The 72,089-nt window shown below is 31.3% G+C and overlaps 5 protein-coding genes and 2 pseudogenes across 10 annotated transcripts; 6 read left to right on the forward strand and 1 right to left on the reverse strand.

Annotated features, from left to right (window-relative positions):
• The first annotated feature begins 264 nt into the window (after positions 1–264).
• LOC137823401 (KH domain-containing protein At3g08620-like) lies at positions 265–4,357 on the forward strand. 2 transcript variants are annotated; one of them, XM_068628515.1, is made up of 8 exons: positions 265–706; positions 807–1,007; positions 1,154–1,242; positions 2,080–2,231; positions 2,879–2,995; positions 3,104–3,220; positions 3,377–3,520; positions 3,955–4,357. In XM_068628515.1, coding segments are annotated over exons 1-8 (969 nt in total). In that variant the 5' UTR covers positions 265–704; the 3' UTR covers positions 4,102–4,357. The 2 variants fall into 2 exon arrangements, with proteins under 2 accessions (XP_068484616.1, XP_068484617.1); XM_068628516.1 differs by having other exon boundaries at positions 601–694.
• A 2,279-nt stretch (positions 4,358–6,636) lies between these two features.
• LOC137823402 (cytochrome b-c1 complex subunit 8-like) lies at positions 6,637–10,867 on the forward strand. Of its 3 annotated transcripts, none has more exons than XM_068628518.1 (3): positions 6,637–6,765; positions 6,913–7,095; positions 10,586–10,867. In XM_068628518.1, exons 2-3 carry the CDS (start codon positions 6,926–6,928, stop codon positions 10,632–10,634), a joined length of 219 nt encoding a protein of 72 aa, XP_068484619.1. In that variant the 5' UTR covers positions 6,637–6,765; positions 6,913–6,925; the 3' UTR covers positions 10,635–10,867. The 3 variants fall into 3 exon arrangements, with proteins under 3 accessions (XP_068484619.1, XP_068484620.1, XP_068484618.1); XM_068628519.1 differs by having other exon boundaries at positions 6,762–6,835; XM_068628517.1 differs by lacking the exons at positions 6,637–6,765; positions 10,586–10,867 and adding an exon at positions 9,385–9,539 and having other exon boundaries at positions 6,842–7,095.
• Positions 10,868–13,519: 2,652 nt separating this feature from the next.
• On the forward strand, positions 13,520–17,521 carry LOC137827019 (metal tolerance protein 4-like). Its single transcript, XM_068633208.1, has 7 exons — positions 13,520–14,057; positions 14,508–14,677; positions 14,952–15,150; positions 15,691–15,869; positions 15,961–16,111; positions 16,363–16,493; positions 17,118–17,521. The coding sequence occupies exons 1-7, from the start codon at positions 13,877–13,879 to the stop codon at positions 17,295–17,297; spliced, it is 1,191 nt and encodes a 396-aa protein (XP_068489309.1). The 5' UTR covers positions 13,520–13,876; the 3' UTR covers positions 17,298–17,521.
• Positions 17,522–21,085: 3,564 nt separating this feature from the next.
• On the forward strand, positions 21,086–26,381 carry LOC137826081 (putative B3 domain-containing protein At5g58280). Of its 2 annotated transcripts, none has more exons than XM_068631928.1 (8): positions 21,086–21,174; positions 21,529–21,606; positions 21,814–21,879; positions 21,964–22,062; positions 22,831–22,892; positions 22,964–23,123; positions 23,261–23,467; positions 25,614–26,381. In XM_068631928.1, the coding sequence occupies exons 2-8, from the start codon at positions 21,529–21,531 to the stop codon at positions 26,145–26,147; spliced, it is 1,206 nt and encodes a 401-aa protein (XP_068488029.1). In that variant the 5' UTR covers positions 21,086–21,174; the 3' UTR covers positions 26,148–26,381. The 2 variants fall into 2 exon arrangements, with proteins under 2 accessions (XP_068488029.1, XP_068488030.1); XM_068631929.1 differs by having other exon boundaries at positions 21,093–21,174; positions 21,526–21,606.
• Positions 26,382–27,591: 1,210 nt separating this feature from the next.
• LOC137826080 (probable LRR receptor-like serine/threonine-protein kinase At1g06840) lies at positions 27,592–39,822 on the reverse strand. Of its 2 annotated transcripts, XM_068631926.1 has the most exons (21): positions 39,569–39,822; positions 39,196–39,365; positions 38,461–38,611; positions 37,993–38,064; positions 37,742–37,813; positions 37,371–37,514; positions 37,174–37,245; positions 36,980–37,051; positions 35,884–35,958; positions 35,092–35,160; positions 34,864–34,932; positions 34,619–34,690; positions 34,320–34,406; positions 33,656–33,724; positions 32,643–33,127; positions 32,126–32,272; positions 30,996–31,279; positions 30,632–30,683; positions 30,148–30,398; positions 28,993–29,127; positions 27,592–28,215 (listed from the first exon to the last, which is right to left on the reverse strand). In XM_068631926.1, exons 2-21 carry the CDS (start codon positions 39,299–39,301, stop codon positions 27,871–27,873), a joined length of 2,829 nt encoding a protein of 942 aa, XP_068488027.1. In that variant the 5' UTR covers positions 39,302–39,365; positions 39,569–39,822; the 3' UTR covers positions 27,592–27,870. The 2 variants fall into 2 exon arrangements, with proteins under 2 accessions (XP_068488027.1, XP_068488028.1); XM_068631927.1 differs by lacking the exons at positions 37,742–37,813; positions 37,993–38,064; positions 38,461–38,611; positions 39,196–39,365; positions 39,569–39,822 and having other exon boundaries at positions 37,366–37,506.
• A 7,946-nt stretch (positions 39,823–47,768) lies between these two features.
• LOC137825420 (probable disease resistance protein At4g27220) overlaps positions 47,769–72,089 on the forward strand; it is a 32,814-nt pseudogene continuing 8,493 nt past the window's right edge.
• LOC137823425 (putative disease resistance protein At4g19050) lies at positions 52,595–53,410 on the forward strand (annotated as a pseudogene).

The following is a 72,089-nucleotide window of genomic DNA, read 5'->3' on the forward strand; positions in this document are numbered from 1 at the left end:
TGGAAGTGATTGACCAATAGTAAGTATAAGAAGAGTGAAACATGAGATAATTGGTTTGAAATAGTAGTGGTGATCATGATCTGGTGCCATTGACCCACACAGATAACCCTACTCTGCTGCTATCTTTGCTAGCTTCTTCTTTGTTACTGATTCAACCTAATCAATCTCCACGCACCCGTATTGGAGCGTGCGTGCATGAATGCTTCACCATTTCAATCATTGCTTTGCCATTTTAATTACCATTCTCCACCTCACAACTCTCATGGTCACATCACCCAACCAAAGACCTTTTGCCTTTTTCCAAAATGTAGTGAAGATTCAAGTCCTTTCATATCTTTTTTTACCACCTTCTATCTCTTCATTCAAAAGTTATTCATTAGTAAAAGTAAATACCTTAGGTTCTTTAGAAAAGGAACATTTTTCATTGAAGGAAATGCGTTATTGATATAAAGTTTTAGATGATCAGAAATTATTGTTGAAATTAAGTGTATCTTTTTATCATTCATTTCAAATTATTATGGGATAAATGTGTTAACATCTATCCGTTTGTTAAGAAAAACATACATACAATGATCCAACACTGCAAATGCAACACAAGTCAACAAAACAACAATTAAAACACACCATGAGAGGGATAGATGGATAGATTGAGAGAAACCCTTTAACTCTTGCTTTTACTACTGAGCAACAGAAGGTGGCCCTCCATGTATATTTCTAGTTTTTGTACCTTTCCTTCTTCCATTACTATCTTCTCTTCTTCTCTTTCAAACATAAATAAGTGAGGTGCTTCTGTATTTTTCTGATAGGATCTATGAGGCCAAATCCCATCTCAATCAACCCTTTATTCTCCCTTACAACCTTGAATTTTCTTTAGTCCTTCTGTGCAATATTGCTGTCCTTATTCTTCAAGAATTGATGTCTGGTTTGTATAATCAGATTTCCTCACCTTCAACAGCAAGGGCCAGTTCTCCAAACATAAACATGAGAAGCAGTTTTGATGTTGAAAGGTATATCAATTGAGGGGTGTTTCTTCTTCTGTTATTTATTGTGGAAATTTTGATTTTTTCGGTACCTATGTTCTATGCATAGTATATATCTGGAATGAGCTCTTCAATTAACTTCTGGATGCATGTTCTTATTCACGTTTTTATAGTCAGTACTTAACGGAGCTGCTAGCAGAACACCAGAAGCTTGGACCTTTCATGCAAGTCTTACCCTTGTGTACCAGGCTCTTAAATCAAGGTTTGTTATTCTAAATCTATGAGTCATAGTTTTAAATTGAGGTTGTGATTACGGTTTTGTTGCGATCCTTGTTATTGTGGGGAATACCAGAAAAAAATTGGATGATGCGGTCTTAATTGCGGTTGCAAATAGTAAATTACCTTGATGTTGCGACCAAAATTGCGATCATAGACTGTTTCTTAAAACCTTCCAAGGTTTCTGTTGTCCAGAATTTCTTCCTTTTGTTGTTCCATTGATTGCAACTGACCTCTTGTTTCAGGTGAATTTGGCTAGTCTCTAAAAACCCAGTTTTCTCGTTAGATGGACTAGTGTTTCATTTTCCTTTTGTAACTCCTTCAAATTGCACTGAATTGTCAAGTTATGACCTTTTCACCGGATTGAAGTATATAAGGATTTTATTTCAATTTACTGGTTGATTGATACTTAGCTCTGTTATCACTAATAATTCCTAAGGGAATTAGAAGTCTATATTGTTGAACAAAATACATGTAACTTGAAAACAGATTGGTCTAATAGACAGAAACCTAATTGAAGTTTGCTATAGTATACCATGTTGAAGTTTGCTCTGCTCATCTATATATTTGACCAATCTCTATTGTGTTTTAAACTATGAACAGAATGTTTAGTTGAATTGAAGACACTCCACTATAGTAAAAGAAATAAATTAGGCGTATTCTTTTGAATGATTAGAGCAAGCTTTTACTATTAATGCTTGCTAAAGCATTTTTGTTTTTATAACCATGGTTTGAATTGTATGTGTTCGCTAGTACAGTACTACTCCTTCGTGTTCGTATTTGAAAACTTACATTCTTATATCCAATGTAACTTCATTATCAGAGATTTTAAGGGTTTCTGGAAAGAATGGATTGATGCAGAATCAAGGATTCAGTGACTATGATAGAGTGCAGTTCGGAAGCCCCAAACCCAACCTTATGCCTTCTTTAGACATACAACCAAATTTTACAGGATGGAACAGCATGTCACATGAAGTAAGTGTTTTAATTTTCTGTTTTGTTCTTGTTTTATTGATCATCCTCCAGTACTCTTTTCTGTTTAGTTCCTATTTGTTCTTGCTTCATTGTTAACCTATAAGCTATCGTTGTATTGTAAAGAAAATATCTCTCTAAGCCTATTACAACTTCAGGTACTTAGATTCTTAAGTTATCTATTTGTCGCAGTGTATAGGTGACAATAGTTGCAATATTATACAAAAAAACATTAATTTGTTTTCACCCTTTAACCAAGACTTTAAGCTTTTGGATTCATAACAAGGTATTAAATCCTTTGTAACCAAGTGGTCTTACTACCGCACTCTTTTAGTAAAATGTTTTAGTTTCAGTACAAGGAAGGTGAACCTATGCATTATCTATGCTCTTTCTTGCGTGAGGAGGCATGTGAGTTCATCTAGCAGCTAAAACTTTTGTAGTTGCTAATTTACGACATGAATTTTGTCAATATTTGTGAAACTAGCGTTGGTTTCTTAATCCGTTTCAGTTGAAACAGAGCAGCTAAAACTTAATTTCTTTCCATCGAGTATCACTATCCCTCTTCCATTTTGTTTATCCTTTCTTCTTTTTTCTCTTTTTATCCTCTGGTCATTTCATTTGCTAAGAGGTTATGTTGAATCTTACATCAGGGGTTAGCTGGAGTTCAGGGACTAAACGTAGATTGGCAAGCAGCATCAGGTGTACCAGGCTCTAACATTGTGAAGAGGATATTGCGCCTGGATATTGCTAATGATAGCTATCCAAATGTAAGAAGAAAAATGTAGAACATTTTAGTGCATTTTTCTGTAACATGTTCTATTAGTTTTATGGTGTTCTACTCAGAATTGAGTCACTAAGCTTAGCTTAAATTTCAGTTCAATTTTGTTGGACGGCTTCTTGGCCCTAGGGGTAATTCACTGAAGCGAGTGGAGGCTACCACAGGTTGCCGTGTATATATCAGAGGAAAAGGTTCAATAAAAGAACTTGATAAGGTGTCATCTCTTTCAAAGTTTTTCAAGTTGCAGCTTCTCCAATCCCAATTTATTGTCACAGTTGCTTTTCCTTTCAATTTTTAGATAGTTTTTTTGTGTGTTTTTCTTCACTAATATTGTTTTAATTGTAACTGTCTACCTTTTTATGATAAAAAGGAAGAGTTGTTAAGGGGAAGACCGGGCTATGAGCACTTAAATGAGCCACTGCACATTTTGATTGAGGCTGAATTACCTGTAAATATTGTTGACATAAGGCTGAGGCAAGCACAGGAGATCATAGAAGAGCTACTTAAACCCATGGTATCTCTTTACTGTTTTAACTTTAATGCTGAACTCAGAATTTTACTTAACAATTACATATTTTGTCTCAACTTTTCTACCTAGACATTTATTTTATGCAAGGAGTTATCAATTATATGGCACTGTTATCGTTTATTGTAGTAGCAACAAGTACTCGGATTTAAAAATAAGAAAAGATTTTTCAGGTCATCTGAAAACTTCATTTCCTTTTTAAAAGTTCTGTTTTAGTTATTATTCTGTAAATCAATCCACTAAAAGGGTTTATATGCTAATAAATTAGCTGTACCATACAGAGATAAATATGTAGAAAAGTGGGTTTTCTTTGCAGCAAAATGTTCCATGAGTCAAGCTGCAAATCACTTACCGAAGTGAGATTAAGGGTAAAGTGTGTGTTGTATAGAAGTACCTCTTATTCTCCTCCATTTCATGTGCAGGATGAGTCACAGGACCTTTACAAAAGGCAACAACTAAGAGAACTTGCTATGCTGAATTCCAATTTTAGAGAAGAGAGTCCTCAACTCAGTGGCAGTCCCTCCACATTCACCTCCAATGAAATGAAACGGGCCAAAACAGACCAATAGTGTGTCTACATTGCCAAATGTGTCATCTCCTGCATGTAAATTCTGTGAAGCAGCAACAAGAAAACTTCGCAAAAAGATGGAAACAAAACCGGGGTACATATTAAGTCACAATCAATTGCACCAATAGACATGTAAAACTAGGAAAAACTTCATTATTATATATTTTAACCGATTGATTAGTATATATATCTGCAATGTCTATAAACAGAACTCTGTTGAACTGATTATTATTATCATTACTATTATTGTTGGTTCATGATTGCATGAAAGAAGAGTTGATACAAGAGCAAGTACTTTTCTGAGCACAGTAACAGTGTTCTGTTATGTAAGCCATATATCTTAAGGATGATATGATGTGTATTGTTGGTGGGGTCTCTGAGGTTAATGCAGTAGACGTGGACGCTGTTGTCTGTAGCTATACTGAGCCAAACTGATCCTGTTTTGGCTTGACTTATTAACCATGTCCTTGTAAAGTGGAACTATTCTAGATTTCTACAACTCCATCGTGGGGCCATCATATCCCTATCCACCACCACATTCTTCATACTTATGCCAAACCACATCTTCTCATAAAAGTATTCAGTAGTCAAGGACTATCATCAAGTATTCATGGTTACAATAATACTTATAAAATATGTAATATTCATTCATGATTTAGACTATAATAATAATAAGTTATGGATTAAATACACAAATTGATTTTTATTTCTAGTCCATACTTTAGAGTAGGGGTGGCAAAGTGGGGCCTGCCGTGCGGGAAGGTCCGTGGCCCGCTGAAAAAAATGTGGAACGGGTTGCTTATTTCTACCCGCTGGCCCACTTAGGCTCGCCCCGCATAACCCACAGCTCGTGCGGGGCGGGTTGGTTTGCATAACTTTAAAATATATAAAACATGTAGTAATATTCATGATTTAAACTATAATAAGTTATGGATTAAGTACACAATAATAAGTTATGGATTAAGTACATGAAATTGATTTTTATTTCTAGTCCACACTTTGGAGTAGGGGTGACAAAGTGGGGCGGACCGTAGGGGAGGCCTGCGGCCTGCTGAAGAAAACGCGGGGCGAGTTGCTTATTTCAACCCGTTGGCCCGCTTAGGCCTGCCCCGCATAACTCGCAGTCCGTGCGGGCTAAGTGCGGGGCAGGACGGATTGATCTGCATAACTTTAAAATGTATAAAAAAAAATTTACACCCCTATATTTTCTTCATGTAGCCTTATATTTTACATTCCGAAATTTTTAATAACATCTTACTATGCATATTTCATGAAAATAATATTATGAGACCATTTATCTAATGCACCTAAATAAATAAAAAATCAATTTTTTATTAAAAATTATTATTTTTAATAAATATTTCTTATGCAGGCCAACCCTTGTGCGGGGCGGATTAAAAAAATCAGCCCGCGAATTCTCTGCAAAATGGGTCAACCCGACCCGCTTTTTGCAAGCCAAGTACGGGACAGGCCTATGCGGGACGGGCGAGCCTGCATTGCCACCCCTACTTTAGAGAAAATTATTGAAATTTATTTTTATCAGTACTATAATATAATATCTATGTTAATGATGAGTGAACATAAAATATTTTAACATCTTAATCCTTCAAATCCGTTTGATAGTTAAAAAGCTGGCAATAATAATTCTAATAATTTTGTTATTGTACAATAATGTCCAAAATTTAGACTACGAAAATTAATTTCACGTATAAATACAGGACAAAAATATATTTAATTCTATTATTATCTATTTATTTTGCTTAATAAATATAATATACAAATTTCAATCCTTTTAATTTTTTATTTTTATTATTATCATCCTCTCATTCTATTGAATTAATGGCAGTCCACTTAATCATCCTTATTCAAGATCTTGTTCAAAAAGATAGAGTTTAATACCATTCCCATCGTTGATAATGATTTCTTTACCAATCATCATATAAAATGAGCTTAAGGTCTGCTTTATAACTAAATAAGATCAATAATTAAGGTGAGTTGATGTATCATCATTGTTTTAGTATACTTTTTAGTTCTCCATGACTATGACAGCATTTTCTATTAAATGTATTCTGTTTTAGTTGTTTCATACACGAAACTCTGATTTCGAAAATAACAACAATAATTGAAAGGAATACCATCTTTTATAAGTTACAAAGAGCTATGGGTAAGATAAATATTTGCGTATTTTTTTAAAGTAACCAAGCGATAAATATATATTTAATCAAATATTAAGTTGATATTATTATTGATTTTTTTTCTTTATAGCATATTGTTTACGAAAGCTAGAACAATAAAAGTAAATTACCTCTAAGCAAAATATCACTTGTCTATAATTTAAAACAAGCATTCTAATAATAATCTTTTTGAATTAAAATGAAGCTAAATTACAATAATTAAGTAACTTGAAATTGTTCACTATTTATAATATACTACCTTTAAATATAAAATACCACATACAAAATTGATAATTTGTTGAAAATTCAATCAAAAGTAATGATTTAACTCAACATGAATTAATAAAGCAAATAGAAAACATTTTAATTTATATTTTTTTTATAGAGAAGCTAAAAACACTTATATTATTAAATTAAAAACGAGGAAAGAAAACTGTGACACTTGTTCCACTGTTTTGTAGACGTGTGGAGGGTTTGAGCCAAGAAATCGGGTACGCAGTCTTATTGGACTGGACTGGGCACAGGGAGAAGATCCAATCCAATTCCAAATCCAATACGAGAGTGAATTCAATTTACAAATTAGGTTCCTATTTGGTTTCAGATTCTCATTCATTGATCTGTGTTGCGTGGTTGTGCAGTAGTTGTGAGAAGATGGGGAAACAAATTGTACCGGTGAAATCGGTGATCTACGCTCTGTCCCCTTTCCAGCAGAAGATAATGCCGGGTCTCTGGAAGGACTTGCCCACCAAGATTCATCACAAGGTCTCTGAGAATTGGATCAGCGCCACCCTCTTGCTCGGTCCCCTCGTCGGCACCTACGCGTAAGTCTCTCTCCCTCTCTTTCTCTCTCTGTGTGTTAGGGTTTCCCCCTTTTGTCTCATGATTATGTATTATATGTTTATCGTTGTGAATTCAATCGAGTGATGATGAACAGTTAAGCGTTTTGTTGTTGGTTTTGGACCGGAATTACTCGGTCCCCTCGTCGGCACCTGCACGTAACTTTCTCTTTCTATCTCTCTTTGTTAGGGTTTCCTCTTTATATGTTTTACGCGATGATTATGTATTATTTGTTTATCGTTGTGAGTTCAGTCGAATGACGATGAGCAGTTAAACATTTTGTTGTTGGTTTTGGATCTGAATTGGTCTCGAACCTTGCTGGAAGAAGGCGCTGTGTTCTGATTTGTCAGGGAACAGGAAACGAATCTGTTTCAATAAATCCTGAATTAGTAGGTGACGTGCGTAAAGAAGTTTGGCAAATCTGTTTTGGCATGTTTGATTTTGTATCTGAGCATGTCCTTGTGTTTGTGTGTGTGTCAATAAGAGTAAGCGTGTGATGCGATCTTCTGCTGAATTGGTCTTGTATTAGCATATTTTGTTATAATTAATTTGTCTGCATTTTTTTCCTCCATATTTTTGTCGGTGTTGTTTGGATATTAGTGGCTTTAGTTGTTGCAGACACCGTATTTGAAGCTTTAGTCAATTTTTTAACCACATCGTAGGGTTGGTGGTATTGAAATTGGAAGGAGAGGAATAGGATAAACACATAACCTAAAATTTTTCCCACTAATATTTAATTAACCTCAATGTACAATCTAATCATGATGGTTACTTGTATTAGTCATGAATATAAGATAAGTAAAACTAGAAGACATAGCCAAAACATCCACAAAACACAATCAAGACTCTGGATGCTTTCCGGAGGGTTAAAGATTGTAATTGTCTAGTATTTCTGGGCCTTTGTCCGTACATGTTAGTTGGTAAAAGTAAAAACTCAGTGGGTGCTTCAACAGAGTCAAAATATAGCCACACCCTCATCTCAGTGTAACATCCAGCCACCCTCATCTCAATGTAACATCCAGCCACCCTCATCTCAATGTAACATCCAGCCACCCTCATCTCTATGTAACATCCAGCCAGCCACCCACTAGTCGGTGACTTGGATGCAGGGCAGAGAGCCTTGATGGAGCCCTATTCACTACCAGCAACTTGGTCTGATTTTTCTTCTTTGGAAACTCCATTTGGCCAAGCATCGTTTTACACATTAGTCATGTAAACTCTGGTATGTGGATTTGAAGAGACAATTATTAACTTGAACACACAAATAATATCTTGCCTGGATCACCAGCTAAGTCCTTGACAGGACCTCATGGCAAATGTGGTATGGGAGTAGAGATAGCCCCAAGATTTTCCTAAGACCAGGCACTCATAATACTCCTTCTGGTCCTTGATACAAGACATCATTTAGAAGATATTGATGGTCCTTTCTATAAGGCATTTTATGATTTCTAGGAAGCATTGAATATACTCTCTCTCTCTCTCTCTCTCTATTTTGCCGATATTTATTAAGTGGTGCATAGTGCTTTCCAACTGAAATGTATTTACATCACTCACAACAAGTCAGTAACCAACCAACTTATTTTAATTGTTTGCTCAGCCAGCCCTGCCACTTAAATGGCAGCGTGTCTAGATCATGGTAGTTGAATCGAGATACAAGTAGTGTATTGGAGAGCTGATCTTCTGAATTGTGAATCGTTTCGTGTCGTGAATTGTAAGATTCATAAATATTAAAAGATTTAACGTATAATTAAATATATAAGCTATGTAAACATGCAAATATGCAATTATCATAGTCATTCATATTTCATCGTCTTCCTCTCCAACATCTACATCACTCAAATCATCTTCATCTTCTATTAAAAGTTCTTCTTCAATGTCTTCCTCATCTCCTATGGTTTTTCCATTTTTATTGGTCTTTGTATTTAAATTTCTAGGACCTATATTAGCAAAAGAAAAACAAATAAATTTGAATTAGTTATAGTTTGCTGAACTTTCAAGTTCTAAGTAGTAGAAGTTCTAAATAAAAATAATTACTTCTTCCTTTTTTTTTTACTTGGAGCTCCCTCTTCAACATCAAAACACTCATGTAATATCTGCCTCTCTTTTTGTTTTTCTCATTTTGAAAAATCCAAGATAACAGAAAAAATCCCCCAGGACAGCAGAAAAAACCGAAGAGAAAAAAATCACTCTTTGTATTTTGCTCCACTCTCTTTTTTGCTCTTTGCGCTCCTACTTTCTGCTTCACTCTCTGTTTTCTACTCTCTTCACCGCAGGTCCAGTCATGCGCCTCCGACAACCACCACGCGTCCAGTCGTGCGCCTCCCACGTTCACGAGGCTGATGGTTGTCGCTGCTGGAGGAGAGGGGATGAGGTTCATGTAGCATAGGAGAAGAGATTTGCTTTTAAAATTAGGGTTTTTAAATCCCAATTTATTACACGTTACGAAATGATTCAGCGATTCGTCTTACAATTTGCACGATACAGTTGCGATATGGGAGCAAAAACGGTTATTCAATTGATTCGTATCGTGGGAAGCATGAACCATATCGTTTCGTGCGATTTCGTAAATCGCACAATACTTACTACCATGGTCTAGATTTATGAAAATTCCCCCATTTGAGTGATTTATAAGCTTTATTGACGTTGGTCTAATTTTAATCTGAGTCGGTGTGGAATAATTGAATTGAAGCTCCCACAGGAAAGTGCAATATTATGCAATGTTGAGGAGGATTGTAATCTTAACAACCCTGGTGCTATATGTTACTATTAGCAAAGCTGTTGTGCTGTTTTTTGTACATCACCTATAACCTATGAAAAAAACTGAGAAAGAAAAAAAAAAATTCTGGGTGGGTGGAATGAATAGGTTCATTCCAATTCATCCTATTTTAAAATTAATGTATGTCTTTTTATTCACTGCATTATATTCCCTTCCCTCAATTTGATGTTGCTCTCAGCATCCGTTCTGCAGTATCTATCTATTAAAAGTTCAACGAATGATGAGTAAACAAAATTTAACTAGATTTTTCATTTGGTATTGAACTGGAAATAGCCACCAATTCTATGGAGAGGTGGATTTGAAGCTGAGAAAATTGAAGCTGGATTAGTTTATTTATAATATAGAAAATTACTGTTTAGTAACTTCTCTAATAAGTGTTTAGTGAATGTTTTTCAAACAATTGCGGAAAGTTAGTGTAATGTAATAGTGGTGACAAATAATGTTTTTAAACAATTAAGGAATGTTAATGTATGGCTAGAATAAGCAAGCAATGTATGTGTGTAATTTGACAAAATTCAAAGAGTAGTGTTAGTATAACTTACTCATATATAATATATCCTGTCATGAATCTCTAACTGCATTTCATGTTGATAACTTCAACATCTTGAGTGATTCACTTCTCCATTAGCTAAGTAGCTTTGATTGACCATCAATATCTCTGATGCTGGTATGTCTAATATGGTTTTGGATTGATGCAGGTATGTTCAGAACTACCTGGAACACGAGAAGCTGTCTCACAGGTATTGAGTTTTGCAAGAGCTGATTGGATAAGCTTCAAGTTTGTCGCCTTGCTCTTGTTTAGGCTCCTAATAATGTGACACAAACTTGCTCTTACCCTTTGGTTTTGATATGTCTCGAGTTTTGAGCCTAACTTTCAGTGTTTATTGATGGTATATTTCATTTTCCTATTCTATATTACTTCATACTTTAAAAGACAATTTACGTGTTTTGTCAATAATTCCAGAATTAGTTTGTTGTAATGGACGAGTTACTTATATATTTTTTTTTAATTCAAACAATCATGCTTAAATACTCGCTAATTTTTTATGCGTATTATGAGCTGCTTGTCTGGTATCAGCATGGGCCTTTTTAACTTAATATTTTGCTAGAAAATAGTCATAAATCAATGATAAAAAATTGTAGTTTTCTAACTCTGCATCATTAAAATGTGATAGCTGGTTCCTTACAATGCGTGACAATTACAATTCGTTTTGTAATTTCTCTAATTTCTAATTTATTGAGTGGGTCTACTTTAAACGATGCAAATCTGAATTGGGCAGTTGTTAGCATTTCATTTTGGGGACTAATGGATATTTATATTATTAAGTGGGGTCTTGAACTAGTTGGTTCTACTACTATTTGCCCGATCTTATTAGTGCAAAATATGAGATTGTGTTCAACAATAGAGTTGAAAGAGATTGAGAAAAATATCTCATCAATAAACATGACATCAGCACTTATACAGACAGTTAGAGAATTTCTTTACTTAGAAAAAAAAAACACTTAACCCGTTAACCATGTAGACATCCTAATTTAAGTTTATTTTAATTGATTTTCTTACTTTATCACTTTTACAAATGGATATTTAAACCTTAATTTTGTTCCAGTTATCTCTAAATTTTCTTGTTTTTGGTATATATACACTTAGAATTTTAGTTTTATCTTAATACTTAAAACTTATCCAACTTTTATAGATGAAATTGTCTCATTAATTTTAAATTAAATTAAATTCGAAATTCTTGAATCAAAATTTGAATTTGGATATTGTTGATACTTCTAATTTAGGATGTGTAGATTCTAAATCTTATTCTTTAAATTATCAAAATAATTTTTAAGAGATAGCACTATCATATAATTAAAAAATTAAATCAAAGTAAAAGATTTTTTCATATACAACTAAGTACTATTCTCAACTAAAAAATATTTGTACAAATCAAATAGATTCTCAATTAAAAACGATCGACGTTTGTTATAAAGGATTTAACTCTAATGTATTAGAAAATATATTTATAAAAAGATTGATAAGTTTTAAGGATTAATTAAAATAAAATTCGAATCTATTTATGAAAACAAGTTTAAAGATCGATTGGGATAAAAGTTAAAGCTAAAAATTTGTAAATGAAATTAAATTTGAGGATTAGTTAAAGTAAAACTAAAAGTTAAGGTCTATAGTTGTAAACAGAGTAAATTTTAACGAGATTAACTACTCTTCTTTCATATATTTTTTTTCAGCCAAAGAAATTTCAATCCGAAGGAAAAGGGAATTTGTCTATTTTAAGATGAAGGAATGTACTTAAATAATGTTATTATTATTGATTGAAAATTTGATGATTAATATTGTAATATATTCCAAAAACACATGAGTGACATTTTACCTTATTATAATCTTAGGACGTAAATTTTTAAACAAAAATAGTAGATTTTTATTGTTGGACGAAAAAAATAAACGAAAATATAAGAAACGAAAACCTAAACAAGATGTTGAGAGATTGAGGAACAAGCGTGGAATGGGAGTGAAAGTTGTGCATGTTTCTTTTCCTTTTCATTTACCATCATCCATCAATAAAAGTTATGTTTTATATTAGGACTAAAATTATAATATTAATATACAATAAAATGTGTAGACAATTAAACGAGATGACAAAATAAGATAACATTTACATCAATCGATGAATAGAAAAGTTAAACAATTAAAACTCAACTAAAAAAATATATAAAAAAATTAGTACTCAATAATATAGATCAAGAAAATTTAACAAGGACTCAATTAAAAATATCCAAATTTATCAAAGATTTCAAACTTAATTAAGTCTTTTTAAAATATTTTTTTAAAATTATTTATTTTTATTAAAAAATAGATGCTCTTTTCTACATCACCACCGTATTGGAATCATAATCATATCTTAACTAAAAATGAGAGGATAAAAACTAAAATATATTTTAAAAACTAAAAGTTCATTGATGTTTTTGAAATTGTTGAAACTTACAACTAAAAATCACTCTAAAAAAAAGCTTTAGTTGATAATTATTAATCCATATAATTTTCTAAAACGTACATTGTTATTTTAGAATTAAAAATAAATAAATTTAAGAAACAGAGAAGAAACAAAATGATGAATCTTCTTACCTAAAATTGAAAAGGACAAGTGGTAGGAGGTTTAAGTAATTTGTGCAAGGTTCTTCCTAGAGTTCCTTGTTGCTATCGTTGTAAACTAAAACCCTCAATTTTAAAAAGGGCATAAGACATTAAGTTCTTTAGGCTTATTGAAATTAAACTTCTTGAAATAAAGGGGAATAGATTGTTATTTTTATTTTTGAAACTACACTAGCCTCCACAGATACGTAGAGTAGTAACAGTTTAAATCTTTCAAGAAATTACTTCAATTCTGTTCTTCAAAAGGAGAAAAGTGTCGTCAATTTAATGATAGAATGATAAATTTGATGTCAATTTCTATGATTAAGGGTTTAAATTGATGTAACCTATGATTTGAAACAAAAAATCTAGTCAACTAAAAAAATGATTTTTAAGCGATAATCAATTACTCTTCATTTCGTCATCCGTTGTTAGGTTCAACTGCAACTTAAAAAAAGTTCAAATTATAAGTCAAACCTTCCAATTTTAATAGTTTACTGCAACCACAATTGCAAGACACCTTGCAGTGCCAACATGGGGCATGCAGCATTCAGCATTCAGCATTCAGCATGCTTGTTCCCGAGTGTCATTGTTAATTGGTCAAATGCCAAGTTTCTCCACTTTGACAAGCAAGAACTTGTATGAACCGCACCAAGAAGCAAGAAGGTTGGTTCTACAAGGGGTGTGTGATAATGTTAAAGTTACTTTTCTAACCAAAATCTAAAAAGCTGTAATCAAGTGTTCAATTTAACAGCAGAAACCTTGTTTATTATATGCCATTATGAGTTGTGTATAAATATTATTGGACATTGGTCCCTGATTGACCACTAGCACTAGTAGTACTAGCTCTGATTGAATGGATGAGAATTCGAGTTCTAGGCCACTACTTGGGAACCATAACCATGATGGGAACTCTTTTAATTCCCTTAGAACAACTTTCTTGTCCAAGCTTCCTGATAAGGTCCGTTTTTGCCTAGACTCTGAGTCTTCCTTTGAGTTAGATCATCATTTCTCCAACACCACTCAGTTAACTCAAGGTATCTCTCTGGGAATATTGGACTTATTAGATAAATATGATCTCATATAATATTTTAGATTTTTACTTGTAACTATTTTTTCAGTTGTAACTGCTCTATCAATTATAATTGTTATGGTTGATGGCTTAGTGTTTTAAGCATACATTGAAAACAACATTTTGGTAGATTCAATGTTGTGGTGATTCTCAATTGGATTATGGAATGTACTTTTTATATCATGTTCGTAAAATTAATCATATCAACAATTGCAAGAAAGCTGTATTTTCATCCAATAATTACTGCTTTGTTGAATTATGTGTTCTGAAAGAGAAAATCATAAATGTTTTGTTTACTTGATTGAAGAAATTTAATTTCAGGCTGCTTGATTGCTTTACTGTCATAGAGCCATGATCTGTGTCGAAAGCATAAAGTTTTCTTTTCTTTTGAAGTGATACATTTCTTTATTTATAGGAGAGAAAGAATATTATGAAAGACAATTTGCTACTCTGAAGTCATTTGAAGAAGTTGACTCCATAGTAACATTGGACTGCACTGATGTAGAAGACATTGAAAAACAAGCTCAACATGAACGAGCAATGAAGATTTCTAATTATGCAAATGCGGCTTTATTGGCATTGAAGGTGATATATTAATAAGATGTATCTGTTCATTTATTCATGAAACTTCGAGTAGTTGTTCTGAATAGATAAGGCGTGCTGTTAATTTCTTTTGAAGCAGCCACTAATTAGTTCAGGTTCCATTAGTTATAAACCTATCTATCATCTGTTAATAAGCAGTTTCTGACAATTGATTACTTGAACTTGATTTAGTATAAGTTCTTTTAATGTTTGTTGTTTTATGTGACATAGTTGTCTCTACTGTCTGCTAAATAGCTTTATTCATACACACATCCAGATTTATGTGACTATAAGGAGTGGTTCAATAGCTGTTGCAGCATCAACATTGGATTCTCTGCTTGACTTCATGGCTGGTGGCATACTTTGGTTCACACACCTTGCAATGAAGAATATAAATATGTATAAATATCCAATTGGAAAGTTGAGGGTGCAACCAGTTGGAATAGTTATCTTTGCAGCAATCATGGCGACTCTTGGTGAGTTGAATTGATTTGACCAATTCCTTGCTTCCAAACGGTTCATTTATAAATGTTTATGTAATGTCATTATCTAAAATATTTCCTTCTCCATGCATGTTCATGCAACAAAGTTGTTTGTGTTTCAATCATTTAATGTTTTCATCAACATTTCATTTTCTCTTTTTCTTTTGATGAGGATGCCGGATGCAGATTACAAATGATGACCTCATGCAAAACTTTCTCATCTTGCAACTTCTAAATTCAATTTTGATAAACAAAGTACCACAAGATTAATTAAAATACTGACAAAGACACATTCCATGCCTCATTTTTCTGAGCTATTGCTGATATGCATGGAATCTGGCTAGTTGAAAGTTCTATTGTTGTTAGTAAACTTAAAGGTCATACTGGAATCTGAGAACATCAACCTAATTTTGTAAGATATCCTAGAAAATATAGTAATGTTTCCAGATTATATTAGAGAGCTTGCACATGTCCAGGCACAGATTCATTTGGACACAGGAAATAGAAAATTACATGTAATCCATTTCGCTACAGGCTTTCAGGTACTAATCACAGCTGTAGAACAACTGATAGAAAACAGTCCTCCTGAGAAGATGTCTAATGATCAACTAGTATGGTTGTACTCCGTTATGATATTTGCAACATTGGTGAAGCTTGCACTCTGGCTTTATTGTAGAAGCTCAGGAAACAAAATTGTCCGTGCCTATGCAGATGTATGTGCCCTTCTCTTTTGATAACAAACTGCTCAATGAATAATGAATGAAATCAAGAGGTTGTTAACATCTTACAAATGCCAACTTGCAGGATCACCACTTTGATGTTGTAACAAATGTGATTGGATTAGTTGCAGCTGTTCTTGGTGATAAATTTTACTGGTGGATTGACCCGGTTGGTGCTATTCTACTTTCAATTTACACTATTACAAATTGGTCTGGCACTGTGATGGAAAATGCAGGTAAAACTTAGACGTAGTTCTTGAAGTATTTTTGCTTTGGTGTTGTTCCTTAACCAGAACTGAGTTTTGTTTCAATAACTTGTGCTATCTATAATAAAAACTTCTATTAAAGAATTGAGATTGAAATTTTGTTAGAGATCACTGAAGGAACTGCAACAAAATTGTCCTTTTTGTTAATATATAGAAAAGTAAACATGAATGGTTATATGCAACATTATTTAGTGGAGGTTTTCATTTTGTTAAATTTGCAGTTTCACTAGTGGGACAATCTGCATCTCCTGAAGTTCTGCAGAAGCTGACATATCTTGTCCTAATGCACTCTCATATTAGACGCATTGACACTGTCCGCGCCTACACATTTGGTGCTCTATATTTTGTGGAGGTATATATACATATAAAGTTAAACTCCAGCAGTATTAAATATTACACTGTTATCTTAATGCTAACATTGTTATGAGTGGATTTGGATTTGATTTCCTTAAAGTCTTAAATCTGAGTTTGTGTAAGAAAATATATGACTTGAATGAAAGATTATTAAAAATGATCAATTACATTTTGTAGTCATTAACAAAATTTAACTTTAAGATTAGAACCTTAATTTAACTTTGTAATGATAGATTACATATACAAGACTAACCTTAATTCCCCATCACTTCCTCTTAGTAATATTAATTTCAGGCAAATTGTTTCTGTTCACTTTTCATACTCCATGAGAAATACATTGCAGACCTTTTCAGGGCAATGTTTCTCCCTTTTTCTTTATTACAGCAAAATCAGATCAGTTCCATTTCAACAATATTGTGAATACAGACATCATAAGAAAAGAAAAATCCTGAGGGCCATGGTTCTCATTTCTTCTAGTTTCTTCTATGTATATAACACAAGGGGGGTGTGCAGAGTAGAAGCTAAGGCATAGAATTTAGTATCATCAAAAGGGTTTCTCTTCAAAGTTCTGAAAGAAGGGGACAGAGAAAAGATGTTATAATCTTTGTTCTATTGGTTTCAGGTTGACATTGAACTGCCGGAGGATTTACCCTTAAAAGAAGCACATGCCATTGGAGAGAGCCTTCAGATAAAGCTAGAGAAACTTCCAGAAGTTGAGAGGGCATTTGTTCATCTAGACTTCGAATGTGATCACAAACCAGAACACTCGGTTCTTAGCAAACTTCCGGACACCCAGCCTTAAGTACATTTGAAGACCATGAACAAAACAAGTGTAAACTTTTCAAGTTTAACTTTCATTTATGATATGAAAACAAGGAATAAAAGATCAACATACACTTGTATGTTTCTATGAAAATCTCCAATTATATCTCACATGACAGTAAAACAAGACAAACATATTGTTGACACATTATTATCTATATCTATATATATAATCAATAAAACAAAGACATTAGTCCTTCAAAAGTCTAAGCTTCTTGAACTTCTATCATTAAGTAATGTAAGTAATTTAACACATTATTACCCATTCTTGTAAACTGTGTTTAGTAAGACAAAAAAAACTATTAACTTATTTGAGTAAGTTATAAATTAATTTGACCAACACAACAATATTTAGTAAGTACCAAAGTAGCTTATTTTAGGAGCTACTAGCTTAGAAGCTCCAAGTTTCTTCAACAAGCTTGTAGCTTATCTCTATGAATAAGTAGAAGTAACTTATAACTTTGTAACTTATGAATTAAAAACTATTTATCAATAGAAACTAATTTAGATATTAATAATTTTTTTAGTCTTTCAAATAATATTTAATTTAGTCAATATAGTAACTAATTATTTTTTATCTTTAAAATTGATTTTTATTTAATAATTTTTTAGATAACAATGAAAGAAGATATTGAGACTAGAATTCACCTATTCCATTCTTCTGCACTCTCTTGACCATATATATTTATTCAGTGTTAATAAAGGTTCAAAGATCCTTCTCCATCAATTTTTTGAATTTTGAAATTCTAAAGATTCTATTTCATTTGATTCCTCAACTCATCATAATAAAATTGCATTAAGCTCAAAACTAGATTCAACTAATAATTTCAAATCTAATTCTAGAACTAAAAAAATTAGATGATTTGATTCAAACTAGATTTAAGATTTGTTTTCCAACTTCAAACTAAATTAATAGATGAGTGATCATTGACAATGAATAAAATATATAATATATATAAATCAGAAGTAATACAAAAGGATTGGTAGATTACATTAAATCCCGTTCCAAAGGAGGTTTAGCCTAAATGGGTGGTCCGATAAGTTCTAGATGACTCTGATATAACATCAGGAAATGAACTTTAAGTCTAATTTAATTTTATAAAATCGACTTATAATGTGAAGTTTACATCTACTTATATACTATATTTTTATCTATAGTCGATGTGCGATTTCCAACACCTCATCCTCTATTTTCCCTCCTCTTCTCTACCTTCCAACCATTTATATGCTGGAAAATTAATAACCTTTATCTTAATCAGATTCGTTTATTTCAGGCAAACTTGTATTTGAGATGCTGAAGAACTTATTTTCGTTCTAACAAAACTACATTTGCTTGATCAATGAGGTTGAGAGTGAGGTTGTGGCTGTTTCCCCTCCAGTTTCACTCAAGCAAATTAAATAGCTTGATCGAATTTTACCCTGGAAAACTATTTTTTTCTCCATTGACAAACTTCTTTGACTTCTTTTTCTTCATTTTGTAACTTGTTCCTCATTTATGATATTAACTTCTACATACAAGTATATACAAAAATTAGTCTAAACCAAAAAAAAATATAACAAAAATGTACAATGATTGGTTTACTAAGTGTCCAATGAAGATCCTATTTTAAGTAAAAATCTTACTAATCAGTTAGTCAATAATAGAGTAGGTCACCAACTCTAATCCGGTATTATCTATTTTAAAAAAATGTATCGATGAAATTGACATTAAATTCTTCTAAAGAAATTATACGTAAAAATAAATATTATAGTCAGTTTAATTGTGCTACTTGTTTAGTGTGTATTTTTATAGTCATATAGAGGTTAACATTGATTAAATCGATTTTAACTTATATTACAAAATAGAATAGAGATAAACAAAAGAGAACAGATAAACAAAAGAGAACAGATGAACAAAAGAGTAAACTGAAGACAAAGGATATGAGAATGAATATCTTTTCTTTCTTGTTATTCAAATCAAAACAAATGGTCTGAATATATACAAGTAGTACACTCATTCTAGGTTTAACCGAGGAAAATAATCAATAATTAAATCCTAGAATCATAACACACAAGACAAAATAAAAATTATTCACCCCTATAAAGACAAACAACTGATCATTAGAAAAGACACCAAATTATTCTCCTTTATAAAGAGAAATAACTGATAATCAGAAAAAGACACCCAATTAATATTAGGATCCTTGTATAACTATAGTATCCGTATCCTTTAATAACTTAATAACTTAGAAATTTTTATGGTTGAAAGAAACTATAGAAGAGTTGAATATTATACAAAATGTGTCAATTCATATATTTAGTTGATTATGATGAATTAAATATAATGAGGTTATACTGTAATTTCCATGATTTTGAATCAAGATTGAGTTATAATGATCTAACTTTAAAATATGACTATTTTATAAATATACAAAATATATTATAGTAAGATGTCTCTATAAAGATTAGATGATCAATTAGTTAATATATGTAAATTGTTATCATCTAAACTCTTAAAATAAAAGTTGCTCTCAATACTATAATAAAATTATTAAATAAAACTAATTTTAAAAACAAACAATAGTTGATCATTATATTTTGACTAAATTAGATATTATTTTAGAAACTAAAATAATTATTCATATTTGAAGTAGTTTTTAAATTTTGTAAACTAATTTTTAAATTGATACCTAATTAGCTACCAATATTTTAACTATCAACTATTTTAGATTGATATTTAAAAACTTAGTAGGTAATTAGATATCTGTTAATCTATTAGATACAAATTTAAAAAAAAAACTAGTTTATAAATTTAGAAATTACTTTATTAATTTTTTTTAATTTATAAAATAATATCTAATCAATAGTAAAAGTATTATAATGATTTTCTATTTTTCGAAGAATTCTAAATATAGAATGATTTATATTCCTTAAGTAAATTGTATTATACATGTTTTTATATGTATATAATCTTTTATAGTTTAATTTATTTATTTCTCTCAATCTTTTTCTATGGTTAAGAAAACTCATCATAATTTATTAACACTAAGTAGTTTAAACAATTATAAACATAAAATTTTAATGCAAAATTACACAATTCTTTATTTATCATGTTTTATGAGTCAATGAGATTATTCTATGCTGTACTTGAAATCTAAGTATCACATACTTTTATATTTGAAGGATGAGTTTTGTCCTCCGAGTACTCTTGTCTGATTCTAACACAATTATATTTTCATGCCAGTATTTTATTTTATATTTTAAGAAATGATTACATCTTTTAAAATATTTATATTTTTATTGTTGTATTTCATTTTATACTATATAGTTATTGATAATTTAAAAAAAGAGTAAAGTTTTAACTGGAACTAAAGTAGAAAAGTTCAATAAAAAAATAAAATAAAACTTTTTGCTGTTGTAAACCCTTTATTATTATTATTATAAACAAATGCACACGTCTGTGTTATTTTTTGTAATAATAAGAGAATATAATTAAAAATTTAATAATTATAATAATAATTATTAAAATAAAATAATTGTTATTAAATTGTGTTAATTACATAAAATAATTATAAAAATAAATGTTATAAAATATTTAAAAAAACATTTATAATTTTTCATAATAATATATCTGCTCATTTAGAATTAATTTAATATTTATAAGAATATAAAAATATATAAAATTTACCTTGAAAAAATAATTTTCTTTATATGTAATTATAAATAAATAATGATAATAATATTAATTTATTATTATTATTATTAAAGTCTACATCGGGCGGTAAATTTGAAAATCAAATTTTCATCTATAGACTTTCTTCCTCCCCGAACAAGTGTTGTTTACTGCAGCAGTCGCTCTTCCATTTCTCTTCGTTTCGGTACCAATCACTTTCTTTTTATTTTTTATTTTTTTTATTAAGTTTCTTTTGCATTTAGGGTTCTATGTTTTGTCTGCAAAAGTTCGCTGTAGTGTATTTCACAATCCCCCACTATATAAAAAACAATCTCTTACAATTTGTGCTGGACCATTTTAGTGACCATTGTGTTACAGAGTTATTTTAGACTTCTTTTAAAGAATCAACTGAAAAAACTGAAAAAAGCTTTCAACTTGTCCTTTTTATAACCTGTCATTGATAAAGAGTTGTGTTTGTTTTTTCTCGTAATGGATAATAGTAGGTGAGTTGTTGGGTGACATGGCATTTGATGTTGTGTTGTCTTTTGTGCATCAGTAGATGGCAAAGAGTCGCACAAGCAACACTTATGAAGAGGCTAGAAAACAAAGACTTGAAGAGAACAAGAAGAGGTTTGAGGTAATCAATCATTTTGTTGCAGATGGTATAGTGTTAGTGGACATTCTTTTTGCTTTGTTTGTAACTTTGTCAGCATATATAAGCTTGTGTAAAGATAGATTTTCATGTTGGTTGAGTTGAAATATGCATAACTTGGTTTGGTACTGATTTTATGTTTTGAATTTTGATGATTGTTCAATTTACTTGGTTTTACCTTTTTCTCTCAAGGATTTGGGAATTTCAAGGATTTCAAAAAATTTGAATGAGATCACAAGTTCTGCAAAGAAGAGACAGGTAAAGTTGTATTTTATTTGGTTTCTCTCCTCAAAGAACCTGGATTTCATTTGATTCATTTTTTTGTGTCCTGTGCCTGGGCAGCATCATGTTCCTAAACCGAAACCTAAGAATACAAATGGTGAAGTGGAACCCAGGCGATCTTCACGTGTGCGAAACCCAGTTGCTTCGTACCAGGAAGATGTAAGTAATATTCTCTTTCAATCTACCATAATGCAGGATCAAACAAAAAACATGTGAGTCAAGAAAAAGAATAAAGAATCAATTTGGGTTGAACAATGGATTATCTTAAGCTAGTACCGCTGGTTATAATAACTTTTGACAAAATTCACCCACACACCTATAGTTGGTAGTTGATAATGGGAATACAGAAGCACACCACAAAAAAAATGGTGGTAGACTCATGATTGTGTGGTTTAAGAGCATCTGCCTGTGTTTATGGAAATATGCCAACAAAATATTCACCATCTCAATAAAATTACAATTTTTGTGAAAACTTGAAAATCTCATGCTCTCTAGTTGACTCTCAATGCTTGGAGATTGGATTGGATAGGTGGAATTCTTCAACTCCTAACAATTTCTTTTTACAGTGGTGGCGTGATTTATTTTCAGAAATATAAATTACTCTCTACTTTTCCAAGACCTTTATTTAAATTTGGCTCCTCATTCTTTCATAGGTGAATGTATATTTTGTCTAAGAGTCCAATATAACTTTCAAGAGCATAGTAATTAACCGATTAAGAAGTACCCAACAATTCCCCTAATCTTTTTTATTCGTTAATCCCATTTATATATATTTATTGATGATTAGGTATGGTAATGAATGAGCATCCATATTTGTCTCTTTGGTGTTATGTGGCTTAAAAGAATTGATTTTTGTCACTCTGTTTCTGAGATGTTGGGTCTAGCAGAAATGTGTAGATGACAGTGTGTATATGCTTTCTATCACAGGTGAGCATACACCTTCCAGCTTTGCGGAAGAGGTCAAGATCAAATTCTTCGACATGGGGAAGGTGGTTTACTTACCTAATGACTTTTCTATATTGCTCATCAAATATTAATGTCACAGTTATGGGATTCTTAGTTACATTGCGAGGCCTTTAGATGAAATCAAAGAAGCTACAGAAGAGGAAAGACTCTGTGCTCTGGAGGCCGCGGAGGCACTCCAAATCAATATGAACTCTTCAAATCCCTCATTTATCAAGTCAATGGTTCGGTCTCACGTTTATAGCTGCTTTTGGTTGGTAGGTTGTAGTTCAAAAAATCTTTCCTTATGTTATGGCCTGCACTTAACCTGCTGCTAGTTCTTTTTGATCATATTGTTAATAAAGGTAACACAAGTTAACTTTCTTACTATATTATTTTATCTTTATTCTGCTAGGGCCTTCCTTCTAAATTTTGTGAGGAACAACTTCCAAAAACTGTATTTGACATGGTTTTAGAAGATGAAAATGGCTCAGAATACGTGGCTGTTTACATTGGCAAGAGAAGTGGACTTAGCGGTGGCTGGAGAGCATTTGCATTGGATCATAAACTGGATGATGGAGATGCCCTTGTTTTTGAATTGGTTGAAGCTTCCAGATTTAAGGTAATTTATGTTAGCACTCTTGTAATTCTATTCTAAAGCCCCAAAATTATTATGCATGCTCTACCATCATTACTTCAAGAATATCTGAGGGTTTTCTGGGGTAAACATGAAAGAAACTGGTATTGTAATTTGTTTTAGCACTCTTAATTCTATTTTAAAGCCCTAAAATTGTTATGCCTGCTCTATTATCATTACTTCAAGAATAACTGAGGGTTTTCCGAGGTAAACATGAAAGAAACCTGGTATTTTACTAAGTTACAAAATTTTGAGGGTCTTGCATCACTAATGCCCAAAGGCCCAATTTCTCTCACAAAGGACAAGACACCCCTCTCTTTCTATCTTTCCTCTTATTTATAGGCAATATATCTTATTTCTCTAATAATCCCTGCCCCAACTAACTAACTATAATAGCAATTTGACAATCAACTACTATCTAATAATAATTGGGAAGCACCAAATTCCTACCATAGCACTGTCATTGTCGGTGACTCACTCTACGACAACACTTCACTTTGTAACACTAATACAATTTAGTGAATTTTTTCGAGAAAATAGAGATTAAAATTGGAGGAAAATGAACATTAAAATTCATAAATGAGAATTCCTACTTATAGGCTCACCACAAATTCAAAATCCCTAAAATGTCTAATCCCTAATTAGATATTGAAATTTAAATTAACTAACTGAAACAAATTATAAGAGATAAATTTGCAACAATAACAAAAACAGTATCTAAAATTTATTTAAAATTCAAAATTCTAGGCAAAATCTCATAACTCTATTCTTTGTCATCTTTGTTCCATGTTTATGAATGATAAAACAATAATTTTTTCTGAACACTCCATATATTTCTTAGCATTTATGCTACACTAAGAAGATTTTGATCCAGTTTTGGAGCATAAAGAGTATTATTATCATACCTTTCTTGATTGATATAGAAATTATTCATTTTCCTTTGGCTTGCACAATTTTGCCATTCACCCAACTTGACTTTTTGGTTGAATGGGTAATTCAATGGAGGGAAAGACATTTGGTCATGTGATTGGTGTAGCTACTGTCAAGTGTTTTAGTCCATGTGAATCTTGTGATGCAATAATAAGTACTCATCATCATTGTTTTATTTTTCAATCAATTTTGCTTGTTTCTTTTCTTAGTGTTTTTTTTAATCTTCTCTAGCATAGCTGGTTCTTTGACAATGAGAACAAGACTGTAACTTTCCTTTTCGCAGAAGAATCTCAGGCATTGAAACCATGATTTTTTCAACAATCTTTTACCCTATAAATGATGCCTCACCAAGAAAAGAATTCAGATAAACAGGGGAGGGGCTCTAGGGTTGAGAAAAAGAAAATGGGAAAGGGATATACAATAAGGTGCAAGTTATTTTTATTTGTGTATATTTCATACCACTTTTTAATGAAATGGTGCATTGCATATTGCATGTTTCATAGCTTTATCACAATTCAGAGCTTAACCTTTAATAATTTAGAGGTTTTGTCACATTCAACTTTTGATTTTCCTAACACTTAATGTGATATCTTTTTGGTAAGTTGAATGAGTAGTTGAATTTGGTATATTGGACAATTGGAGTATTAGATGTTTTTTTTACACCTTTCATACTTTCATCAAAATTCAAAAGTTCACTATTGATCACTTAGAGATTTTGTATCTAGTGATAAATCTTAAATACTAATAATTGTTTTTCTTAACATTTCACGAGACATTATTTCACTTCCCAACTGCCAGTGATTACTCCATCGAACTCATCATCTCACTTTCTATTTTCCTATTTGTAGAACTTTGGATTTGAACCACTCACAAAGACATGCTTTATGCCGTTCCATCAATCATTTCTATTGATTGAGAAATGAGTGTATATGCTTCCAAAAACTTGCTTTAATTCCACTCCAAATTTCTTGAGGAGTTTGGTCTTTTACATTCATTTTTGGAGACTCGTTAGACTGGTAAAACACATGCAAATAGCCCAGACTCAACTCCTGATATCTTTATTAATGAGCCTATCCACATCGGCTTTGTTATTAGATGTCTGAAATCAGCTCTTGGATTTTAATTTATGAACATCCCAAGTATATGACATGAACTGAAATGTGTCACAATAAATAATGTGCCAAACATGCTATTGTTGCAGATTTATATTGTTAGAGCATTTCCAAATTTAGTTGAAGAAAAGGGAAAGGACATTTTAGTTGAAGAAGGAAATATGCATACAACCAAAGTACCGAAAGCTAAATGTAATCTTGAGTCAGAATCCAAGACTAAAAAGCTAAGGCAGGCAGCTGCATATGAAACTAATGAATCAGAGAGTTCTCAGGAGCATATTGACAAAGAAGTCAAACCACAGGGTCTAAATTCAACTAAGCAAACTAAAATCTATAAGAAAAAAACACCGAAGAAATCTATACTTTCGGCTACTGCAGATTCAAAAGGAAAAGTGCAAATGAAAACTCAGAATCCAAAGGTGTCTCTGGAGCTTTCAAACAAGACAAGGAAGTCAAAGGCTATCAATGCAATTGATGACTCAGTCGAGTTAGAGAAAAAAAGTTTTGCTCGTGATGCTGATAGGAAGTTAGAAAAGGTTGAACTAGTAGAAGAAGCAAGCAAATGTGTGATACAGAAAACTAGAAAAAAAACAGCTCCCAAGTTTTTCAGAAAGAAAGCATAATTTTGGAGCTAATGACTAGTAAAGAATTGTTATAAAGGCAGTATGTATGGAGTATATTATGATAACTTCTATTGTATGTTTGTCTTTTTCCCGTTAAGGATACGTTAGATTGCAATCTTGACACTTTCATCTATAAATGCTGCAAGTTGATGGGCTTTATAATAACTGTTTTACTGTTTTTTGTACTCAAGGATTTATCAAAATGTTTCTCCAAATATTTATGAATAAAGCAAATATTTCACGCTTAACCCTGAGTCCTAACACGACATTCACATAAAAGTTGCTAATTTTCATTAATTACACAACTCTTGTACAAAAACTACAAATGAGCTACAACTGGAACATGCAATCGGGATCAACTCCTTGAGCTTTCAAGAGCAAAGAACAGGTGCCAAACAGAATTTGTTGTTTGGATCAAGATTCAAGAAGCCCTTGCATCAAACAAGACGAGGAGTGAGTTTCACTTGAAATCACAGTATTTGGGAGACATTTATGGCCATAGATCTTTGTATTTTTTTTGTATACAAATTAATTATATGTTGTACCTATGCTACACACATTCTTGTTAATTATTGGATGAAATTTTGAGAGGAGACGATACGAATAATTTGAAAACCTAATGAATTAAAATGCTAACCATTCCAATTGAGGAGACTAAAACCGAACAAACATTAAAAGCTTTGAGACCAAAGTGCTAGATGAATACTTCTATTTGAAAGAAAAGGCTGACTGAGCTGATTGTCCCACATCAGTTGTGTCTAGAAAGAGCAACCTCTAGCATGCAATTGAAAGAGTTGCAACAAGAAAAATGAAAACAGCAAGAGTAAGAATCAGAGCAACAGAACTAGTTCCAAAGCCTTGTCATGAATAAAACACTTCATAAAATTTCACTCAAAAGTGGTAATTGAAGGCACAGTAATTGTGGCTAAAAATAAGACATGAGATTATCAGAAGTTACCTATAATTGGAGAATATTATGGACAATCCTCAATGATCTGTCCAACATGATCTTTTAACTTAAATCCATGTTGAATCTCTTTGAAGTTTGGCAAACTAGTGAGTGTTATATTTCTCAGATTCTGTAGCAGAACTTGTTCTCTTTCTTTGTGGGTCCCCACTTTACCATCACTATCAGCTCCACATTCAAATGAAAAAACCTTCTCTATTTGAGAGCATTCTTGTATTTTCAAAGTTAATAGACTAGGAAAATGGCCAGCCCTTGTATTCCATATTTATATACATTCTAAATAAAGTTTATTACAATTTATTGGAGCATTATTCAATTTCCTATTATGGGTGTTTATGAAATTTATAGGTAATTTTTTATTTATTTTCAGATTAATGGTGGAATTATTATCATTTTTCAACTATGGTTTTTCTGTATTTATATATTATCAATAAAAATATAAGTGTGTGAACAATTTTTAGCCTTGAAATATTTAAGTTCTTACACAAAACTAAGCATATCATTCATCAAAAGGATATAGTGACAATTGAAGAAAATACAAGTGGTTGATGTGGTACTGACTCTACCTGTATTTCAGCCATTACACAACGTAAAAAAGATAAACTGATGGGTGTACAACATCAATGTATAACTTACAAACCAGTTCACTGTCAATTAACCTTAACATAGGTAATATAGAAAAACATTAACAAAATATGACTGATATAGTACATGTGGTGGTTTCATTGTTCAAGATAGCTGATCTTTTTCAAGTTTTTATCTAGGCCTAATGGTAGGCATCTTTCCACTGACAAGGTCACTACCAGACACATCTTCTGAAACAAAAGGAGTCCTGGTAGCAGATGATGAAGGTTGTGAACTGAATATTCTTCCAGAACCACTTGTCCCATGTTCTGCTTCCACGGTGTTGGTCTCGGGTAACATTGAACAGATGTTTTCAAGCTCTCTAGCCACTTCTGCTATTTTAGGTCGCTCATCTGGTGCATCTTTGCAACACTTTAAGGCCAACGTCAAAAACTTCTCCACATATTCTGAAGGATAAGAGCCAATACGTTTATCAATAACTGAAAACAATCCACCAGATTCGTATGCCATACTAACCTGAAAAAAGAATTTAAAAATTTGTCAAGAATTGTTATCTCTCTCTCTCTCTATGGAAATCATCAAGGAACTATTATGACAAGTGATACAAATCATTTGTACCTTGCTGATGTTAGATTATTAAATAACTATCAGCATTTACACCATCTAAATTAGAATGTAATGTACAATATATTCTGTTGACTAGCTGGTGATAGGATCTAATTTAGTCATGATAATTTGTAATTTAATTTCTAAACAACACCTAATTATTCCTTCATTACTGGATTGATCGATTGTAACCAAATCATAAATTACAGATTGAGGTGTAGGCCATGAATACAATTTATCTCAATAATTATCTCTTCAAACATGGAAAATCAGTTGGACCAACCTTTGATTAATAGGATAATAGTTGAACATGACAGCTACAAACATTGTTCAGAAAGTAAATATATGAGTGAGAATAATGATGGGAAGGCATCATTGTTTGATCTCACTCACCAAATATGTTAAGCAAAGAAATAACCCTCCTTTTTCTATAACAGTTCTGGGTAAGATTAGATTACGAATGCAACTTGTTGAAACCGAAAAGACAAACAAAAAAACCTAATTCCATAAAGCTAAAATGTAATAGGACCACTTTTTATTGACATGACAAGTGTTTAGGAAAAACTTAAAACTCATGTATTGTATGAAGGTAAACTGTAATATGACTGTTGCAACAAAAAAATTGTTTCATTCAAAATGTATCTGAAAAATATAGAAATATAATCTTGAAAAGAAACCAAACCATACATGTCTGATAATATTTTCGCCATGAAAGATTGGTGGCCTCCCAGTCACAAGTTCTAGAAATACAACACCAAGACTATAAACATCACTCTTGTCAGTCAATTTGTGAGTTAAGAAGTACTCTGGATCAATATAACCCTGCATGATTAAAACAGTGAACGAACAACAGAGCTTAAATTATTTGAACACATAAACTCAACCTAACTTTCATATAAAAATATTTGTAATTATTTCGTTGCTTTCTCTATTTTGTGTTCAGAACTCCAAAAAGTCAATTTTATTTTGAAACTCTCTCAAGAAGTACAGGGCATATTATGAACTACAGGGCATATTATAAACCAAACGAAAATGAAAATCACTAGGGACGGTTCAAAACCACCAGAAAGTGATAGTATTGTAAGATATGATGGAAGAACAAAATTCAAAAGCATTTTAAAATTTGGGGGTAAAATGTGCACAAAAAGTAATGAAATTCTCAAGAAATTGATACTTTGGAGGTAAAAGATGTAATTAAACAAAAGAATAATAAACTTATAATGTTTCATATTTTTTCATATTACAATTAAGGACGGATAGAGGTAACACTCACAATCTTCAAAGAAAACAAACAGAGAGATATTTATGGAATCTGTGGTTATTGAAAGTATTGAACACATGGAGGAAAATGATTGTTTCCTTGTAGTAGACAGACACATATTTCTAAATATAAAAGGTTAGGTGAGAAGGGAGGATCATGTGTACTAATGCATTGTATTAAGAAGTGAATTTTGAGTTATGTCCTAATCTCTAATTGATGTGAGATTTCTAACATTCCCCTGACGCCGAGACCCTTTAACTCGTGTGAAACTATATATTATGGATAATCCGATAGCAGGTGGCTTGATAAGACTAATAAACTCTTGCTAAGATAGGTTCTAAATGACTCTAATATCATATTAAGAAGTGAACTTTAAGCCTAACTTAAGCTTATAAAACCGATTTATAAGGTAAGGTTTGCACTCACTTATATACTATTAAATGTCGATGTGGGATCTCTAACACATTGTTCTATATTTCTTTTTAAAAAATGTAGAATGGTGTTTCATATTTCCTAATTTTATCCTGAATATGAACATGCTCAATTCAGCAAAAAACTAAACCCATTCAAGAAAACCTTACCGGGGTTCCCATTACCACAGTAGATACATGACCAGGCACGTTTCCTTGTGTATCTGGGACTGGGGCAAGTCGTGAAAGTCCAAAGTCAGCAACTTTTGCAGTGAACTTGGAGTCCAATAATATATTGGTGGCCTTGACATCTCGGTGGAATATTGGAGGATCTACTTCCGTGTGTAGATACACAAGACCTTTAGCTGACCCTAGAGCAATCTTCAACCTCATGGAAAAAGTAAGAGGTTTTTCTGAATAAACTGTCATAAAACATTAGGTGCATAGTTCAGAGAGACAACAAGAAAGACGTGCTTTTTCTATAAAGAAAAAAACCAGAAGTCTCTTTGTGCTACAAAATGGGAATAGAAAAAGCAAGGGAAACTTGTACAGGTAAAACAACACTGTTTCATGAGAGCCAATGATAAGATGTAATTGATTTTATATGAAGTTGTCAGAAAATGCAACAAATTAGATATGAAGATACAAGATTTACCAGAAAGGTGATCCTTTAGGGTTCCATTTGGCATGTATTCATAAACCAAAATCTACAAGTCCAAAGTCATAAATCAGATGGATAAAATAAACCAGCCACAGAATGAACTGACATTTAAGGGATAGTTATTCTATGCATTTACAGCCTTTTTATAATGAAATATTTTCAGAAAGTTGTAATCCATATCCCCTTTTTTGTACAATCCATATCCATATCCATGTGCAACCAACACGAGACCGCAAGGTAATTGAAGTTATGGAAATTAGAACTTTCAAAAATAAATCAAGAATCAAAGATTACTAAAACTTTTATTATGACAAGTTCTGTTAGAGTTTACATTTCTGAACTTTAAACTAAAAGTTACCTGTTCACCCTCTTCATCACAGTATCCAATCAGAGACACAAGGTTGCGGTGATGTAGCCTTGATAGCAACTCTATTTCTGTAAGAAACTCCTTCTCACCTTGCAGGGAACCCTCCTGTGCACGTTTTATGGCAACAACAGTGCCATCAGGAAGAACACCTTTAAAAACCCTCCCATACCCCCCTTGTCCAATTCGAGCAGAGACACTAAAATTGTTTGTAGCGGCTTGCATTTCTTCGTAATAAAATGATCTTATACCTTCAATTTTTATTGAGACCCTAGATGCTGTGAAACAAATAGAAGTCTATGTTTAATATGTATCTTGATCACCTCATTCATGACAAGTTAACAACAAAGTAGAAATGGTCAACATTTCTAAATTCATAGTAATAGTTTTCATTCCAAACTTTAAGTACGAAACTGGAAGATAGTAAATTTAGCTTAACTAAGATGATTTTAAAGTTTCATGACAAAAGAATTAGCAAAAAGTAAATTTACCCGAAAGTGTAAGCTAAATCTGTAGTGTTCATGGATGATATCTGAAAAGGAGTTCAAATTGTCTTTTACATTTGACAGCATAACTAACATGTATGGGTGGGTAGAGCAGTGAAGCGTTGTTTGCATGTTCTTAGCATTAACTGGGCCCAGGTTCATAGCTCATAACAAGTAAAAAAAAATACAGGTATTATTATCTAACTTCATCAATTATCACAAAAGTTGCACTAAGCTCTTCCATCTTGTTCATCAATTAAATAGTGCAGTCCAAGTAAGAGAAGGACCAAAAAAAGAAGTGGAATGTCAAGTATAAATGTAACATTACTTTGGAATACTATAGAGGTTCAATTAGTGAATCAGTTGTATGAACATTATCTAGTCCTATCCACATTCATTCTTTCTGCAAGAACGTCCATTATAGTTCTAAATGGATTACCTATTCTTAATGTCAGGAACACTCCCAAAAGGATAATATTGTGAATGATGATAAATATAATTAAATTTGGAATATGGTTCATTCAAAATAAAATTACGAGCAGTAACATCTAGACTTCTGATTGTAACAGAGCAGAGCACTGAAGAGTAGTCAAAGAGAAGAATAATCATAGACTAAGTTATTCATATTAAGGTACTCGCCTTTTGTCCGTTTGGAAGGTGTATCTCTCAAACGTAATCTCAATACGAGAATGGTTGCAGAAAAAGTAACCACAAAGGCAATTGCACCTAAGACTATTCCAGCCAGTGCTCCTTTGCTGATCCCTGAACTCGGAGAGGTAACAGTCACTGTGACAATATAAGAAGTATGAGAACAACCGTAAAACAATTCAAAAATATGACTGTTTTTTCTATAGATTGTCAGATTTCATCTTAAAATCAATTGGTATTAAGAGGCATACTATTAAGCTGCATATTCAATGATGAGTTATAGGGGCATTGGATTTCCAATATTAACTGGCTTTGTTTAAAATCTTGACAGCAACACATAATATAACCATGAACAAGGCATTGCATCTCAGTTGTCCAACGTTTACTTATCACAGCACTGTACTTTTGTTTAATTGTCATGGTATCTCGAATGAATTAAACTGAGAAAATGCATAAAAAACTTAAATTGAGGAGTAATTAAATTGAGAAAATGTATTCTGTGACTTACCATCTCTGTAAGGATCCAGGAGAATGAAGTCTAGAAGCTCAAAAGGTCCGAACAAGTCATTAGTTGGAAGATCAAAGTCTAAGAACAAGTTCCTGAGGCGAAGAACCTCACTTGTATTGAAAACATGAGAGCTGTTATCATCAACATACATAGGAAAAAGCTTCAAGTTCATTCCCAACCGAGGACCTTCTTCCCATTCAAATTTGTTAATATGGAACTGAATAATATGTATTTTAAGACCCCTTGACATCATGCTCTGAAATGCATTCATGTACGTGCGGAAATCTGAAAATCCTGGACTTTTTAATCGATAATTAACAACCAACGGGGCAGCACAGAAACAGTCCACTGTATATTCATAGGGAGGGGGGCATGCTTGGGTGGGACAGCTAACACTGAAGTTTCCATTGATGCTACTGTCACTTTCAGATCCACAGAACTGAGCTAAGGTGTTATTATTTGAGCACATAGGATTTCCCTCTAGCCTGAAAAATAGTATTTTTCAAAGTACAAGTTATTGAATTGCCAAAATGAATTTTAATCTTGAATTGTAAACATATTGAATTATACATTATGGTGCATTAGTACTCCTTCTTTTTCTTTCCATTTAAAAATTGAAGCTAATAAATTTTCAATTTTATGGTAATTTGTAAAAAAGTAGTAAAAAAGATTAGTAAAAATCATATCCATGATACTGAATTCCCTGAATCACGTGTGCAGTATGATTTAAAGTGATTTGCAATTGGTCACATGATATGAACTGTTGACTTGTTAATTCATATTGATTAATGAAATTTGAATTTCGAATCATGTGATTCTAGCAACAATGTTTCCCAATAATAGTGTGATAAGTAAACCCTAAAAGACGGAATTTTGGTCAAATGCAATGTTCAGTAAGTTTTGACCTTTATCATAAGGATACTAACTATATTATTAATTTTAATTTTTAAGTTCAGAAGTCTCCACTACCCTAATGACATTAGTGTAACTGCAAAATAAGTTCAGAAGCAAACCAGAGAGTGACATTTGGAGGAAGATTTGTACTGCCTGATATGCTTGTAAATTGATTCCTTTGCATGTCCCTGAAAGATCATACACCCATGCTGAGAAGAACATCAAAATTCAGTAGTACCAATACTGAAGTTAAATACAAGCATAACAAAACACAAACGAGAATACAAGATGTGATTGACTGCACCAAATTTGTGAGTAAAAGAATGAATCTTCATTAATGAAGCCTTCCATTCTTGTAGCCAATCTAATTCCCTGTCCTACCCCAATGTGGGTACAATACCAAGAACTTAAACTACCCAAAGAATAGTAAATTCCTTGGCATCTTAAGTTAGAGAACTCTCCTAGCCTCAATACTGGCATACCAACATGACCATCTTCAACTTTCAACGACTCTTCCTATTTATAGGCAACATACCTTAACCCCACCAGTGCAGTCCCAGAAGAGCTTTGATTTCTTCTAGGTCAAACACAAATATCTCTCTAATTATTCTAGTGGATTAAGAATATCCCAACTGTTTGGGTCTTAACACACATGTACTATCAATTAATTCATCTCTCCAATCATCACCTTTTCTGAAATGAAAAGGAAAAAGGACACACATACGCATGCTCCCAAGTACAGGTACAACAACAAAGTTGCCCAATTATCATTTCATGTCTTACAAGTGAAGCATTTCTGATCCATTTAAAATCCTGTCTTGCCAAATGGTTGAAGGAACACTTCCGTTCAATGAATTGTTTGCAATTGACCTGTCAGAGAAAGACATGTGTTCATGATTCATTCATTTTGCAGAAATTATTATATAATTATTGAAATAAAAAACATGTATTGATTTGGAAAAGGTCAAAATATGATTTGTAACATAAGGGGATATAAACAGTTTATAACTTTTGGTTTATGGAATTTAATGCTGTTTGTTGTAGGAGAAGAAAGGATGAGGAAAAAGAAGAAGACAACTTACAGCTTTTGAAGACGTGGAAGACGAGAAAAGTAAGATGGAATAGTTCCAATAAGATCATTGTTTGACAAATCACTGCAGACAACTTCACAGGTCAAACAGTAATATTATATGAAATCATGATAATCATATTTTGAAGATTATCACATCAAACAGTGAACATAAGAGGAATATCCACATTGCAAATCCAAATAATTGGATGCGAGACCAGTAGATTTGTAAATTATTTAAGCAATAGAGGTTCTTACATGGTTGTGATATTGTCTGAAAGCTTATTAGTTGGAATTGATTCATTGAACTGATTGAAACTGAGGTCACTGAAATATACACAAACAACAGTCAGTAGAAACTGTTAGAGTCTAAGAAACAACATTGTCTTTTGAACAAGTACGTCAATATGCGAGGTGCAAACACTTGTCTTTAGAATCCTAAAAATCAATGCATAAACTGAGTTGAATGCAAATGAGATAACTTACAGATAAGTTAGGCGTGGTATCGTGCTCAAATCAGGAATTGGTCCTTGCAAGTTGCAGTTCCTAAGACTCCTGATAAAACCAAGTAACCAATAACAACATAGAATCAACCTTATTACATTTCTCCACATCAAACCAAATAATTCATTTCTGACGTGAAATTTTATTAAGTGATGCAAGCAGAAAACACAAAGGCTAGACAATGTTGTGTACGCCAAAGAAAGAAAATAGGGGAAATAAAACTTTCCTAAAACAATTTGGATTCAGATAAATGCAATAGTAGCAGAGCATAAATATGACTGATACTGTTAGGAAACAAAGAACAAAATATAGAGAGAAGAGAATAATGATATTATTTTTTGAACGAAAAAAGTTTCAGAACAATGGAGAAAAGTCTCTACTCCAAGTAAGGGTTTTCCCTTCTCAAAGGATTTCTCCTTTTACTCAGACTATCAAATTTCGCAGAATGATTCCCTGGAATATAATCTCCTCCCATTTATGACCAGAATCTAAATGACTGTATCCTCATTCACTCTCATATATCTTAAACAATTTCTCATTGAATGTTTCAAGATGAAGAAAACAAGATAAAAAAAGATCTTATTTGGTAGTTGATTAAAAAAACTACGTCTATGTGTATGGCACTAATTCCTTTTCGTTTTGGGTGTTCAACCAGTTAAATTCATTGCCAATTTTAAACTGCAATTCCTTTATACATGAGAACACAAAGATTCCCAGCACCTTGGGCACTTTGTAGTGTTAACATATAAACCAGGAATCAAAAAAAGAACTTACAGTTTTATCAATTTTGACATGTTTGCATAAGAATGTGGAATGCTATTTCCACCAAAGTTGTTGTTATCAAGTTGACTGCAAGAACAAGAAGATCCATGAAATACTTCAAATATAGTCATTAAGCATGGAATACTTATTAATTCAGTTCATATTTTAAAAGCAACAAAAATAAAAAAAATATAAAATTTTGCATGACATTAATGACAACTTTCTTGTATTAAATCTATTAATGTGGTACAAATTATGCTATATGGCACCATCAGCAAAGCATTCACTACTTATTTTACTATTTAACTCTAGAATTTCACTTTGTAATACTGATTTGTAATCAAAACAATAAATTGGATCACCTCACATTGTGAGAAAGTCTTCTGTTGTTAGGCAAACCATGTCTTTGAAGGTCATAACTAGAATTTCTTTAGTCTTAAGGACTAATGTGGTTCACTCCTAAAACTATTGCAGTGTGTACTATTCCATTTAATTACCTTTGATAAAGATGTTTGATCTAGACATGGATAATTCCATAAGGTGTTTTCTTGCTTGCTTACAAGATAGAAGGTATAAACTCTAAAATCTGGTGTAAGGAGGGAGAGGGCAAGACAAACTGACTCAAGCATATTGAACCTAGTCAATGCAATCATCTCCCCTGCCCTGCTCTGCAACTCACAAGAATTGAACATTAAAGAATTGCTACTTAGGAAAATTTTCCAATGTTTCTTCATTTTCTACCACGAGGTCAGTTTTTAAGTAGTACATATTATTGGTGATTTTAAGAATCTCTACGTACAACAATTCTCCTTGAGTTGAATCATAATTCAGAAAAATGACCAATGGCTAAATTGTTCATGGATGGCAAGGAGCAGCATAACATAAATTCATGGATATTCATATATTAGAAAGAAAATAATTAATTCCTATGGCACCTTACATTTGAAATAAGAGTATATATAATTTATGTAGCCTGACATGCTAACTAATAAGGTTATATAATCACATATAAGAAAAGACAAAGGAAAACAAACAAAAAAAACATCAGGTCCTTTATTATGAGATATAATAATGATCCTCTTATCATGCAACAGATAATAAATCATACAGAATCTTTAAGCTTGGCATCTCAGAGAGCTCAGAGGGAAGTTCTCCTGTCAATTTGTTGTTGTCAAGAAGACTGCAAGTCCAGAAATACATCTTGTCAACAATATATAGGCTTGACAGTGAACGATTAAATAAAACCAAGAAAAATATGTCGATAACTGCAATCATGTCACCAGTATCAAATAAATAACTTACAGGTGAAGAAGGCTTCCTAAGCTGGAAAGTTGTGGTGGTATTTTCCCACTAAGTGAATTATTGTTCATGTGACTGCTCCAGTAAGAAAAAACATTACTTTTATTTTATTTCTTGAGAAAGACAACAAAGGTAGAAGAGAAACGAAAAAATTCAAGTATCAAGTTTTTAAAGTGGAGTATCATTGTAGAGAACCTTACAAATGTACAGTGGTGTTCAGTTTTGCAAATGATAAAGGTATAGGTCCTGTGATATTGTTCTGATCTATTTGGAATCGAATCAGGAATGGAAGAAAGCCAAGCTCTTCTGGTAATTCACCTGTTAACTGATTTCCATTCAGGAGTCTGCAAAATAACAGGGCATTTATTTATGAAATAAATTAAAAAGAAATATCCTACAGAATCTAGTAATTTAACTTCAATTTATTAAGACAAAACTGTTTTGATTTGACTCAATGTCCAGTCTGTTTCATGCACTAATATGAGTAAAATGACTCAGAACTACTAAGCTGACAAAAACTACAAAGTTACTACATCATACGGGCCAAGAAGAAAAATTCATTTCCACTCACAAGAGTTTCAAAGGATTGATAAAGCCAATTTCCTTCGGTATGCTCCCAGTTATGTCATTCCACATAAAGTCCCTTCCAAGAATATAAAGTAAAAGAATTATTATTAGAAAAGAAATTGCAAGCTGCTACAGGATGGAATAATGGAAATATCCAAATGAATCAAAATATCATAATGTTGAAAAACTGTGGAATCTAGCAATTGCAAAATTGACAATGTTGATATGTAATTAGAAATATCAATGTAGCCTTACAACACTTCCAGATAAGATAAGCGGCCAATCTCTGGTGCCAAAGTTCCAGACAAGTTCATGTTCAGTAAATGCCTACAGGAAAATATAAAAGGTTCAGAAAACCAATAGGTCAATTTGCAAGAAAGAAAAGACTCTTCCAAAGCTTACTTATGCGTGCTGCATTAGGTGTAGTATTTACTATAAAAGTAAAAAAAGTTAATGAATAAGGCTAACATGTTAAACAAGATGATGCTTCAAATTTACAGTGAAAATATCATTCAGAATGGTGCATTTATAGCCCACAACTTTCATTATAGTTTTGAGTATACTAATTTCTCTAATCTAATCACCATTGATTAAAAAAAATCTGTGGGTGACTACAACTATTGTGGATCTGTTTGAACCTCCGAGCAAGAAAATAACAGTTATACATGTTAACATGGCTTATACAGAAGAATAAATTTAAAGTGGAGAATTAAAGTCTCATACAGTTCTCTAACATGTAGATAGCCATCGACTAACGTTGTATCCAAGCACATGACTCCTGTCCAGTTAGATGTACAAGGATCTCCACGATCCCAGTTGCTCAAATTTCCATTAGTATCAATCAAACTTCCCTTTATGGTTCTTAATGCGTCAACTGCAAGAAAATGCAAATGGAATCTTATATTTTCAATAAAAACATATGAAAACACATTACACATTATTCACTCCTACATATTAAACATCCTCACACATTATTATCTGTGGGGACAAAAGCTAAATAGTAGTTCAATATCTGAAGGGAGTGTCAGAACTTGGGGTGAGCTTCCAATAAAGATATATGAGTTTACACTAATCAGATTATGAGTATTTCCAGGAATGTTGGGTGAGATTGAAGGAGCACATGAAGAACTTCCCTCATGCCATTCCCAGTGTATTCTCTCTAAGTCCTTTTGTGGGGGTTTACATAACATCAAGGATCTTATAATATGAAGTATTGTGAATTATCACCTTATCAAACCTCTAATTAATCTAAGTAAAAAGAATTTGTTGCTATGCATAGTTGAAGGAAATAAATCTATGTAGTACACACATTGAAAATCTTACAGAAAGTCCATCATGAAAGAGATTATCTACCATATATAACTTCTAGAAATGCTGCTGAATCATTAAAAAGATTATAATAGAATACAAACTCTAATGGGGAAATTCATAAACAGAAAAAAAGAAGAAGAAGTATACCTTCAGTGGGATCAGTGATCAAAGCAGTAGCAAATAGAAAATAGCAGAAGAAACACAAGCACAACAGAACAGCTTCTTCACACTTACAACCCTTTGAAAGATACATCCCACTCAAACTGCCAAAATCTATTAAATATTTCTCCTGAACTCAGCAAAGTGTTTTTCTTGCCCTGGTAAGAACAAAACCAGTTAGAGACATTCATGAATCCCTTTTACTCTTCTAGTTCCTCAGTTTAAAAGCTCTGCAACTATTAAAAACTAGATTTTATTGATACCCTTTTAAAAAGTAACCGCATATATGTATGCATAATCTAAGTGCAAAATGTCATGCACATGCAGCAGCTATGAAACCATAATGGTTTGATGGTTTTACCTTAGGAGGGAAACAGATCATAAGCTCTTGCTGGAAGAACAAATGTTTGTATAAACTTGCAACAAATGTTAGGATTCATGAGAAGCAACATGTGGATTATAATATAAGAAGAGTGTATCAGCATTGAAAACTTCGTAGATAGTGTGGTAAAGGTAAACTTCTGACTTAGTCGCCAATGCAACGAGGAATTGTGAGTGTAGTTGTTGAAGAAGGCCATCACTTTCGTCACTCTGGCTTGCTCTTCAACATGATCCATGTATAAATAATCTTAAATCAACTCTATAAAATGGTTGACAAATACCTTTGTTCATTAAAGATCCCTTCGAATCAGCTCAGCTTCTTAATTGCGTATTTTAAGGAATTAGTATCTTACATTCGACACAGAGAGAGGCAACAGAAAAGGAGTCCATAATTGTTCCAAGATGATTTTTTTTTCTTATAAAAAAAACATCCAAAGATTATAGAATCATAAATATATATCGATCCTATTTGAATAAATTCCTATATAATCACTTACAGAGAAATAAAATTAGTTTAAAATCAGTTAATGTATAAAAAATGTTAAATATTTTTCTCGTCGGTGAAATTAGTTTTGGTTGTTAATCTAAACTGTAAGAAAACTATTAAAATTAATTTTTATCAGTAGTGTTGGTAACAAATGAATTTTTATGTATACCGTATTATAATATTATAACAACTATATCGTCAAAACGAAATATTTTAACATCCTAATTCATATTATTAATAATTTTTTTTTTTACTAAAAAAAGGAAATAATTCATTTCAATAATGATGAAAACCATCTAAAATTGCATCCATCAGTTTAAAGTTTGAATTAGAGATAAGAACCAATATCGCTTGAAAATAATTAACAAAAACAATGTTTAACCATTATAAAAAATCTCATTAATTTTTCTAAAATTTAAATTTTTTAGACACTGAAAAGATAGTTCTCTTACATTATCATGCATTATCGTTAGAAAATGTTCATTTCATTTTACCATTCATCCTTTAAATGGGAGATAGGGCGATGATAGTTATTGAACCAAATTCGACTAATTGGAGTTTTAGTTATTCTGTCTGGGCTTTTCAATAATTTTGTACGTGTAGTTTTGTTTAATATATTTCTTAACTATTATCCTTTTTTATATAATCGAATTCACACATTGATTACACACAATTAATATGAAAAAAAAGTCAGCATATACGAACCAAGTACAAAATGAAGTGCACACACAAAATCCAATGAATATATATTTCAAGTAATCTACTTCAAGTTGGCGAATATAAACTTCAATTAAATATCAAATTATCCACTTGATAATTATTATACTTTTGATTGAGACAAATCTACATTAAATATATATTCTATGTTTGACTAGATCCATCAAGTTATTAACTAGCTTCAAACTTCATTTAATTTTAAGTAGAAAAGTTCAATCTAACATTTTAAATGAACAAGAGGTTATGGGAAAAATTAGCTACGAAACTGGTCTCATAGTTGAAGAATAAAGTCTATTTCTTAATGAAATCACTTACAACTTCAATGTTCTTAATCAATTGAATTTGGGTAATTATTTTATGTGATCTTTACTAATATCAATCCCGAGAAATACTTGTATATATTTTTAGCACAAGGTGGTGTTATAAAGAGGAATTAGTTGAGAAGTTTGCATCACTTAGCCTCATCTTTATGAAAGAAAAAATAGATTTTATATTTTTCTTGAAAGCATTGCATGCATGGTAACGTTGCAAAAATCATATTCACAGTATACTTATAACTAGTTCAGTAAATATTATATTAGATATTTGATAGGTTTGCACTTTTCAACATTTATTTCAACCATCCCATACTTAATTTTATTATTTTTTATTTAATAATTTAATTTATATTTTAATTAAATAACTTAATTTAATATTTTATTATTAATTATTTAGAGTTGTTAAATGGTCTAATACAGAATTTGGGTTGAAAAAAAAAACTTTTTTCCCCATTATATTTCTTATAACACAACGGAAGAAACTGTGTCCACTCAAATAAAACTAGTAAGGTCTGATTACTTTGAAGAACAATTAGAAAAGAAAATATAAATATTTTTATTCCATCTTGTAAGCTCTAAATCAAATTTAGAGTATAAAAGTCCAATAAATTAAACTTCTTTCTCCCTTCCTTCAATTTACCAGTTCCAAGATTTTAATTTATCATGTAACTTAAATTCATTACCTTTTTTTTATCAGAAAAAATAAATAAAAAAAATGAAACATTTCAAAGGTGCTTCAATCCTTATACAACACATTAACCATATTATCATACCAAATCAAGATACATAAGCCCAACAAATACAATTACAACAACCCACCAAAGAGAACACATCCTCAATATATAACAAATACCTATATTAGAGGCATCACATTCTATTTCAAATGTCTTAGCAAAGTTAGGAAGGGCTAGAATGGGGGCTTTAGTTAATTTATCTTTCAAAGCTTGAAAAGCGTTTTCTTGCTCTTGTCCCCACTTAAAAACCACATCCTTCTTTACTATGGCATTTAAAGGTGCGACAATTGTACTAAAAGTCTTTCACAAACCGTCTATAAAAACTAGCAAGTCCATGAAAACTTCGTACTTCATTGACATTGGTGGGTGTAGGCAAATGTTGAATTGCTGCAACCTTTGTTTGATATACATGCACCCCTTTATGACTTACCACAAACCCTAGGAAGTTTATATGATCTAATGCAAAGAAACATTTAGCATGATTAGCATACAATTTTTCCTTCCTAAGAGTTTCTAATACTTGTCTAACATGTGACTCATGATCTTCTAAAGACAAGCTATGTAAAAGAATATCATCAAAGTAAACCACAACAAACTTGCCAATGAATGCTCTTAATACATGATGCATGAGTCGCATGAAGGTACTAGGAGCATTAGTCAAGCCAAAAGGCATGACCAACCACTCATATAAACCAAATTTGGTCTTAAAAGTGGTTTTCCATTCATCACCATGTTTAATTCGAATTTGATTGTAACCACTCTTAAGATCAATTTTGGAAAATATTTTAGACCCATGTAATTCATCCAACAAGTCATCTAACCTAGGAATGAGATGCCTATATTTGATGGTAATGTTATTTATAGCGCGACAATCCGTACACATCCTCCATGTCCCATCTTTTTTTGGGACAAGTATGACAGGCATAGCACATGGACTCATGCTATCTTGTACCCACCCCTTAGCTAATAAATCCTCAACTTGTTGTTGAATTTCTTTGGCCTCTTGGGGATTGGTCCTATATGCAGGGCGATTTGGTAAAGAAACCCCGGGCATGAAGTCTATTTGGTGTTCAATCCCTCTTAGAGGTGGTAAGCCTTTAGGAGGATCTTGAAACACATCTTCATATTCCTTTACCAAATTGTCCAAACATGTGGGACTATCCTTTAGGAAGTGTGACTTTCCTTCCTAGTTTGGCACCTCCTAACTCTTATCTACACTCCCCCTAACATCCCTTACTACTTACACACCTATTTATTACATTCGCACCCCTACTCTATAAAAGAAATAAGAAGATCCATCTTTTGATACTCTTGTCCCAAAGCTCTTTCCATGCTCCTAGTGATTCGTTGGGCTTGGGCCCCTTGTTGGGCTTGGGCTTCATGGGCTTGAGCATCCTCTACTTGGTTTCCATCAGGAGAGGATCCAAGAATTCGTTGCCTCTTCACAACTACTATCGTGGCACGTTCCATTGACTGGTCGTCGAAAACGGAGCAACTGCCGAAAGATTGGGGAAGACCGCGAAGATGAAGGAACGCAGCGAGAGTGAAGGACATGAACCTTCCCTAGACGTGCGACCACGATCCAGGATGTGGAAGGCAACGATGCACATCAACTTGGCATAGATCCAGTAACCGTTCCACTTCCGCGATGTACTCCAACGTCCCCGAAAAACGCTAGGGTTCTGCACACACTCTGTTTCCTTTTGTTTTTCACAGTCTCTGATTTGTTTAAGATACTCTATTTTTCGTTTATTATTTTGCAATACTTGATTCTGTTTTACAACAATCCCCCACATATTGCAAAAGATAAAACATAGAGATAAAGAAATAAAAGAATATTTTTGGTTCATCTAAGATGTAATGCATCAGATCTGGTATAGCAAGCTATATGAACTAGTCTTAGATTGATGAATGTAACACATAGTGTAATTGGTATAGCAAGCTATATGAACCAAGACACTTAGTATGTGTTAGAGGTTTATCAATCACAATACATCCCCACATTACTTGCTGTTATCGTTGTGTTGCGCTACTAGGCCATGTGTGTGCCCGGTATTCATTAGTGCTATAGAGATTTTGCCAAGATCTCATGCAAGCGGCCCCACTTGACACTTATATAGGTAATTTCATCAAGTGTATGCTGCAAATCATACACCACCCATAAGGGATATGAAAATCGTTAAAACTCTTTTACCTCTGAATTTTAACCACAAAGTTTATCCTCTCAATAATGCAGTAACTAGCACTTTCACACACACCATAGGAATGGACAAAAATGATTTTAAATCAATATCAATGCTAGCAGAACTAACAAGTGACTTGTTTTTACCCATATGAACCTTATTCATGGGATCTCCAATCACAAAGGTTGGGTTTCCATCACTTGTTTGTTTGCAAGTGGCTTAAGTCCCATTCCCCTCGATGTTTCTAAAATTATTTTTCTCCTTAAGGGTTTTGTCAGAGGATCTGCCAGATTCCGTTCTGACTTGACATAGTCAATAGCAATCGTTCCACGCTTTAACAGCTGTTTCACCAAATTATGTCTCAATTGTATATGTCTATTATTTCCATTGTAGTTTTTATTTTTAGCTATAGCTATTGCCGATTGACAATCACAATGCATTGATACAAATGGGGTTGGTTTTATTCCTAACGGAATGTTTGCTAAGAAGTTTTTCAACCACTCAGCTTCACTACCAGCCATTTCTAGAGCAACAAACTCAGATTCCATTGTTGATCTTGCAATAATAGTTTGCCTGGCTGATCTCCATGTAACTGCACCACCCCCAAGTGTAAATACATAACCACTAGTGGATTTTGTCTCATCCGAATCAGAGATCCAGTTAGCATCACTGTACCCTTCTAGCACAGCGGGAAATCCACTATATTTAATGGCATAATCCATTGTACCTCTCAAATATTTCATGACTCTCGCAAGTGCATCCCAGTGATCCTGACTAGGACATTGAGTGTATCTACTCAATCTACCTACTGCATAAGCAATATCTGGTCTAGAAAAACTCATTAAATGCAATAAGCTCCCAATTATATGGGCATACTGAGTTTGAGAGATAGATTCTCCTATGTTCTTCTTTAATTTAGAATTAGCATCATAAGGGGTACTCACTGACTTAAAGTCATAGTAACCAAACTTCTTAAGAAGTTTCTCAATGTATTTTTCTTGGGATAGTAATATACTATCTCCCTTCCTTATGATTTTAACTCCTATCATCACACTTGCTTCACCCATGTCTTTCATCTCAAACTTAGATCCAAGAAACAATTTTGTTTGAAAAACTATATCATTGCATGTACCAAAGATTAGCATGTCATCCACATACAAATATATAATGACATATTCACCATTTTCAGATCTAGAATACACACATTTATCAGCACCATTGGCAGAAAAACCTTCACAAAGTAAAACATTATCAAGTTTTTCATGCCATTGTTTTGGTGCTTGTTTCAAACCATACAAAGATTTTAAAAGTTTGCATACTTTTTCCTTTTGACCTGGAACTGCACATCCTTCAGGTTGAGTCATATAAATTATCCAACCAGTGTAATATGTCCTGCTCTGAGAAAAAAAAATGTTTTTAAAAATTTTATCTCTAGGATTACACATAACATTGATTGGATAGAGGAACCAATGTCATATGCCATTTCTAGATTAAAAAAAAATAAAAGTTTTAAAAAATGATATATAGCATTGGTTCCTCTATACAATCGGTGTTATATGTCATTCCCAGAGTTTAAAAAATTGAAAAAATTAACTCTGTGCACTACATATAACACCTATTGGATACATGAATCAGTGTTATATGTAATCTTAAGATTACAAAAAAGTTTTTAAAGTTTTAAAAATTACATATAACACTAGTTGGACTATGCAATCAGTGTTATATGTCATTTCAGAGTAAAAAAAAAAGTTTAAGTTAATAAAAAGATATATTACACCGGTTATTACTCATAAATGGTGTAACATATATTTTTACCTAATTTTTTGGTTCGCATCGTGTTATTCTAAGTTTTCTTGTTCAAGAGTTTATTTTGCTTATGCGAAAGTTGCTGCCACCGCCGCTGCCTTCACCTCTCCCTCCGCTGCTTCTCTCTTATTTCGTTCTCTTCGTCGTGAGAGCATCCATACCGAACAAGATTCATCTGTTCACGCTTCTCTGCTATTTCATTGTCACTCTTGTCGTTGCTCTTGTCTCCGCTGCCGCCACAACTTCGTTCACGTTCACGCTACAAGTTAGTTTTTTATTTTTAAATATTTTTATTTTAATTATTATTTGGTTTACAATTATTTATATAGATAATTAGTTTTATTGTATTGTATTTGGAATATAATGTATTATATTTTAAATTGGGTAATTGTTTTAGACGAAACGATTTGGTCTAAAACGACGACTTTACCTCAACCGTCGTTTTAGAGTAATTTAATTTCGAAAATGCCACCGCATTTTGAATGACAACATTTGATCGTAAAAGCACCGTGAATTGTCATAAATAGGCCTTTTTGCACTAGTGATCTATTTTGAACTTTATATTAATTTTCGACGCTCGAAAGAGACTAAGTATAAGAAAAAAATTAATACTTTAAAACTAAATTGATTATTTATTTTCCTCTTTTTATAAATGAAATTGACAATGTAAGTGCGACTTTTAGATTTTGAATGCATGAGATAAATCCACTTAAAGTGAGAGTGCAATTGTCCATGATGGTGAGAACATAACGATGGTCATGTATGGAAACCTTTTAGCAGAGACAACATATGTCCATATATATAGTAAATTAAAGGAATGAGATTAATGTGAATGACGAAAAGCATATGACAATTTATTTTGTCTAGCATAGTAGCAAGTATTGCATGTAAATTCTTTATTGCTGTGTAAGAAAGGATAACAAGATTACGTGAGTTGTAAACATTTAAGGGAATGATCATAAGAAAGTGCCACAAATATGCGGGAATGATATTACATTTAGGGTGTATAACATTAAAATGAATTGAATGATGTTTTATTGTGGTTGTGTTTAACATGGTAAAGTTCATCCTTTATATCAATTGTACCAGTCCTTACTCGAGTCTTTGTATCCTATAATACATGAAGTGGAGGAGAAAATTAGTTTTCAGTGGGTAGTGAAAACAAGTTTTGAAATAGAAACTAGGTTCAATGCGAAGGAGGGAATCCTTGTAAATTTGTGCAATACTCAAATAAGTAGCACACTCATTGACCATATAACAATTTAATTTGGTGATAAGAGAGTCGAAGTTAAAAAGGAAGACGAGACATGAACAAATTGTGTTTCATGTATCATACATTCATGGTGTGATCAATCCTAATGCAATGAGTGCACATTTATCTACAAGTTCACTGTAAGTGTTTTGTTCTCTCTTTCATTTGAAGGACAATCATATTTTCTATGACATACAGTACTTTATATATGACTAGTTCATCTGCATAAGTTACAAAGGGGAAGATGAATTCAAGACGTTAATCATGTTTCCTTTGAGTTATAAGTCATAAAGTTGTTACCCAACAATTTTCGTTCTTGTTACACAAATAAATAACACTATAAAAAAATCATTAAATAAAAATCAATTTTAGATATAAAAAATAATTAGTTGTAATAGTAACTAAATTAAATACCATTTTAGAGACTAAAAAAAATATTGATTTCTAAATTAGTTTTTATTATTGATAAATAGTTTTTAGAATATAAATAATTGGTGGTTAAAACCTTTGTAACTAATTAGATACCAATTTAAAAATTATTTATCAACAATAAAAACTAATTTAAAAATCAATAATTCTTTTAATTTTTAAAATCTTCTCTAATTTAGTTACTATAGTAACTAATTATTTTTGGTATCTAAAATTAATTTTCTAGTGTAAGAGTATATCTTCAAAATTGAAAACATGGGATCCATGAGTAAAATGTGGGATTTCACATTGGTATACTTCTCATTCAAATTGTATCAAAATTTCATGGTTTATAAAAATTCTAACTTAATCAACTAAAACCCTCACTATGAAACCTTAAAATAATAAAAGAAAAATTAAAAATAGAAAACATAGAAAGTGTTTATAATAGAGGAGAACTTACTCCAAATCAAATTTGATCCATTAGAAAAGTTCAAAATGAAGTCACTTAATTCCTAATAGATAATATCTAATTAGAAAAAAGATAATACGTGACTTCAAAAAATTAAAAACTATACAGAGAATTTAGAGAAAAAGAGTTTAATGAAAGAATGAGTTTTAAAAAATGAATAAATAGTTAAAAATTTAATTTATATTCTTAAACATAAGTTAAATTTTAACATTTATTATTTTAAAATTATCCCTTCTAGAATACTTACAAGACCTGCCATGAATATATAGAATATACTTATGGTTTTTAATATTTCATTTAATGTTATATTATAAGAATTATATCACATTTAAATTTTTGGTTAAAAATAATTTCATACTATGATACACTAAAAACATCTGTTCGTTAATTAAAATCTATTAAAACTTTTTTTCATCTAAAAATATTCTTTTTTTTTCTCAAAAGTATTAACTAAATCATTACTATTGAAAATACTATCTATATTTTCAAGAAAAATAAAAATTAGTAATTTTTTAGGGACATAAAAAATACATTAAGTTTTAAATCTAAATTAATTTTGTTTTAATTATTAGCATCAATATTCTATAAATCGTTAATTTCAAATTAAATCTTTTTTATGATACTTGTAAACAATATTTAATGATTATATTATTATCTTCAAGTCATATCACATATTATTTTTATACTAATTTAATTGTTGAAAGAATATAATGAAGTTATTTTAATTAATATAATTACATAATTATATATAAAGCATAGTTGTCTTGTATATTTGAAAGATACGATTTTTTTTTTAAATAAAGACAAGTAATTATAAAGAAATATAAAAATAATATGTGTCATTATATATATACATATTTTCATGTATGTTTTACTTTTTTTAATAGCTAAAATACACATGATAATTTTTCCAATCATTTTGTAGCTTTCATGTGTAAACTATATTCTTTAAAAATTAAGGCACATGTTAATCAATTTAAAAATGAATTTATATTTTTTTATAAATATTTAATGTATTGTAGAAATATCACATATAAAACAAAGAATCCTTGGGCACATTGAAACATCTATTGAAGGCATGTGTGACACCTTTTTCATTTACTATTTTTTTTAATTGTATGATCTCTTGTTAGAATACATGACATAATCATTTTGTAGCTAATTAAAGAGTGACGAATTTATTCATGTTTAGGAAACTATATTAATTCAACTGGAGGACTTATTTCTTTCTATCGCAACAAAGATTGCAGAATATGCAAAATTTCCAATTTTAGATCATTTGCAATACTTATGTTGTTTCCACAACTTTGCTTCGAATCTTTCAAATGTCAAAGAACAACTAGAATTGACTCAAAAGAGTGTGAATGAGCGAATTAGAGAAGCCACTAATAGGACTGAAAAAGTTGAACCAACTGTTGAGAAGTGGCTAAAAGATGTTGAGAAAGTCTTAAATGAAGTACAACTACTGGAAGAAAGAATATTGAATGTAAACTGAATCTATTTGAGAAGGCAATGTCAATATTCTCTTGCAAAAGAAATAGCAAGAAAAACAACTAAAATGATTCAGCTCCATCTTTATAGCATTATGTTCAAATCTACAAAAACACCATACAACAAACTTCTAGAAGCATTATAGAATAAAAGTGTTTCCATGATTGGATTAGTTGGATTAGGAGGCTCGGGGAAAACTACTTTGGCGAAAAAAGTGGGTAAAAAGGCTGAAGAGATGAAACTCTTTGAGAAGGTTGTTATGGCAACGGTGTCTCAACCACAAATATCATAAGTATCCAAGATCAGATTTTTGACCAATTGAGTTTCAAGTTAAATGAAGCATCAGTTATAGGTAGAGCACAAAGACTATCAGAGAGATTAAGGAAAGGTACAACTCTTTTAATCTTGGATGATGTATGGGAAAAGCTAAACTTTGAAGCTTTAGGTATTCCATTTGATGAAAGCTGCAAGACTTGTTGCGTACTCCTAACAACTCGAAGTAGGGAAATATGCAATTTTATGCAATGCCAAAGTATAATTGAACTTGATCTCTTAATTGACGATGAAGCATGGATTTTGTTCAAAAAATATGCATATATAACTAATGTCTCCTCAGAAGCTTTGAAAGAAGGTGTGGCAAGAAAAATTATTAATGAATGTAAGGGATTGCCCATTGCAATTGTGACGGTCGCAAGCACGCTAAAGGGGAAAACTATTGAAGATTTTGAGTTATCATTGTCAAGGCTAGAAAATTCCAAGCCACTAGATGTTCCAAAAGGCTTAATAAGTGCACTTATGTTTGTCTTGAATTATGTTACAATAATTTGACAAACCAATTGGCTCAATCTTTATTGTTGTGTTCTATGTTTCCAGAGGATTATGAAATAGATTTGGAAGATTTATTTCGATTTGGAAGAGGATTTTGCACAGTTGGGACGTTTGGAACAATGGAGAATGCAAGGAGAGAGATGCATGAAGCCATTGACATTCTTAAGAGTTGTTTATTGTTAATGCAAGCCGGAACAAAAGAAAATGTAAAAATGCATGATTTGGTTCGTGATGTAGGCTTGTGGATTGCCGCTAAAAGTGGTCAAGCAATTTTCACACGTAATGAAGTGGGTCTGGAAGTGTTAACAAATGACGAAATCATGAAAGATACGAAATCATTAGGCTTATGGAATATAAGAGCATATGACTCTCTTAATTATAAAATAAATTGTACAACACTTGAAATTCTCTTGCTTTGTTGTAGTGGTGGCATGAATGTACCATATGTGTGTTCTCAAAGCTTGGAAAAACTTAAAACCTTAATTATAAATGCATTAACAAAAAGCTATAGGTTTCTTTTGCCAGAGTCACCGAAGTCGTTAAAAAATCTTCGAACACTGTGCTTGAGAAATCATGATTTAGGTGACATATCTTTTGTGGAAAGACTACAAGCACTTGAGATTCTTGACTTGCATGGCTCTTCTTTTGAAGAATTTCCTGTTGGAATTGTAGAATTAAAGAAGTTGAAGCTTCTAGATTTGTTCGAATGTCGGCTTGAGAAAAATATAGGTGATGAAGTTTATGAAGTTGTAAGCAAATGTTTGCAGCTAGAGGAATTGAGTTTGTACTTGGTCAATTACAAAAAGGACTATTCACATGATGTCTCTTTCTCCAAATTACAGAGGTATGCTATAATAAACTATCATTCTTCTAGGTATTGGGATGTCCCAACCCTAAAGAAATATGCAGAGTCTAGGGGTTTATTAATACATGATTTTGATGTTATTGTTCAAAAAAATTTATCATTACCAATCAAGGATCTCTTTATAAGAGCAGAGTTCCTTTATTTGAGAAACCTTGGGGGAGATTTTAAAAATATAATCCCATCCATGGATCCACAAGGCATGAATCACTTGATTACCCTACAACTCGAATGGTGTGAAAAGATAGAGTGTCTCATTGATAACACTATGAATACCAGCAACAGCAACAGTGTATTCTCTAAACTTGTTTACTTAAGTTTGGAAAGGTTATGTAGCCTTCGACAAGTTTGGAAAGGTTATTTAGGAAAGCTCTTGATAGAAGATTGTAGTAAATTGAGCAGTATATCCTTTTCAAGGAAGTCTAAGCTATGCAATTTGAAGGTCCTTTCAATATCTCATTGCCCTGTGCTAACTTCTCTCTTCGTGCCATCCATTGTCCAATCTCTAGTGTTGAGGCACATAATAGATGATGTGGAAGAACGGAACGATGTGCTTTCAAGCACCCCAAGTCCTTCATATTTGACGCTCCAAAAATTAAAGATTATTGAAATTAAAGAATGCAACAATTTGGAGTACATATTCTCTGAGAATTTAGCCGTAGGGCTAGTGAGTTTGGAAAGTGTGGAAATTCGATATTGCTTTAAATTGAAGTATGTATTTGGAAGTGGAAAGGAACGTAATCCTGCAGTTTACCCAACCCAAGTGAAAAGGAGACTAATATCATAAATTTTCCAAATTTGCATACTTTATGTTTGACAGATTTACCAAATGTGATTGACGTTTGGCCTCAATATAGTCGTCCACAACTCTGCAATCTTAAAAGGATAGGGTGCTGTAAATGTCCCAAATTGCTTGACTCTTGCATAAGTAAGATGATGACTGCTTCAAATCTCCCGCAAGAAACAACTTCAAAGGTAATATCTTATTTCAAAATCATGATATCTTTAACTAACATAACCACATGAGTTTTTATAGACACATAGTTATTATTTATTATTTCATTCAGTTGATTAAAAATAATGAGCTTTAAATATGAATTAACATTGACATGTTAAGGAATCAGTATACTTTGTCAAGTGATGTTGTTTAAATGCATTAAGAATAACAATCATATCGCAGTAGTTTTTTATCATTACTTTTATTCTGATAACTATCAAGATTACAGTTTATATTCTTATTGTATTTTGAGTAGAAAAATATATGTATAAATTAATCATTCTGTGAAATGGATAATCGTTTAATAAACAAGTATTTATCAATTTAATCAATTATATTTTAATGAATTGTATTCAGACCTACTGATTATGATCGTTTTTTAAAAACAAGTTTATTGATTTTAATTAGGCATAACTTATGAATTGTAAAATGTAAGATATTAAGAATGAATTATGTTGTATATACAGGAGAATGAAATAGCATGCTTCCTTACCAACATATTCAACCAATTGGGTTCTCTATTGTTTCCACTCCAACTTGAAAGGCTTTGGTTGTCTGATGTTAGATTAAAAGGTCTCTTCCAAATCCAAATGGAACAAGAAGGAGGCAGTGGAGAACTGCTTCCTCTAAACTTGGATATAATTTCTCTATACTTGGTAAACTTACCTGAGCTCAACTTCATATGGAAGGGCCCCACAGGTTTTCTCAGCCTCCAAAACCTAAAAGGAGTTTAAGTGAGCGGATGTCCAAAACTGAAAATCATCTTCTGCACCACTGTTGTTACAAGTTTACCAATGTTTAGCCGTCTGAATATAAATAACTGTGATGAATTGGAACAAATATTTGATTTAGGTGATGCACGACAACTCCAAACCCTGTATTCTTCCCAACAACTCTGCTTCCCAAAACTCGATTCCATTACAGTTAAAAACTGCAATAAGTTGAAATGTCTTTTATATAATCTATCGGCTACTCATTTTACTAGTCTGAATCAATTGGCAATAGAAGAGTGCTCTCAGTTACACAAGGTTTTTGGTTTTGAACATGAAGCTGATGATGGTGGTGAAGAAGAGACGGCTAAAAAGGGAGAACAACTACTACTACAGAAACTGAACTTTATAACACTCAAAAATTTGCCAAACTTTGAAGAGATTCACCACGGATTTAAGTTAAAAGAAAATGTTTACCGTCATATCGTGGAGGAATGTCCTAAGTATTCTCCAAGTTTATATCTGCATACAGGTAAAATTCACATGTCCTTTTTCTAGACACACTAATACAATGTCTTTGGATGATGTTTTGGATGATGTTGTTAAGTGAAATATTATTTTATCAGATATGTAAATAGAAGGCTACAGTGAAGTATGGGAAGTGTGGTATTGATTTAAAAAACAAAGTGTGGAATGGACAATGCAACAGTGCCTCAAGTTATCACCCAACTCATCTCCATCCGCTACAATAAATTGGTCAGATAACGTTTTTTTTTTCGCTAAGAAATAATTTTTTAAATTATCCAATGCTAACTCACTGGCCCCAGTATTCTCATGTCACTCATTATGGAATAATATTCAAACATTCATACCATATATTTATTTTGTAGGGAGACAATTCCTGGAGGAAAGCAGAGTGTTGTGACGAGTTGGGGTGTGGGGTAATATTGAAATTTGTATATAAATAATCAATAACAGAAAGTAAGTTCTTTCAGTTAAATATTTATCTGTGTGAGTGTTTATCTTCTAGTTTTCGGATTCAAGAATTTGATAGGGAATTAGTGATATTGTGAGATGTCTAAGTCTTATGTCAATTCATATCATCAGAGCTAGTTAGCAAATCCCTGTAAGAACTAAGGAAGAAGAATTTGAAATCCGAATAACCTAAAAGACATGTGATTAGTACTTCAAAAGTACCTGAAATGCACCATCATAAACAAATCAAATCTCTGTCGCTGTTACAAAAATTGATTAATTATAACTAACTAGACAATTCTCTCTCAATTTATCATACAAGTAGCACAAAAAGAATAAATGAAAATTAGTAAATTTGGTTTCATTGTCCAATTCACAAAATGAATAAACGAAAATTAGTAAATTTGGTTTCATTGTCCAATTCACAAGGTACTAATTAACATCCTCAGATTCATAATAAACTATTTTTTCTAAAGAAAGATATAATTTTTGAACTTCTATCTTGGTTTGATGGTTGGTACACTTCCACTGACAAGGTCACTACCTAACACATCTTATGAAATAAAAGGAGTGTTTATAGTAGAAGATGAAGGTTGTGAATTCAATATTGTACCAGAAGAATCACTTGTAACATATTCAACTCCCTTGGAATCTGGCTCAAGTAACATAGAACAAATGTATTCAAGCTCTCTAGCCACTTCTGCCATTTTAGGCCTCTCATCTGGTAAATCTTTGCAACACTTTAAGGCTAAAGTCAAAAATCTCACTGCATACTCAAATGGATACGACTCAATACGTTTATCAACAACCAGAGAAATTCCACCAGATTGGTATACCATATTAACCTAAAATAAAAAAGGAAGAAACAAAAAGATTTAGGTCTTTCTTAGATAACTTCTCATTAAGCACTTATACGAAGAAGAAAATAAGAAGGTAAAACAAATTATTCTGTTATAAGTTAAAGTTAACTTGTACACAACTTAAACCAAGTTAACTCAAATTACCTTTATTAAATTGTCAAGAAGAGAAACCATGACATACCTGTCTAATTATATTTTCACCATGAAAGATTGGTGGCCTTCCAGTCAAAAGTTCCAAAAATACAACACCCAGACTGTAAACATCACTTTTGTGAGTCAAATTACGTGTTAAGAAGTACTCTGGATCAAGGTAACCCTGCATGAGTACAAAAATAGAAAAATTAAATCATTGACGGATAAAATCAACCTTAAACAATATATAAAAAATAATTTCAAATGAATTAGTTAGATACATCTTTGTATTTTGGTTTCGAAGATCCAAACGTCAAACTTATTTCTTAAACTATACAAAACACACATGACTGGCAACAGTTATTTTCTACGCATAACTGTCCCTCACTTTGAGTTGCTATCAAGATCAGACTCCCTCCCAATGTTTCATATGTGTTGATGGTAAACTTGAGTGTGAATACAGAGAAGTATTCATCTTTTTCTTTTACATAGACTTTGTGTGTCACCTCTTCATTACTTGTACCTCTTTATTTTTTCAAAAGAAATATGCCAATAATGCTCATCTTTAAGTCATACTTGAATTAAGGCATTGGTCTACTACATTTGACCTTTTTAGATTTTGTAGAATAGTGTCTCATACTTTAATATAATTTCAAATCTCACCCTAAAACACATGCAAGCAAATGCAGTAATGAAAACCATACCGGGGTCCCCTTTACCACAGTGGATACATGAGCAGGTACATTTCCTTCAATATCTGGAACTGGGGCAAGTCGTGAAAGTCCAAAATCGGCAACTTTTTCTGTGTACCTAGAGTCCAATAATATATTGCTGGCCTTCACGTTTCGGTGGAATATTGGACGATTAGCTTCTGTGTGTAGATATACAAGACCTTTTGCTGATTCTAGAGCCATCTTTAACCTCAGAGAAAACCTAAGAACATCTTTTGAATAAGCTGTCATCAAACATTACCAACATAGTTAAGACATAGAAAGGCATTTTTTTATTAAATTAAGAATAAAATTATAACGTTAGTCCCTTTGTACTTGAAACCAAGTTGGGGCCAGAAATAAGAACAAGAAAACTTATACAGGAAATACAGAAAATTTGAGGATAGAAGTTTAAATATACCAGAAAGGTGATCCCTTAGGGTTCCATTTGGCATATATTCATAGACTAACATCTGCAAGCACAAAGAAACAAACCAAACAGAACACATAAACTAGTCAAAAAAGGACATAAGATTTAAGGGAGAAATAGAACCAAAATAACCATTGCCTTAAGAATCATTCTCATTTTAACGATATGCCATCAGGCAAAGTTACCTGTTCTCCCTCTTCATCACAGTATCCAATCAGAGACACAAGGTTGCGATGGTGTAGCCTTGATAGCAATTCTATTTCTGTATGGAACTCCCTCTCACCTTGCAGTGAACCCTCCTGTGCACGTTTTATGGCAACAACAGTGCCATCAGAAAGACGACCTTTATAAACCTTCCCATAACCCCCTTCTCCAATTTGAGCAGACTCACTAAAACTGTTTGTAGCCAAGGCCATTTCTTTGTAATCAAATGATCTTACACCTTCCACTTTTAGCGAGATCCTAGATGCTGTGAAAATTTTAGAAGCCTTTGTTTAAGATATATATAATCAAGTCATTCTTGATGGTACAGAAAAATAGATTTAGAATATATTTATGCCAAAATAAAATATGTGCAATAACATCTAGACTTCAGATTATGAAAGAGCCAAAGCCTTGGAAAAAAAATAATAGGCTAACTCATTGTAAGGTACTCACCGTTACGCCGCTTGGAAAGTGCACGATAATCTCTCAAGCGTATTCTCAAAATAAGAAAGGAAACAACTGCAGATAATGTAAGTGCACAGGCAATTGCACCTAAGATTATTCAAGCCAATGCACCTTTGCTTATCCCTGAACTTGAAGCGGGAGTAATAGCTGCATAATAAGCAGTATATGAGTACAATTGATCAACCTTAAAACAGTTTTCAAATATCATATTCCAATATATGGGATTAACCTTCAATATAATTTCAAAATATTTATTTGAAAGGTGAAGCATGAATTATACTAGAAAAAGGCTGAGTTCTTAATAAAATGTAGAGAACCACTAGGTCTGTTTGTACAAGCTTCTTCACAAACAACTTTAGGAGAGAAATGAGTTGGTTTCTGTTAGGACAGAAAATAAGGAAAAGACATGGAAGGTGTATTATAGGAGAAAACTTAAAAATAAAGGGTAAGGGAGTTGGTTAGTTAGTTGGTTATGGTTGGTCTTTAAATAAAGACCAACTGGTTTAGGGAGGGGATGAATTTTGGATTACAGTTTCGTTGACAGGAGAAGTCCTGTGTGAAAGGAATCATTGTTTCCTTTGTAATTGTTCTGATTGTACATCGGGTGGAAATAAACAGAGGTTATTCAGTTCTTTTCTGTGTTCTTGGAGTATTTTGGGTTTTCTGTTTTTGGGTTCTTAACAGTTTCTCAATGAACTGAAATTAAATTATGCATAAGCTAATTTGTAAATTTGTAGAAACTTACTCATCTAGCTATATGTAGCTCTCTCTATTTACTTTTTTTAACTTGTCCATAAAATAATTTTAGTTAGTAAAAAGAGCTCATTTCACACTTTTCTTCTTATTCCTCTCTTCTAGAAGTGTTTATAGAGGAGTTTATTTAAACAAGTCTTAACTCAATCTGCATAAAACTTTAAACAATTCAATTACATGTTTCCATGATCACTGTTCAACCACCTGACTGAGATTCAACTTCAGTTTTCTTGTTAACAGTGTCCAAGTACTTCTAGGACAATCATATCATCAAAAGTGTATTCATAAGGAGGGGGCATCCTTGACTTGGACAGACAACAGTGGAGACTCCATCCTTGTCATTGTCACTTTCACGTCCACAGAACTGAACTGAGGAGTTATTATTCGAACATACAGGATTTCCCTCAAGCGTGAAAAACAGTAATTTTAAGAATAATGTGACAAGTTGCTGAAGGAAGATGGAATTCATGCTAATCAGTGTTCAACAAGATTTGACTTTTATCATAAGGGTTTATATTATTACTTTGAACAAGCATGACAAAGATAAAAGATAAAACTCTCCACTACTCTTACATTAGTACGTCTGAAAAATCAGTTTAGAAGCTTACATAAGTGTGACATTTGGAGGAAGATTTGTACTGCCTGATATGCTTGTAAGTTGATAATGCTGCATGTACCTGCAACAGAGCAAGTCAAAAACAAAAAATTAAAATGCATCTAAGCTAACAAAACAGTTGTATGGATACAAGATGCCTTGGGAGTATACAGACATATTCATGTTCTCACACATAGTATCACCCACAGCCGAAGAAAAATGAAGGACACAAATTTATAAAACCTAAACCCTAAATTTCTGCTCCAAAATATAAATCTACAAGAGCAAGATTGCACAATTATCATTTCATGTCTTACAAGATAAGTTCCCTCGGTTGCATTTAAAGTCCTGATCTGCCAAATGGTGGAAGGAACGGTGCCACTAATTGAATTTGTTAGAAATTGTGTTTTTTAACTGCAAATAAATGCACATAAGTACACATGATATTTTATTTTTTCTGTTGTTTTAATTATGTTTTAATTGTTGATTTAATATTTTTAGATAACTGCTCATAAAATCATTTAAGACTTAGTTACTGCAAGTACTATCAATGTAATTGTTATAAAAATAATAAAATATTTTCCTCTGATTTATTCTAAAAAACCAACAATTGGTATAAGAGCTATCTTCTTGAGGGGATCTGTGAGGTTAGTAGAGTGCATCAATGGAAGGAGGTTCCAATTTTTCAACAATGGCACCACCTGTCTTTGATAGGGACAATTATCAAATGTGGGTTGTTCGTATGGAGACCTACCTAAAAGCATTGGATTTATGGGAAGCTGTAGAGGAGGACTATGAAATTCAGTCCCTTCCAGAAAACCCTACTGTGGCACAACTAAAATCACATAAGGAAAAGAAGATGAAAAGATCAAAGGCAAAAGCATGTCTATTTGCAACTGTATCTCCTATGGTATTCACAAGGATAATGTCCATGAAGTCAAGTCAGCAAAAGCAATTTGGGATTACCTCAAAGCAGAATATGAAGGCGATGAGAGGATTCGTGGTATGCAAGTGTTGAATCTAATCAGGGAGTTTGAACTGCAGAGAATGAAATAGTCAGAATCCGTAAAAGAGTACTCTGACAGACTTCTAACCATTGCCAACAAAGTGAGGTTGCTTGGATCTGTGTTAAAAGATTCAAGAATTGTGGAAAAACTGTTGGATCTGTGTTAAAAGATTCAAGAATTGTGGAAAAACTGTTTGTAACGGTTCCAGAGAGGTTTGAAGCCACCATAACAACCCTAGAGAACACAAAGGACCTATAAAAAATTTTCTCTTGCAGAGCTCTTAAATGTTTTACAAGCACGAGAACAAAGAAGAGGCATGAGACAAGATGGAGCAATAGAAGGAGCCTTAACAACCAAACATGAAGGTGGCTGGAGAAAGAAAGGTAGCTAGATCAAAGAGAAATTACCCTCCTTGTAAGCATTGCAACAAGTTAGGTCATCCACCGTTTAAGTGCTGGAGAAGACCTGATGCTAAGTGCAACAAGTGCAATCAACTTGGGCATGAAGCAGTCATTTGTAGAAACCAAAGTGAGCAACCAGATGTAAACCAAAGTGAGCAACAAGATGTAAATGCTCAATTTGCAAATGAGGAGGAGGATGTACTTTTCGTTGCAACTGGTTTCTCCAGAAATATTTCAAGTGCATCTTGACTAATTGATAGTGGATGCACAAATCACATGACTTATGACAAAAAACTTTTCAAGGAGTTGAAGCCTTCAAAAAATTTCAAAGGTCAAGATAGGTCATTGGGGTCACATTTTAGTAGAAGGAATAGGAACTATTGTTGTAGCAACACATTCAGGTACTAAAACTATTACTGATGTTGTGTTATATGTACCTAACATAGACCAAAATTTATTGAGTGTTGGTCAGTTGCTGCAAAAAGGCTTCAAGGTGTTTTTTGAAGATAACCACTGTTTGATCAAGTTGATCAAGGATGCTATCGGACAAGATTTGTTCAAGGTACAAATGAGAGGCAAAAGTTTCTCATTAGATCTATTTCAGGAGGAGCCGTCTAATCAAAGGCTTCTCAAGATGCAAAAATCTGAAATGGAAGATGATCCACCAATTAAAGGCAATCGATTACTCTCTAACATAAATCACAGATGTAACGTTGCAGTATGTGAACCTGCTGATCACAAAGAACCTGCTAATCACAAAGAAGTTATCAATGACCCAAGTCGAAAAAGGCAATGGAGGAAGAGGTGTATATGATCGAGAAGAACAAAACTCGAGAGCTTGTTGATATACCTCGAGATAGAAAGGTACATCAAATGGATGTCAAGTCAACATTCCTAAATGGATTTCTTGAATAAGAGATTTATGTTGAGCAACCTAAAGGTTTCATTGTGGAAGAAAAAAAAGACAAAGTTATAAGTTGTCTAAAAGAGGTTCCCAAAAAACATGGTATAACCGAATTGATGATTATCTTATCAGCTTAGGCTTTGACAAAAGTCTCATGAATCTGCACCTTATGTCAAATCAAAAGGTGTTGAATGAAGATTAAGCAAAGCGAGGATGAAAGAAAAAAAAATTGCAGATTTGTTTACCAAGCCACTTCCAGTCAAAGGAGGAGTGTTGGAAATTGTATTTTTTAACTGCAAATAAATGCACATAAGTGCACGTGATATTTTATTCTTCTGTTTTAATTATGTTTTAATTGTTCATTTAATATTTTTAGGTAACTATTCATAAAATCATTTAAGAGTTAGTTATTGCAAATACTATGAATGTAATTGTTAGCAAAAATGATTTATTCTTAACCATTATTGATTTTATAGCCGTTTGTTTTTTTATATATATGTATGTGTAGAAATACATTACGATTTGATGGTTTGATGTAGAAGAAGAAAGGGGGAAACAAAAGACAAACTTACAATTTCCAAAGACGTGGAAGACCAGAAAAGTAGGCTGGAATTGTTCCATTGAGCTTGTTGTTTGATAAGTCACTGCACAAGTCTTCATAGTAAGACAATAATATCATAGGCCAATCCATGTAATCATATTTGGAATATTTTCTCCAACCACTTAACATGAGGAAAATATTTGTAAGGGGAAACCCAAATCAACTAATGCATGACCAATAGATTTGTAAGCAATAGATGTTCTTACATGGTTGTCATATTGTCTGATAGCTTATTGGTGGGAATTGATTCATTCAACTGATTGAAAACTAAGGTCACTGGAATACATAGAAACAGAAATCAGTTGAAACAGTTTTGATTGAGACAAATCTACATTAAATATATATTCTATGTTTGACTAGATCCATGAAGTTATTAACTAGCTTCAAACTTGATTTAATTTAAAATAGAAAAGTTCAATCTAACATTTTAAATGAACAAGAGGTTACGAAGCTGAAGGTCTCATAGTTGAAGAATAAAGTCTATTTCTCAATGAAATCACTTACAACTTCAATGTTTTTAATCAATTGAATTTGGGTAAGTATTTTATGTGATCTTTACTAATATCAATCCCAAGAAATACTTGTATATATTTTTAGCACAAGGTGGTGTTATAAAGAGGAATTAGTTGAGAAGTTTGCATCACTTAGCCTCATCTTTATGAAAGAAAAAATAGATTTTATATTTTTCTTGAAAGCATTGCATGCATGGTAACGTTGTTATAATTTAGCACAACTTGTATAACTGGTACCAAGTAAAAATGTAATACAGAATTTGGGTTGAAAAAAAAATACTTTTTTCCCATTATATTATCTTATAAGCAAAATCATATTCACAGTATACTTATAACTAGTTCAGTAAATATTATATTAGAGATTGTGATAATAAATTCTAAATTATAATTAAATTTTGTATAAAAACAACATCTATACCTATATATAAAGGGGATTCTCCTCTTAACTGTTCTTAATTTTTTTTCCTTTTTATATTTATATTAATATTTAATTTTATTATTGTATTATGGTCATTGTGTCATTTCTTATTCCCTCTTAGCTGCTCTTAATTTTTTTTCTCCATTTTATCCTTATATTAATATTTAATTTTATTATTGTATTATGGTCATTGTGTGATTTCTTATTTTTTCCTACAATATTTGATATACGTAGTGGGTTCGGTTTTGAATTGAAAGAGATGTGGAGGAACAATTATGAATTGAAAGAGGGGTGGATGAGCGGTTATGAATTGAAAGAGAAGTGCAGGAGTGGTTATGAATTAAAAAAGATGATTTATTTTGAAAATTAATTATATAATGGGAGAGTGTCTGTTTTATGAGAGAGAAATAAATTTAATAAAATATTTGAAATAAATGGAGCAACCGTTTTAAATTGAAAGAGATAATTTATTTTTGAAAATTAATTGCATAATGAGAGGGAATGTCTGTTTTACGAGATAAAAAATAAATATTAAGAAACATGAGTAGTGGCCAAATGTGAACAATTTTATTATTACTGGTTACCACTTTCTTCAGTAGTTTTCACCGTTTACATCTACTTTCTTACGAAGGAGTAGTTTTCAGTTGCATCCAAAGAAAAAAAATGCTCATAAATTTTGACACATCTTGAACCCTCTTCCTTCACGCTCCATGTTCTTCTCCTATTCTCATCTGTCTTAGTCCCTCTTCAATCACCACTGTACAACAACAACAACCACCATTACTTCTTCCTTCTCACACTTCCCAAAGCGTTTGAAACAGAGACGCGTCTCATTGTTATAAGATTTGAACATTTTTGTTTCTATTGCTTTCTTAATTTTTTTTTATATTTTTGTATGAATCCTAAGCCCAGCTTTGCGGGCAAAATTTTTATGTCTACTGATGCTTTGATCTATTAGATATTATATAAGTTGGAAGTTTGGTAATTTGTATTTAGTTTATTATTTTATTTTTTTCAACTTCTTTGCCATGGAAGACGTGGATTCAATTGATATGGTGATAGATTCTACAACTTTTCAACATACAACCCTTGCATAAGACTTATGATGAACATGGAAGTTACTATTCTAAACTTGAAATGGGAAGATCTTGAATAACATTACCATTTGCATTATGTTTTGACATTATTTGCTGCTCCATTTTTTTAAACCTTAATTTTAATCTTGATAACCTTATAAAGTTCAACATTACACCCAAGTTAAATCAAAATTTAATATTCAAAAACAATAAAATGAAAATATAAAAAAATTAATGTAAAATCTTAATAAAACTATTATCAGTGGTACATCTATACCTATATATAAAGGGGATTCCCCTCTTAACTGCTTTTAATTATTTTTCCTATTTTATCCTTATATGAATATTTAATTTTATTATTGTATTATGGTTATTGTGTCATTTCTTATTCCTCTCTTAACTGCTCTTAATTTATTTTGGTTATTTGGACATTTTATAATTTCAAAAATTAATAAAATAATTTTTTAATTTTAAAATTTATTTTATTTGTTATTATTTAACTGGCAGGAGAGTAGGGAGAGTGGAGAGAGTGGGGAGAGTGGAGAGAGAGGAGAGAGTGGGGAGAGTGGAGAGACTGGAGAGAGTGATTAGTTACTTTTCTGTTTTAAAGATTTTTTTCTTTATTAAATAAAAAATTAAAAATATTTGTAATATTTTGTGGACCACTCTAGCATGAGATTGGAGATTTAGTACGTTACTTTTCTGATTTAAACTGATATTCTTTTTTATTAAAATTGTAGAATTTTAAAATTGATTTAAGAAACAGATTTTATGATTTTTCACTACACATCACTCATGTATCCTACTTCCCACTTTCTCTCTCCTATATAGGTACCTACTTCCCACTTTCTCTCTCCATTACACATAACACATTCCTTTTTACCATACTTCTCACTTTCTTTTCTCTTTCCTTTTCACTTTCATGTAAAATCATACTTTCATTCTCACTTCTTTGATTAATCTTTGTTTCTAAAACCCTAATTTGACATTTGTTTCATGAAATTGTAATTGAAGTTTGTGACTAGAGGGAACGAAAAGACTAAAAAAAGTTGTGTGTTTCATCACAACAATAGGTAATTCTCTTTATATGCATTTCAATTTGTAAAACACTAATTTGTCTTCTGAAATTGTGATTGAAATATGTGACTAGAGGATAAGAAGGACTCAATAAGAGGAGACAGAGGTACATGATGAAAGTCATCATAAGACCCTTTTTGGTAACAATTTTATGGATTTAAATGAAATCATAGAGCATTAACTAAACTGTATTCTCATTTCCTCATATTTTACGGAAAAGTTACTTCCAATTTGATTTTTATGTTTTCTGTCATCACCATTTCTTTATCTTTGCTCTTCTTCTATATTTTCTTCTTTTAGGTTTTGATTTTTGAAATCATCTTAACTTTTCATAAAGTTATGATTTTAGAGACCACCTTCAAAATAGGTTTGCTCACTAGAGAGCATTATGAAGAGAAGGTATGTCAGCGTGTTCTTAAATCTATGTTTTACATGCTATACTAATATTTTGTTTGTTTTTTATTTGTTAATTGTAGAGAGTTGATATTCATAGCAAAATAGAGGAATCAGAGAAGGAAAAATTGAGTTTCGTTGTCGCGCTCACTCCCCCAATAGCAAGATTCTAACACGAAGGAACATTAGATTTGGGTGCGAAAGATGATAACAATTTGAGTCTCTATACAGGTCCAAGGGTCCAAGGTGAAGAAGAGAGAAGCAGATTCATTGCATTTTCTTCTTTTGTATATAATATTTTTCATGATTTAAAGTTGATTGAACAATTAAGGATGAATTTTTGGTTTATTGTTTAATGGTGTCATATGCATTGTAATGATTGTCATATATTATTGGTTGTTTATAGACCTAATGAAAAATATTGGTTTAATTTCGATAATTAATAAAATATTAAAAATTATTAAAAAATATGAAACTCAAATTCTATTTAATTATTTTTTCGGTTGAGTTTGTAGTTTTAAATAAATTTTAACTATTACCAAATATTTATATTTTTACCCATAATTAATAAAATATTAAAAATTATAAAAAAAAATATGAAACTCAAATTCTATTTAATTATTTGCTATCTTGAGATGGTTTTGATAGCAGTTTTGAATTTTAAATTTTGAAAATTCATTCTTTCTCTTTACCATATGTAACACATTTGAGAAATAAAAAATACGGATACACAAGTGTTCCCGCTAATTTAGATAATTTACATGTTTTCTCATATAATTTAATATTTATTAAAATTATATGAATATATAAATAATAAAAATGAAAAATGCGATACACAGGCATGTGAGTGCCTGTGTTCCCGCTAGTTTATATTAAGAGTTTTATCAAAACAATTATTATATGAAATAATATAATTATGATAGAGAAAAAATTACTTTATTATAAATAAAAAATTATTTACATATAATCTTCATTATAAGAAAATAATTAAATAAAATATAATTTTAAAGATAAAAATAAATAATTATTATATTAACTAAATACTATTTTAAAAATTAAAAAAAATTATTAATATATAAAATAGTTTCTATTAAATAGACTATTTTCTTTTTAATAAAAAGAATTAGACTATTTCTTTCTTCACCCCATAATTTCGTTACATTGCATGGGAGTGGTCAAAAGATTAAACTGCCTCTATTTTCGTTGTTGGTACTGCTAATCTCTTGCGATTGTGGTTTTTTTCCCGTCCTTGTTTATGTGTTGTGTCATAAATTTAAGGAAGAAAATGTTTTAGTAATCCGTAGATCATTTTTTCTTTTGCATTAAAAAAACTTTTCAATTGTATAATCTAGATGTAGTGGTGGATTATACCATTCTTAAGTTTTTTTTATGAAAAATGATTTGTAGACTGAGCAATGAAGAAACTTTTTTCCATGTAAAAATAACTTTCAAATTTTACAACTGAATGTAAAAAAATCTTCTAAATTGCATAATCTATAAATAAAGAATTACTTCAAAATTGTACAACCGTTTTATAAAAGAAATGACTTTATGATCGTACAATCCTGAAGTAAGAAATGACTTTCAAATTGCATAGTTTGAAAGTAAAAAACTTCTAGATTGCATAATTTGCAAACAAAAAGCTTTTACATTATACAATCTAAAAGTTAAAAAAAATTTAGATTTCACAATTCAAAAGTAGTTTTTCATAAATCAAAAGAGTAAATATGAAGATTTTCATATTTATGGAGTGCATAAAAAAAATTATGAGGATAAAAAAAAAGAAATTTCCTAATCATTAATGTCACAAATATTGAATTATATTCATTATAAAACACAAGGTATCCAGAACCAAAATATAATAAAGAAATCATCAATTAAGATGATAACTTATGTCAAAGAAAATATTTATTTTCTGTTAACACGTAATATATTAATCATGATCACATCCAAATATATATTATTTATATGTGTAAACTAATATTTATCCTATAAATATTATTACATATATATTTATCTATCCCAATCATTTTTTTATATAAAATAAATAAAGGAAGTAATTCAGGGTACTCAACCCAAACCTTACAACGAGCTCAACCATATTCAAAAGGATTTAAAAGACCATTGTCTGGAAGCTCCCATAGCAAACACAAACCAGCACCTACTAAACCACATTCTTTATATCCAATTGAAGGAACAAAGATTGTGACTGCATAAGCTCTCATGCACCGCTAACCAACTTAAGAGGGAAAAGGCCTAAGAAGTGCCAACACGTGCCACCTCTTAAGGAAACCAGCACCAATACCCTTTGTAAAAGGCTTAAAGCCACAGAAGAGGAAGCTGCAGACTCATCCTTAAAGCCCTTAACAAAATGACATGTAGCAGAAAATCCAACAGCTTTTGGCCAAAATAAAGGAGCTCTACCCTTCCTTCAACTCCACCACACAGCTTCCAATTCCAAGCTCTTATCTCAAACCTGATTCGACCTCCAAACTACACGGTTTCTAAAGTATAAGAACTACCCTAGCCTGCTTCTCCTTATTGACATAAAACCTGGTCCTACTTTTTCTACCTTCCAGAATAAGAAACCCCCCTGCTTCCTCACTAGCACCTCTACAACCAAGCTATCACGTTACTTCCTTCCATTCTGCTTCCCTTTACCTACATAAGATCGTCACAAGTGCTCATTGAACTACACAGACTGTTCTGCTGGAAAAGCACACAGATGCTTAACATCTGCAATGCTCAATGCACATACCCTCAAATCATTAATATTCATTTATCATAATCCTATAACTAAGTTAGATTAGGGTCACTACATTTGTTTCTCATTATCATAATCTTTATTATGATAATAAATTCTAAATTATAATTATATTTTGTATAAAAAACAACACTTATATTAAGAGTTTTATCAAAATAATTATTTTTATGAAATAATATAATTATGAAAGAGAATAAAATTACTTTATTATAAATAAAAAATTATAAAAAAAACCATTAAATAGAAATCAATTTTAGAGATAAAAAATAACTAGTTATTATACTGACTAAATTAGATATATTATTTGGATGTCAAGTTGCATAGTGATGCCTAACACGAAAACTTTATAAAAAAAAAATTAGATATTATTTTAAAAACTAAAAACATTATTAATATCTAAATTAGTTTCTATTAACTACAAATAGAAAAATTATTAGGGACTAAATTTAGAGACTAAAATTAATTAGTCAAATATATTAACTAGATTAGATACTATATTAGAGACTAAAACATTATTGATATTTAAAATGGTTTCTATTATTAATAAAAATTTATAAAATAATTTTTAAATTAGTATCTAAATTAGCTACTAAGATTTTAGATTTTAAATTAATGTTTAAAAGACTAATAGAGACTAATTTGTAGATATCTAGTGGTGTAGATATCTTTGTAGACTAATTATTTTTATGAAATAATATAATTATGACTGACAATAAAATTACTTTATTATAAATAAAAAATTATTAAAAAAAGTATTAAATAGAAATCAATTTTAGAGATAAAAAATAACTAGTTGTTATAACTGACTAAATTAGATATTATTTTAAATAATAAAAAAATTATTAATATCTAAATTAATTTCTATTCACTACAAACAAGAAAATTATTAGCGACCTATTATTAATAAAAATTTATAAAATATTTTTTAAATTGATATCTAAATTAGGTACCAAGATTTTAGTTACTAATATTTTAAATTTTAAATTAATAAGACTAATTTAGAATATAAGTAATTAGTAGATAAAATCTTTGTAGATATCTAGTGGTGTTTTTATAAGTATTTTAATTGAAAACAAAAAGAAAAAAAAAAGTTAATTATTTTATAAGTTAACTATGGTATGAGTTGAAAATTCAAATTTTAATAAAAAAGTTAATAGAAGATAGCTTTTACAAAAATTAAATTATAATTAAAGTTATTTTAAGTTTTTATTATTAAAAGTAATTATCGAGAAGTTTATGAAGCTGATTATTTGTAATTGGTTCATTTAAAAGTGATAAAACATTTTGTCCTGACTTCTTGTATATATTCGTAACTTGTGCAGAGATGAAAGCAGAAACAGAAGAATTGGAAAAAGAATTTGTTGTTATTGATAAAGTGAAGAAAAATGAAGGAATGAATTGCATCTTTATGAATTCTATGCCTTACTTGGAAGCTGAGGAAGTTCATACTTCTTTCTCATTCTTTTTCATTCTTTAAAATTGCATCTCCACACCATTCACTTAATATTTCTTCTTCTTTCTTCTTCACATTCTATCTGCACAAATCTTCAGGTACGTTTCTCAATTCAAATAATCATTTTAGTTACATTTTCTTACTCTTATATTACTCCTATTTTACATCCATCTCAATCATATCAATTAAAATTTACTTTCCAAAGTGGTTCATCTTATGAAGATATTAGTCATGTACTTTTTAGGCTTAATCTTGTTTTTTTTATATAAGTCTAGATTCACTTTTCTTATTTAGCCTAATTAAATCTTTATCTCATCCATAATTTTATCTACTCATAATTTACACTAAGATACGCCTCAAGTTAATAACCATTTATTTAATGTGATAATTAAGTCATACAAATAGATCATAATATATTATATACAATATTCATTATTCATATAAAATATTTTTTTAAGAGTTTGAATTTTAACTAGACCTATAAAAATGTGATAATTCTCATAAAATACACATTAAACTCATATATTCATCTGTTCTCACATAAATTTTCTAAATTTTTACTGTCTTGAGTGTCAAAGATATTTTTGCAGGTATCTTCTCTCATCTCTTACTTTTCTTCGGATCAAAGTACTCAACTTACAACACAATTGTCTTTCTACCATCTCAAAACTCCAACACTTTATTCCGGTAACGCTTTATCCGATAAGAAAAATTAGACTTAATATTTCTCTGAATATTGGATTAATAGATCAAAAGTTTATATAAACCATGAAATTAAAATATTGTTCTCATTGATATAAGTAAAAAATATGTACGTCAAAATTTTACATTCGTCGTACATGGTGACTAATTTATATGACATAAACTTGTTTTTAAGATTTAAAATAAGTTTTATGATAATTTATCTAAAAAAATTATTCTGAAAAAAGGGTTATATATATGACCATTTTTCTTCAATAAGAATATAGGTTTGAAACTTTTTGTTGGTCAACACACTTAATAATTTAAAAAGAAAATAAATATATAATTTGAATACATTAAAAAATAATCTAATGTTAAACAGTTATTTACTTAAATCAAATTTTAAATTTAAAAAAGTTTATGAGTTAGCTAATTTTAACCTTCAAATCAAATAAGATTACATAGAAGTTTTGACCTAACTCCTTCTATGAAAAAATAAATATATATTACAAGAAAATCATTAAATAAAAACCAATTTTAAAGACAAAAAATAATTAGTTGTTATATTGACTAAATTAGAGACCATTTTAGAGACTAAAAAAAATTTTGGTTTCTAAATTAGTTTCTATTATTGCTAAATAGTTTATAAATTGGTATCTAATTAGCAACCAAGGTTTTAACTACCAATTATTTAGATTCTAAATTTGGTAGCAAAAACCTTGGTTGCTAATTAAATTCCAATTTAGAAACTATTTAACAATAATAAAAACTAATTTAGAAACCAAAATTTTTATTAGTCTCTAAAATGGTCTTTAATTTAGTCAATATAACAACTAAATATTTTTGGTGTCTAAAATTGATTTCTATTTAATGATTTTCTTGTAGTGATATGTGTAAGGAGAACTTAATAACACTTTTTACAACGACATATTAGGTCGCTTAAATGACCGGTATAAATAAAAACTCGATGACATTTTTGTAAATATTTGACACATATTACACCAGTTGGACTATCCAACCAGTGTAATATGTCCTGCTCAGAGCAAAAAAAAAGGTTTTTAAAATTTTTATCTCTATGATTCCACATAACATCGATTGAATAGAGGAATCAATATTATATGTCATTCCCAGATTAAAAAAAATTAAAAGTTTTTAAAAATGATATATAACATTGGTTCTTCTATACAATTGATGTTATATGTTTAGGGTTTAAAATATGTCATTCCCAAAGTTTAAAAATATTTGAAAAATTTAACTATGGGCACTACATATAACACCTATTGGATACATGAATCAGTGTTATATGTAATCTTTAGATTACAAAAATGTTTTTAAAGTTTTGAAAATTACACATAACACTGGTTGGACTACGCAATCGGTGTTATATGTCATTTCACAGTAAAAAAAAAGTTTAAGTTAATAAAAAAGTATATTACACCGGTTATTACTCATAAATGATATTTTTACCTAATTTTCTTGACTCACACCCTCACTCTCCATTTGTGCTATTTTAAGTTTTCTTGATCAAGAGTTCATTTTGTTCCTACGAAAGTTGTTGCCACTGCCACTGCCTTCGCCGTTCCCTCCACTGCTTCTCCTTATTTCGTTCTATATCATAGGAGATTCTTTTGTTCACGCTTCTCTGCTATTTTGTTGTCACTCTTGTCGCTGCTCTTGCCTCCATTGTCGTCACAGCTCTGTTCACGTTCACGCTACAGGTTAGTTTTTTTATTTTTAAATATTTTAATTTTAATTATTACTTGGTTTACAATTATTTATATAGATAATTAGTTTTATTATATTGCATTCGGAATATAATGTATTATGTTTTGAATTGGGTAATTGTTTTAGACGAAACGCTTTGGTCTAAAACGATGAATTTACCTCATAGTCGTCGTTTTAGAGTCATTTAATTTAAAAAATACCACCGCGTTTTGAATAACAATGTTTAGCCATAAAAGCGTTGTGAATGTATTGTCATAAATAGACCCTTTTGCACTAGTGATCTATTTTGAACTTTATATTAATTTTCAACACTTGAAAGAGACTAAGTATGAGAAAAAATTAATACTTCAAAACTAAATAGATTATTTATTTTCCTCTTATAATATATATATATATATATTTAATTTTTTTTAATTTTTTTTAAAATTTTTTTTTTCATGAAAGACAAGACTGATAGAAGCTTAATTAAATCATGAAAGAAGAAGACCTTTATCCGAAAGATAAAAATATTTGATAACAAGGTGTCAGAGTCCTCTTCATTAGCGGTGGAAGATTTTACACACAAAGAGTCTATCAATACAATGTATCGTCATACTTATAATGGTATATATATAACTTAAATTAAAGGAATAAGAAAAAATCGTTAAGACGATTAACCCTAATAAATGTCTACACTAAATAATTTGTCACACTACTACTTAATGGTCTCCATCAAACTACTTAATGGTCTATATCAATTTGATGCCTCCATTAGGCGGTCTAACTCGTCTGACTGAGCTTTCCATCAAATAGTCTATTAAACATGATTTATAGTCAATCTTCATAATATACAATGAAATTGACAATGTAAGTGCGACTTTTAGAGTTTGAATGCATGAGATAAATTCACTTAAAGTGAGAGTGTGATCATCCATGATGGTGAGAACATAAAGATGACCATGTATGGAAACCTTTTAGCAGAGACACATATGTCCATATACAGTAAATTAAAGGAATGAGATTAATGTGAATGACGAAAATCATGCATGTAAACTCTTTATTGCTGTAAGAATGGATAACAAGATTGCGTGAGTTGTAAACATTTAAGGGAATGATCATAAG

Source organism: Phaseolus vulgaris, chromosome 8 (assembly GCF_000499845.2).
Source record: "Phaseolus vulgaris cultivar G19833 chromosome 8, P. vulgaris v2.0, whole genome shotgun sequence".
Taxonomy (NCBI): domain Eukaryota; kingdom Viridiplantae; phylum Streptophyta; class Magnoliopsida; order Fabales; family Fabaceae; genus Phaseolus; species Phaseolus vulgaris.

What these genes read in the sequence shown, in the direction of transcription:
- LOC137826080 (XM_068631926.1), bottom strand. Translation starts at nt 39,301, where the DNA reads ATGTATCTTTCAAAGGGTTGTAAGTGTGAAGAAGCTGTTCTGTTGTGC. An exon ending in TTAGGAAGCCTTCTTCACCT is followed by an intron (nt 37,052 to 37,173) that starts GTAAGTTATTTA and finishes CTGGACTTGCAG; the next exon opens with TCTTCTTGACAACAACAAAT. An exon ending in ACCTTCCAAACGGACAAAAG is followed by an intron (nt 31,280 to 32,125) that starts GCGAGTACCTTA and finishes TTTGTTTCACAG; the next exon opens with CATCTAGGGTCTCAATAAAA.
- LOC137823402 (XM_068628517.1), top strand. Translation starts at nt 6,926, where the DNA reads ATGGGGAAACAAATTGTACCGGTGAAATCGGTGATCTACGCTCTGTCC. An exon ending in CCCCTCGTCGGCACCTACGC is followed by an intron (nt 7,096 to 9,384) that starts GTAAGTCTCTCT and finishes TCTTCACCGCAG; the next exon opens with GTCCAGTCATGCGCCTCCGA.
- LOC137823401 (XM_068628515.1), top strand. An exon ending in GGAACAGCATGTCACATGAA is followed by an intron (nt 2,232 to 2,878) that starts GTAAGTGTTTTA and finishes ATCTTACATCAG; the next exon opens with GGGTTAGCTGGAGTTCAGGG. An exon ending in CTAATGATAGCTATCCAAAT is followed by an intron (nt 2,996 to 3,103) that starts GTAAGAAGAAAA and finishes CTTAAATTTCAG; the next exon opens with TTCAATTTTGTTGGACGGCT.
- LOC137827019 (XM_068633208.1), top strand. Translation starts at nt 13,877, where the DNA reads ATGGATGAGAATTCGAGTTCTAGGCCACTACTTGGGAACCATAACCAT. An exon ending in CACCACTCAGTTAACTCAAG is followed by an intron (nt 14,058 to 14,507) that starts GTATCTCTCTGG and finishes CTTTATTTATAG; the next exon opens with GAGAGAAAGAATATTATGAA. An exon ending in GTGCTCTATATTTTGTGGAG is followed by an intron (nt 16,494 to 17,117) that starts GTATATATACAT and finishes TATTGGTTTCAG; the next exon opens with GTTGACATTGAACTGCCGGA.
- LOC137826081 (XM_068631928.1), top strand. Translation starts at nt 21,529, where the DNA reads ATGGCAAAGAGTCGCACAAGCAACACTTATGAAGAGGCTAGAAAACAA. An exon ending in GTTCTGCAAAGAAGAGACAG is followed by an intron (nt 21,880 to 21,963) that starts GTAAAGTTGTAT and finishes GTGCCTGGGCAG; the next exon opens with CATCATGTTCCTAAACCGAA. An exon ending in TTTATAGCTGCTTTTGGTTG is followed by an intron (nt 23,124 to 23,260) that starts GTAGGTTGTAGT and finishes TTATTCTGCTAG; the next exon opens with GGCCTTCCTTCTAAATTTTG.